The sequence below is a fragment of the Macaca fascicularis genome, chromosome 17 (assembly GCF_037993035.2).
Source record: "Macaca fascicularis isolate 582-1 chromosome 17, T2T-MFA8v1.1".
In the NCBI taxonomy this organism is placed as follows: Eukaryota; Metazoa; Chordata; class Mammalia; order Primates; family Cercopithecidae; genus Macaca; species Macaca fascicularis.
Window position 1 is genome coordinate 53,611,370 of NC_088391.1, and position 72,089 is coordinate 53,683,458.

Genomic DNA, 72,089 nt, shown 5'->3' on the forward strand with positions numbered 1-72,089 from the left:
TTTTTACAAAGGCACTAGGAACATACAGTAGGGAAAGGACAGGCTCTTCAATAAATAGTGCTAGTAAAACTGTATAGTCACATGCAGAAGCACGAAACTGATTCCTCTCTCTCACTATATACAAAAGTCAAATCAAAATGGATTAAAGACAAATGTAAGCCCTGGAACAAACAACCTACTACAAGAAAACATTAAGGAAATGCACCAGGACACTGGTCTGGGCAAAGAGTTTTTAAGTAAGACCTCAAAAGCACAGGCAGCAAAAGCAAACATAGACTAATGAAATTGTATCAAGCTAAAAACCTTCTGTAAAGGAAAAGAAACACCAGCAAAGTGAAGGGATGACCTACAGAACGGGAAAAAGTATTCACAAACTATCCATCTGGTAGGAAATTCATAACTGAAATATGTAAGGAACTCAAGTCAGTCGCAAAAAACTCAAATAATTCAATTTAAAAATGGGCAAAAGAACTAAAAATAGATCTACCATTTGATCCAGCATTCTCACTGCTGCACATCTACCCAAAATAAAAGAAATCACTATATCAAAAGGATACCTGCAGTTGTTTGTCATAGCACTATTCACAATAGTAAATATATGGAATCAACCTAGGTGTATATCAATGGATGACGTTTAGAAATGTGATGTGTGTATATATGTATATTTTTAGAAATGTGATGTGTGTATATATATACACACTATATATGTATGTAGTGTGTGTATATATATAGTATACAATATATACTATATATATTGCATGTATTATACAATATACCAAGCCATAGAAAAAAAGAATTAAATTATGTCTTTTGAATCAACACGGATGGAACTAGAGGCCATTAACAGTCAGACACTGCATGTTCTCACTTATAATAATAAATAATGTGTAAACATGAACACAAAGAGTGGAATAATATAAATTGGAAGCCTAGAAATGTGGTAAGTGGGAGGTGGGTGAGGAATGAGAAATTACTTAAAGGGTAAAATGTACGCTATTCGGGTGGTGCGTACATTAAAATTCCAAACTTCAACACTCTACAATGTATCCATGTAACAAAACTGCACTTATATCTCTTAAATCTATCAAAACAAAACAAAACAAAACAAATAAAGAGATTAATAGTTTAAAAAATGAGCAAAATATATGAATAGACGTTTCTCAAAAAGAAGACATACAAATGGCCAACGGGTATGTGAAAAAATCTTCAACATCACTAATCAACAAAGAAATGCAAATCAAAACTGCAAGGAGATACCATCTCACCCCACTTAAAATGACTTTTATCGAAAAGACAGATTATGATGGATGCTCCAAGCATGTAGAGAAAAGGGAAACCTTGTACACTGTTGGTGGAAAGGTAAATTAGTAAAGCCAGTGTGAAAAAAATATGGAGGCTTTTCAATAGACCTAAACATAGAACCACCATATAATCTAGCAGTCCCACTACTGGGCATATATCCAGAAGAAAATATTTCTATATATAAAGAAATACCTGCGTTCACATGTTTATTGAGGCACTATTCACAATAGCCAAAATATAAAATCCACCTAAATGTCCATCAAAGGTTGAATGAATAAAAAATGTGGTATATATACACAATAGAATATTATTCAGCCATAGAAAAAAATAAAATTCTATCACTCACAGCAGCACAGATGGAACTGGAGGTCATTGCAAGTGAAATAAGCCAAATACACAAAGACAAATATTGCATGTTCTCACTCATATGTGGAAGCGAAAAAAGAGGCCCTCATGAAAATAATAGATTGGAGATTACCAGAGGTCAGGAAGGTGTGGGTGTGGATGAAGAGAGGTTGATTAATGTACACAAAAATACAGTTAGAAGAAATATAGTGTTTGATATGTCTGTAGGGTGACTACAGTTAATAATAGTCTGTTGTGGGCCGGGCACGGTGGCTCACGCCTGTAATCACAGCACTTTGGGAGGCCGAGGCGGGCGGATCACAAGGTCAGGAGATCGAGACCACGGTGAAACTCCGTCTCTACTAAAAAAAAAATACAAAAAATTAGCCGGGAGCTGTGGCAGGTGCCTGTAGTCCCAGCTACTCGGGAGGCTGAGCCAGGAGAATGGCGTGAACCCAGGAGATGGAACTGGCAGTGAGCCGAGATCACGCCACTGCACTCCAGCCTGGGGGACAGAGCGAGACTCCGTCTCAAAAAAAAAAATAATAATAATAATAATAGTCTGCTGTGTACTTCAAAATAGCTAAAAGAGAAAAATACAAATATTGCCAGTATAAAATATTGCCAGTACAAATATTGCCACATATTTGAGATGACAGATATTTCAGTTACTCTGATTTGACCGTTACACATTGTATGCATGTAACAAAAATATTGTATGTTACCTGTACCCCAAAATATGTACATCTATTATATATGAATTAAAAAGAATATTCAAGTAGAAAATGAAACTCAGCAATGTTGAAGCAGATAAAACAAACACAATACGTTAGGTACTCTGCTTAAAATACAACAAACGAAATTTTTACATGCAAATCAAAATTATAAAAATTAATGCCATGAACCACCTAGATAGCACCAACTGCCTAAACTCAGAAAGCGGCAGTGAGAGCTAAATGTAAGGATACATAAAATATTACATACACGTTGTAGTCACATGTGCATATTAAGAGTGGAAAAGAAAAGAATTAGATACAGCTTCCAGTTTTTGCGACTGGAGCTAAGGGAGCCCTGTGAATAGAAACGGTGAGATAAGTAAGCAGAAGGACTGCATGGAAATGAAGATGAGAAAATAGTTAGAGCAAGCTGAAAGATATCTAAATGGGAATATATGGGATGACATTAGAAAAGGAGAAACAGAAGGTTCAAAAAGTAGCAATTGAGAAAAATTATCAAAGCTTGAGTAGTAGCATTTAATAGGACAAAATGGCAGGGTGAAGGGAAGCAATAAGGAAATAAGAAATGTAAGCAATACTACTGCTTTAAATTTATGATTAGTCTATAAACGTCAGTCGATTTTTTCCCACTTATGTTCTTAATTATTTGTTTTTGATTAGATAATATGTTTTAAAATACCCAAAACTCGAGGTGAACATCATATTATTTCTTCTATCCTTCTATTTACTTCTGTATCTCAAAACTACCCTCACAGATAACCCATGGTTTCTTGCCTTGTGTATCCTTCCAGAATTTCCATTTTTACTGCAAAATTGTATTAGATACATATTATTTTTTGCCTTGAATTTTCATTTTAGTATATTTATTCAAGCACAAGATACACATTACTTAGTATACGCCCTCATTCCTTTCTGGAGACACACAGCAGTCTACTGTGTAGCTGAATCAAAATTCATTTAAACCTTCCCCTAGTAGTAACTAAGAGGTGGACTGTCTTTCCCCACTTTTTTTTTTTTTTTTTTTTTTTTTTTTTTTTAGATGGAGTTTCACTCTTGTTGCCCACACTGGAGTGCTATGGCATCATATCCGCTCACTGCAACCTCCGCCTCCCGGGTTCAAGAGATTCTCCTGCCTCAAGTAACTGAGATTACAGGCATGCAGCACTACACCTGGCTAATTTTTTGTATTTTTAGTAGAGATGGGGTTTCTCCATGTTGGTCAGGCTTGTCTTGAACTCCCGACCTCAAGTGATTCGCCCACCTCGGCCTCCCAAAATCCTGGGATTACAGGCATGAGCCACCATGCCCGGCCTGACTTTCCCCTTTTTAAATACCCTTTTCTACTCAGTTTTGCTTCTTATATATTTCCAATCATTTTCTTTCAGCACAAAATAGAAAAATCTTATTAAAAAATGAATAAAGCATCATGAAAAATTAACCAGTAGCAAAATTAGTAATGTCAAAAAATTAGAAATATGCAAATTCAAAGAAGTTACTGCTTTTTACTATACAATGGCATATTTTCTTATATAAGACTAATTAACATTGATAATTAATTGCTTAACTTCTTTTTAGACAAAATTTTTAAACTTTTAATTTAGATACAGGGAATACATATGTCCACAGTCAGTGGGCACTTAGGTTGATTCCAAGACTTTTCTATTATGAATAGTGCTGCAATGAACATAGGTATACATGTGTCTTTTTGGTAGAATGATCGATTTTTCTTTGGATATATATGCAGCATTGAGATTGCTGGTTTGAATGGTCCTCTTTATTATTTGGGAAATCTCCAAACTACTTTCGACAGTGGCTGAATTAATTCACATTCTCACCAACAATTTATAAGCATTCCTTTTTTTTTTTTTTTTTTTTTTTTTTTTTTAACCAGTCTTGCCAGGATCTGTCATTTTGCTTTTTTTGTTTTGTTTTGTTTTGTTTTGAGTTTTTATGATAGTTATTCTGACTGATGAGAGATGGTACCTCATTGTGGTTTTGATTTGTATTTCTCTGATGATTAGTGATGTTGAGCATTTTTTAATGTTTGTGGCCACCTGTATGTCTTCTTTTGAGAAGTGTCTGTTCTTGTCTCTTGCCTGCTTTTTAATGGGGTTATTTGTTTTTTGCTTCTTGAATTAAGTTCTTTATAGATTCTGTATGTTAGATTTGTGTTGGATGCATAGTTTTAATTGCTCAATTTCATACTGGCAATTAATCTCATTTAGAATTTAAAAATAACCCGTCAAATTATTTTGTTTATACCAAATATCTATTCAGTTTGTGGATTAAGTAAATGTCTCCAAAATTTCTAATATGTATAATTTTTTAGGGCCAATGTAATAGAATAACATGAGAATCTGCATTGGCCATTAAAACATGATAAACTCCCAAGCACCCAAAACAATCTGTGGGTCCGTCTCCTGCATTTCCACCATTTAACCTTTGCTAAATACAGAAAGAGAGGCAATACAACCACAAAATACCTTTGGGTCACGCTTGATATAGAAAAAGAGTTATGTATTACTAATTTTGCGTCAATATTTTGGTGATCTGCTTAAAAAACTCCTAGTTTCCTCTTCTGAAACTTAGATGAAAAGAACAAGAAGATTAATGACTCCATCAAATTTATTTATTTATTTTTATTTTTATTTATTTATTTATTTTTGAGATGGAGTCTCGCTCTGTCGCCCAGGCTGGAGTGCAGTGGCGCGATCTCGGCTCACTGCCAGCTCCACCTCCCGGGTTCACACCATTCTCCTGCCTCAGCCTCCGGAGTAGCTGGGACTACAGGCGCCCACCACCATGCCTGGCTAATATATTTGTTTGTTTTCTGTTTGTTTGTTTGTTTGTTTGTTTTTAGTAGAGACGGGTTTTTACCATGTTAGCCAGGATGGTCTCGATCTCCTGCCCACCTTGGCCTCCCAAAGTGCTGGGATTACAGGTGTGAGCCACTGCACCTGGCCGACTCCATCAAATTTATAACCCACTTCTTCTGCGGTGGGATCATATCGCTGAGATATGCCTGACTAGCCTGGAACTACCTTTCCCTGCTCCTCCTGTGTTCGGGTGATGAACTATCACCAGTCAACCAACCAACCAACCAATCAAACATAGGCGACTTTTTTCTATTGTGCTGCTTGTTTGTAAAGGAAATTATGAAACAGGTTTGTTGATGTGTCCTTTCTTTTTCTGCCAACTGGATATAGATGAAGACCAGACACGGGGGTGGGAAGCTGGGGAAAGTTTCTAAATAAAAGAATCTTGTGAGTCTATGTCAGGATTGCATCAACATGTACAGAAAGTTTCCTGCTTACCTAGAATATTCCACTTGGGACTGTCACATGAGAATAACATAAGATTCTATAATGTTAACTCACAGGGATTTGACAATACAGAACTTTCAGCACCTACCAATATAACTGCAATTAATACAAAAGTTTCAGCACGTGAGTTCATGCCAAATTTACATAGGACTTCTGAGTTTCTTTTCTTTTTTTTTTTTTTCTTTCTTTTCTTCAGAGTCTACATATTTCACTGAATCAGATGACTGAATTGAATTTGAGATGTGATCTAAAAAAGAAAGCTTCTGTAAAATTCCTGAAAGCTCTTTGGCAGTGCATTTCACTGTAGTGGGCATCTACACATCTGAGAAAATTTTGATAATGGGAACATGAAAGAGGGTGATAGAGAAACAATGACACTCAGCAGAAGTAAAAGCTCTTAACACCTGTCATTTCAGCTTTATGAAGTGAAAAGTACAATACATACTCCCAAGATCATTCTGTCCTTTACTGGTAAATGACACTTGGTGCCAATAAATCTATGGAGAAATTATCAACTTTTGTTCCTACGTCATACAAAAGTATAGATTTTTCCCATAATGTGACAATCATATTTTTTCAAAAAAAATTAATGATGCATTGCATAGTAGTAATTAGACCTCGGAAAGACAATGTGAACTTGGTGAAATACGGAACAAGATTACACAAACAAACCTTTTTGAATATTTGGTATATATTCTACCCAATTAACACACATGTCCTCCCCTATCTTATTCGTTCAATTCCCTTCTCTCTCTCAGTTGAAGCAAATGAAAGGGAAATCTTATTCTTAGCCACTATTTAGTGTTCTCTGTAATTATTCACATTAGATTCTGCTTAGCATCTGAAGCTTGCATTCACCAGATGATTATTTCTTACTGCTTATGATAAGATATAAACTGGGTTCACATGAACAAGAATTATTCTTTAATAAATACTTAATCTGTTTAAATAAACCTGTATTTCTATCAGTAACATCTTTCAAAAAATATTGTTTGGAAAGAGATCACCATTCTGGGGTGAAGAGGAAGGATTTTTTCACATAATTCTAATATATCTTGATAGAGGCATGCCCTACTGTTGTGTTACTTTATGAATAAACTGGGACTCAGAGAGATTTGGTAATCAAATAGTCAATAAATGTAATATTTCATGTATAAATGAAATTGTATAATTGAGCGTCAAACCTATTAAAAACTAGAGTGTTCATTTATATTCATAATTAGGGCATGAAAGATGGAACATAAGAGAATTTGTTCTTTGGCAGTGTGTGTCTTAGTCCATTCAGACGGCTATATAACATAATACCATAAACTAGGTAGCTTTCAAATAATAGAAATTTGTTTCTTACAGTTCTGGAGGCTGTGAAGTCCATGCTCAAGGTGCTGGCAGACTCAGTGTCTGGTGTGGGCCCACTTTCTGGTTCATAGATGCCATCTTCTAATTGGATTTCCACGTGGTGGAATAGGGTCAAGGCAGCTCTCTGGGGCCCCATTTATAAGGGCACTAATCCCATATCAGAATAATTTCCTAACAACCCCACCTCCTAATGCCATCTCATTTGTGACTAAATTTATACCTGTGAATTTTGGGGGGACACAGCATTCAGACCACAGCATTGGTCTTTTTACTTGCTAATTTACTCTGTAAATGAGGAGCAAGACAGGAACAAGAAATGTTTCAAAGCAGCTCTCCACAATCAACAGCCATGCATTATCTCTTCACATATCTGACTTTTAACCTCTCGGAGACATATTTTCTCACAGAAGAATGCAGTTTTCTATAGCAGCTGCAACTTTTCTCTGCATGCCTCAGCTCAGGTTATGTTGCCTAATTTAAATCACGGGAAACATGACCTCAGCTCAGGCCTTCTATAGAGTAAGTTAGCACACCAAGAACACATTCCCTTCTGCTCTATCTCTTATGCCCTGACTATGAATATAAATGAGCACAGCTTGCGTTTAAGTGCTTTTTACATCCTATTATAAATCTCACACACATTTGAAATGTAGCATTCATGGACTATTTGATCATCAAACACTCTGGATTTCAGTCTATTTAGAAAGTTACACCCATTACTGTGGAACATGTCATTAGTAAAACATATTAGAATGATAAGATGAGAGAGGCATTCTTTAATATTGCATGCCTCCTCTGCCCTCCCTGTGGTGGTAGTCTCTTTCCACATAATCATTTTCTTTAACAGATGTTACTGCTAGTAGTTTGCAGATGTAAATTATGTTGAAACATTAGCATCTTTGGTATCTTGGACTAATGTCCCTGACTCTGTGAAATAATCTATGTTAATAATAAACTCCTTCATAAGTCTAGTACCACCACAGGGTTCTTCCCATACATTTCCTTCTCTTGACTGCCCTGACCACCATGCCTAGTCTGGTTCTCTCCCACCATGCATCTTGTCAGATTCTAAGAAAATTTTCTCAGACTTCAAGAATCACTGAGTTTCCTCTATTATGTTTTCCTCATGGCATCTTTATCTTTTTCTTTACATTATTTATTTTATCCAGTGTTTTTGTTTGTTTGCATATTTTCAAATTAATTGAAAAACCTAAAAGAACACAAGCAAACAATTAGGTCTGTTTTGGGTTCTGTTGTACTTGTTTGTAGAGCTCAGTGTTTTTCTGGGAGCTCAATATATGAATACATTTTACCTAATTTAAAGACACAATCTTATCCTTGATTCAGAGATAAGATTATATAAACAAATAGGACAGAAGGAGCTGCTATTAAAAAGTTCAAGATTTGATGTGCCTCTAAGGGGACACAGCAATAAAGACAATTTACAGCATGTACTTTTCACCAAAACATTTTTTAGTTGACATTTTTCTGCAAAACTACACTTATTTATTTGTACTCTTTCGGACATCCTTGAGTTGAAAATTTCAAAGTAAAAAGAGCCAACTTGTAGCTGGTAAAAAGTGGAGGAGGACATTGCTACCAATTTAGCTTTGGTCATGGTCATAAGTTACCTTGAGAGATGGAAGAATAAGGTGATTCAGCAAAGGGCTTTTTCTGCAACTACCCCTTCTTAGATAGCCCTTCTACTCTACTTCAGTAGCATGCCCAATTGCCCTCCATCAAAGGTAAGGCCCAAGAAAAATCATCACAATTCACAATGTCTCAAAACACATATTTTAATATAGGATATGCTGTTTTTATATCATGTCTCATAATGTACTCTTGCATTATATTTGCCACTGATAAAAGACCCTGTCCCCAACTTCAATGTGTACAAAGAGAAAACGCTTGAATACTATCAAGTTATTATGGCTGTTCTATTGATGAATTTCAGCTTCACTCTTGTGGCTATAAACTTTCAGTGCCTCATAGCTTTTACAGAAAAACAATGGCCTGAGTCAAAGTATTATTTTTTGTTTCAGAAATAACTTATAAGGCATGTTAAATATTTATCTTGTCACCATAAAATAATAACCAGGACACTTAAAACAATACAAATTACTTATTTAGGTAGAAGACTGCCAACACAATATGTCTCAAAATATTTTATAACACTATTAGTAACTGATCAGGAGTCTTTATATCTTATCATCTAATGGGCTTAAATAACAATGCACATAATTGATCAGGCATTGAAGACTCAATTAGTTTTCAGACAGATATGCATGTGACAACCATTTGCTTATTTGATTTTCCTTCAGAGAGAAATGGCATTTTGAAACTCAAATATTCATACATAATGTAATTGTAGACAATATAGAAATGACTTGGCTTATGTTATTATTTGGAATAAAAACATTATTTTATAAAATCTTTTTTTGTATCTCAAAATAATTCTGATCAAGCCCCAATTAATATGGAAAGACATCTTCCAATTAATGCAGGTAGTAAAAAACAATCTAAATCAGGATAAATGAAAGCCTTAAAAATTTATGGGATTAGTGCTGAGTGAATGTACCATAAATCTGTCAAGATTTTACACATTAAGCATGCTAAAACAGCCTACTGAGACTGAAAGTAGATATCAACAAAACAGCATATCGTGTAGGTAAGGGATTCTGAGATTTAAACACCTTTTTGATTTATACCCTTTGACTACTCATAAATAGATACTTCACCTGTCCACCCTTGTGAGGTAGGTCTTATTTAAACACATTGATTTGAACTTCAGCTAAGCATTTTTTACAATTATAATGTAGTAGTCTCTTGAATATCCATGCTAATGGAGGAGAGCTTGGGCAGATAAGAGAAAACTATAGTTCATTCAAACCACAAATCAAATTTTGTTTTAATCAGAATGCTGAAAACTTATTTACCACTCCAGGGAAAATACCTTAGTACAGTCTATTTATCTTGCACCAGGGAATTAATTTCTGTTATAGTCATCCTCATATGACTATCAACTGAATATACTGACTAAATACATTAAACTTGAAAGTACTTTTTATAGGTAAGACATGCACATAGTTGATTTTATTTTTTGTTCAAGGAGAGAACTATTAAATAAATTCCTACTATATACAAAGCATGTCTTAGTCTGTCAGTTTCACAATATAATAAAACAACTCAATCAGTAATAATAATTATAATTCATCTGAAATACTAAAGCAGCTTTTATATTTCTTAGGGTCAAATGTTTAAATGTATTCAATTTAATTTACAAAGATGTCATTTAAAATATGGTCTACTAGGTTTATATTATTAACATTTTATATGTAGAATATAATACTCTTGAAAAAATTAGTGGTAATAATTTTAGATAGATAGATAAATAGACAGGCATAGACACTAAGTTAAGCAGTAATATACATGGGAATTATTCACATCTAGATTTGTGAGTCTTTGAACCTCAAAAATCCATAATGTAATTTGTATAGAGAAAGTGGAGTCTGCAAAGAAGAGATTAGTAAACAGGCACCTGGAGACAGTGAATCAATGTGACATTTTTTTCACATAGAATAGTTCTGAACCCCAGCAAGACAGATTTTATAAAAACAAAACCTACACAAAGTGTCATAGTATGAAGTCTCCGATTCATATCCACCTGCAGCAACAGTAATTCTGCAACCATCATCCACCAAAAGTGACTTTGTAGGAGCTTTGGAATCTAGGTAGGAGGTTGAAAAACCCCGGTAAAGTCATACACAAAAACGGGCCATTTAGAGAAGGCAATCCCACATCCAGGTGGCAGGTTCAATGACTGTGGTCATGGCTACAGATCTAGAAACAAAGACTTCCTGTTCCTCAGCTACAGCACTGTTTGGCCTTGATTTTGACACCAGCACCATCCACCAAGGGACTAGGGAGGACCTGTGCATAATCATACTTCAGTTAATAGCATCACTGAACCTGGTATGAGCTGAGGAACCTGAAGCAGCCCATGAAATGGCTCCAGCCCCTCTCAGCAGCAGTCTGGATGCAGTCCTGCCTGCCTATAGATCTGCCAGGAGACAAACTTACTCATGTCCCTAGAGGCAGGCCTACAGAATTCAGTCTCACTCCAGATTCTGACATAGCCCCGTACCTCAGTTTCAGTTCCTCTCAGCTATGTTCTGAGAAAAATCCTTTCTGTCTAGGGATATACTGAGTGACATGCACATTCATACCCTCAGAGGAGACCTGCCAGCCTTGTCCTGAAGCAGTGCTGTTACCTGGCTCTAGCTCCACTTGACCATGGTCCAGGAATAATCCTTCCTGCCCAGGAATCTGAAAGAAGGTATGCCCATCCATGCTCTTGAAGGCAGGCCTGCAGATACTGGTCTTAGTTCTGGGCCCTCAAGCAGCCCTGTGATTCTGTTCCAGTCTCTCTCAGCAGAGATTTGGAGCCAATCCTACTCCAAGAGCATGCCCAATGACCTAGCGGGAGTACTCTTGGGGACTCAGTGGAAGTGATTACTAGATGCATATCTGGCAACAGGTCCACCATCTATGAACCTTGAAAGGAACTCTCATACCAGTGCCAGAGTACTAATTAAGGTCCTGGAGGTAGTCTAGTTGGTCCAGGGACAATGCAAGATCCACTCTCACTGGGGCCTTTGTAACAGGCCTACCAACTACAGAGCCCACTGTTGGGCCAAGCAGCAGTTGTGTGATTCAGCTCCAACCTTACTCGACTGTAAACCCAGATGCAATCTCTTCAGCTATGGATCCAACAGGAGAAGAGCATTACTTGCTGAAAATAGTCTGTAAAAACTGGAGGAGGTGTTTGTTCCTTCAAATGCACAGACACTAATGCAAGAATACGTAGATTATAAAGAGTCAAAGAGATATGACAGCACTAAAGGAAACTAATAAAGCTCCAGTGATCAACTAAAATGAAATGTAATTGCCTGATAAATAATTCAAAACAGGCTGGGCACAGTGGTTCACACCTGTAATCCCAGCAATTTGGGAGGCAGAGACAGGTGGATCACCTGAAGTCAGGAGTTCGAGACCAGTCTGGCCAACATAGTGAAACCCCATCTCTACTAAAAATACAAGAAATTAACCAGGTCTGGTGGCATGCTCCTGTAATCCCAACTACTCAGGAGGCTGAGGCAGAAGAATTGCTTGAACCTGGGAGATGGAGGTTGTAATGAGTCGAGATAGTGCCATGCACTCCAGCCTGGGCAACAAGAGCAAAACTCCATCTCAAAAAATACTACTACTACTACTACTACTACTACTACTACTACTAATAATAATAATAATAATTCAAAACAGATATCTTACAAAAGCTAATTGAGATGCCAGAGAAGACAGATAAGCAACTAAGTGAAACTGGAAAAACAATGCATGAACAATATTAGAACTTTAATAAAGAAATAGAGACCAGAAAGATAACTAAACAAATTCTGGAGCTGAAAAATACAATAAAAGAACTAAAAAAAAAAAAAAAAAAATAGAGAACTTCAATATCAGACTCAGTTGTGCAGGAAAAGGATCAACAACCTGAAAAAAAAAAAAAGTCATTTGAAATTAGCAAGTTAGGGAAACATATAGGAAAAAAAAAAGTAAAGAAAACGCACAGGTGCCATGAAACATTGTCAAGGGAATGAATATACAGCTTATAAAAATTTCAGAAGGAGAAGATGAATAAAAAAGATAAAGTTGATTATTTTGAAAAATAATGGGCCGAGCACTGATACTTAGGAGGCTGAGGCAGGAGAATCACTTGAACCTGGGTGGCAGAAGTTGCAGTGAGCCAAGATTGTGCCACTGCACTTCAGCCTGGGCTACAGAGTGACAGGCCATCTAAATAAATAAATAAACAAATAAATAAATAAATAAATAAAGGCTGACTCCCAAATGTTGGAGAAAATATCGGTCTCCAATTTCATGAAACTCAAAGGACACATGCAAGACAAATCTAAAGAAGATTACATCTAGACATATAATAATCAACTTTTCAAACATTAGAATTTTAAAAGGAGCAGTAGAAAAGCAACTCATGGGGGGGCAGAGCAAGATGGCTGAATAGGAACAGCTCCAGTCTCCAGCTCCCAGTGCCAGCGACACAGAAGACCAGAAGACGGGTGATTTCTGCATTTTCAACTGAGATACTGGGTTCATCTCCTAGGGAGTGCCAGACAATCAGTGCTGGTCAGCTGCTGCAGCCTGACCAGCGAGAGCTGAAGCAGGTTGAGGCATCGCCTCACCTGGAAAGCACAAGGGGGAAAGGAATCCCTTTTCCTAGCCAAGGGAACTGAGACACACAACACCTGGAAAATCAGGTAACTCCCACCCCAATACTATGCTTCACCAAGGGTCTTAGCAAACGCACAGCAGGAGATTATATCCCACACCTGGGCGGGAGGGTCCCACGCCCATGGAGGATCAAATGAAAGAAATGGCTTTCTCTGCATTGATTATTCTAGTTATCCATTCTTCCATTCTTTTCCAAGATTTTTAGTTTCTTTGCGCTGGGTACATAATTCCTACTTTAGCTCTGAGAAGTTTGATGGACTGAAGCCTTCTTCTCTCAACTAGTGAAAGTCATTCTCCATCCAGCTTTGATCCGTTGCTGGTGATGAGCTGCGTTTCCTTGGAGGGGGAGATGCGATTGAGGATCAAATGAATGAAATGAAGCGAGAAGAGAAGTCTAAAGAAAAAAGAGGAAAAAGAAATGAACAAAGCCTTCAAGAAGTATGGGATTATGTGAAAAGACCAAATCTACGTCTGACTGGGGTGCCTGAAAGTGAGGAGGGAAATGGAACCAAGTTGGAAAACACTCTGCAGGATATCATCCAGAGAACTTCCCCAACCTAGTAAGGCAAGCTAACATTCAAATTCAGGAAATACAGAGAACGCCACAAAGATACTCCTCGAGAAGAGCAACTCCAAGACACATAATTGCCAGATTCACCAAAGTTGAAATGAAGGAAAAATTGTTAAGGGCAGCCAGAGAGAAAGGTCGGGTTACCCACAAAGGGAAGCCCATCAGACTAACAGCAGATCTCTCGACAGAAACCCTACAAGCCAGAAGAGAATGGGGGCCAATATTCAACATTCTTAAAGAAAAGAATTTTCAACCCAGAATTTCATATCTAGCCAAACTAAGTTTCATAAGTGAAGGAGAAATAAAATCCTTCACAGACAAGCAAATGCTTAGAGATTTTGTCACCAACAGGCCTGCTTTACAAGAGACACTGAAGGAAGTACTACACATGGAAAGGAACAACCAGTACCAGCCATTGCAAAAACATGCCAAAATGGAAAGACCATCGATGCTAGGAAGAAACTGCATCAACTAATGAGCAAAATAACCAGTTAATATCATAATGACAGGATCAAGTTCACACATAAAAATATTAACCTTAGGCCGGGCACGGTGGCTCAAGCCTGTAATCCCAGCACTTTGGGAGGCCGAGACGGGTGGATCACAAGGTCAGGAGATCAAGACCAGCCTGGCTAATACGGTGAAACCCCGTCTCTACTAAAAAAATACAAAAAACTAGCCGGGTGAGGTGGCGGGCGCCTGTAGTCCCAGCTACTCGGGAGGCTGAGGCAGGAGAATGGCGTAGACCCGGGAGGCGGAGCTTGCAGTGAGCTGAGATGCGGCCACTGCACTCCAGCCTGGGCGACAGAGCGAGACTCTGTCTCAAAAAAAAAAAAAATTAACCTTAAATGTAAATGGACTAAATGCTCCAATTAAAAGACACAGACTGGCAAACTGGATAAAGAGTCAAGACCCATTAGTCTGCTGTATTCAGGAGACCCATCTCACATGCAGAGACACACATAGGCTCAAAATAAAGGGAGGGAGGAAGATCTACCAAGCATATGGAAAACAAAAAAAAAGCAGGGGTTGCAATCCTAGTCTCTGATAAAACAGATTTTAAACCATCAAAGATCAAAAGAGACAAAGAAGGCCATTACATAATGGTAAAGGGATCAAATCAACCAGAAGAGCTAACTATCCTAAATATATATGTGCCCAATACAGGAGCATGCAGATTCACAAAGAAAGTCCTTAGAGACTTACAGAGAGACTTAGACTCCCATACAATAATAAGGGAGACTTGAACACCACACTCTCAACATTAGACAGATCAATGAGACAGAAAGTTAACAAGGATATCCAGAAATTGAACTCATCTCTGCAGCAAGCAGATCTAATAGACATCTACAGAACTCTCCACCACAAATCAACAGAATATACATTCTTCTCAGCACCACATTGCACTTATTCCAAAATTGACCACATAATTGGAAGTAAAGCACTCCTCAGCAAATGTACAAGAACAGAAATTATAACAAACTGTCTCTCAGACCACAGTGCAATCAAACTAGAACTCAGGACTAAGAAACTCAATCGAAAACGCTCAACTACATGGAAACTGAATAACTTGCTCCTGAATGACTACTGGGTACATAACGAAATGAAGGCAGAAATAAAGATGTTCTTTGAAACCAATGAGAACAAAGATACAACATACCAGAATCTCTGGGACACATTTAAAGCAGTGTGTAGAGGGAAATTTATAGCACTAAATGCCCACAAGAGAAAGCTGGAAAGATCTAAAATTGACACTCTAACGTCACAATTAAAAGAACTAGAGAAGCAAGAGCAAACACATTAAAAAGCTAGCAGAAGGCAAGAAATAACTAAGATCAGAGCAGAACTGCAGGAGATAGAGACACAAAAAACCCTCCAAAAAATCAATGAATCCAGGAGTTGGTTTTTTGAAAAGATCAACAAAATTGACAGACCGCTAGCCAGACTAATAAAGAAGAAAAGAGAGAAGAATCAAATTGATGCAATTAAAAATGATCAAGGGGATATCACCACCGACCCCACAGAAATACAAACTACCATCAGAGAATACTATAAACACTTCTACGCAAATAAACTAGAAAATCTAGAAGAAATGGATAATTTCCTGGACACTTACACTCTTCCAAGACTAAACCAGGAAGAAGTTGAATCCCTGAATAGACCAATAGTGGGCTCTGAAATTGAGGCAATAATTAAAAGCCTACCAACCAAAAAAAGTCCAGGACCAGATGGATTCACAGCTGAATTCTACCAGAGGTACAAGGAGGAGCTGGTACCATTCCTTTTGAAACTATTTCAATCAATAGAAAAAGGGAATCCTCCCTAACTCATTTTATGAGGCCAACATCATCCTGATACCAACGCCTGGCAGAGACACAACAAAAAAAGAGAATTTTCGACCAATATCCCTGAAGAACATCGATGCAAAAATCCTCAATAAAATACTGGCAAACCGAATCCAGCAGCACATCAAAAAGCTTATCCACCATGATCAAGTGGGCTTCATCCCTGGGATGCAAGGCTGGTTCAACATATGCAAATCAATAAACGTAGTCCAGCATATAAACAGAACGAAAGACAAAAAGCACATGATTATCTCAATAGATGCAGAAAAGGCCTTTGACAAAATTCAACAGCCCTTCATGCTAAAAGCTCTCAATGAATTCGGTATTGATGGAACGTATCTCAAAATCATAAGAGCTATTTATGACAAACCCACAGCCAATATCATACTGACTGGGCAAAAACTGGAAGCATTCCCTTTGAAAACTGGCACAAGACAGGGATGCCCTCTCTCACCACTCCTATTCAACATAGTTTTGGAAGTTCTGGCTAGGACAATCAGGCAAGAGAAAGAAATCAAGGGTATTCAGTTAGGAAAAGAAGAAGTCAAATTATCCCTGTTTGCAGATGATATGATTGTATATTTAGAAAACCACATCATCTCAGCTCAAAATCTCCTTAAGCTGATAAGCAACGTCAGCAAATTCTCAGGATACAAAATTAATGTGCAAAAATCACAAACATTCTTATACACCGGTAACAGACAGAGAGCCAAATCATGAATGAACTTCCATTCACAATTGCTTCAAAGAGAATAAAATACCTAGGAATCCAACTTACAAGAGATGTAAGGGACCTCTTCAAGGAGAACTACAAACCACTGCTCAGTGAAATAAAAGAGGACACAAACAAATGGAAGAACATACCATGCTCATGGATAGGAAGAATCAATATCGTGAAAATGGCCATACTGCCCAAGGTAATTTATAGAATGCCATCCCCGTCAAGCTACCAATGAGTTTCTTCACAGAATTGGAAAAAACTGCTTTAAAGTTCATATGGAACCAAAAAAGAGCCCTCATTGCCAAGACAATCCTAAGTCAAAAGAACAAAGCTGGAGGCATCACGCTACCTGACTTCCAACTATACTACAAGGCTACCGTAACCAAAACAGCATGGTGCTGGTACCAAAACAGTGATATAGACCAATGGAACTGAACAGAGTCCTCAGAAATAATACCACATATCTACAGCCATCTGATCTTTGACAAACCTGACAAAAACAAGAAATGGTGAAAGGATTCCCTGTTTAATAACTGGTGCTGGGAAAATTGGCTAGCTGTAAGTAGAAAGCTGAAACTGGATCCTTTCCTTATTCCTCATACGAAAATTAATTCAAGATGGATTAGAGACTTAAATGTTAGACCTAATACCATAAAAACCCTAGAAGAAAACCTAGGTAATACCATTCAGGACATAGGCATGGGCAAAGACTTCATGTCTAAAACACCAAAAGCAACGGCAACAAAAGCCAAAATTGACCAATGGGATCTAATTAAACTAAAAAGATTCAGCACAGCAAAAGAAACTACCATCAGAGTGAACAGGCAACCTACAGAATGGGAGAAAATTTTTGCAATCTACTCATCAGACAAAGGGCTAATATCCAAAACCTACAAACAACTCAAAAAAATTTACAAGAAAAAAACAAACAACCCCATCAAAAAGTGGGCAAGGGATATGAACAAACATTTCTCAAAAGAAGACATGTATACAGCCAACAGACACATGAAAAAATGCTCATCATCACTGGCCATCAGAGAAATGCAAATCAAAACCACAATGAGATACCATCTCACGCCAGTTAGAATGGTCATTAAAAAGTCAGGAAACAACAGGTGCTGGAGAGGATGTGGAGAAACAGGAACACTTTTACATTGTTGGTGGGATTGTAAACTAGTTCAACCATTATGGAAAACAGTATGGAGATTCCTCAAGGATCTAGAACTAGAAGTACCATATGACCCAGCCATCCCATTACTGGGTATATACCCAAAGGATTATAAATCATGCTGCTATAAAGACACATGCACACGTATGTTTATTGTGGCACTATTCACAATAGCAAAGACTTGGAATCAACCCAAATGTCCATCAGTGACAGACTGGATTAAGAAAATGTGGCACATATACACCATGGAATACTATGCAGCCATCAAAAAGGATGAGTTTGTGTCCTTTGTAGGGACATGGATGCAGCTGGAAACCATCATTCTTAGCAAGCTATCACAAGAACAGAAAACCAAACACTGCATGTTCTCACTCATAGGTGGGAACTGAACAATGAGATCACTTGGACTCAGGAAGGGGAACATCACACACCGGGGCCTATCATGGGGAGGGGGGAGGGGGGAGGGATTGCATTGGGAGTTATACCTGATGTAAATGACGAGTTGATGTGTGCTGACGAGTTGATGGGTGCAGCACAGCAACATGGCACAAGTATACATATGTAACTAGCCTGCACGTTATGCACATGTACCCTAGAAAGTAAAATATAATAACAAAAAAAAAAGAAAGAAAAAAAAAAGAAAAGCAACTCATCACAGAAAAGAGAACTCCCTTAAAGCTGTCAGTGGATGTTTTGACAGAAACTTTGCAAGCAACAAGGAGATAGAATTGTATATTCAAAGTCCTGAAGAAAAAAAAAAAAAAAAAAAAAAGTGCCAACCCAAAATAAAATACCTGACAAAGCTGTCCTTAAGAAGTAAATGAAAGATACAGACCTTCCCAGACAAGCAAAACCTAATGTAATCGTCACCACTAGACTTCCTTTATAAGATATACAAATGGGGCCGGGCTCGTTGGCTCACACCTGTAATCCCAGCACTTTGGGAGGCAGAAGTGGGCAGATCACGAGGTCCGGAGATTGAGATCATCCTGGTCAACATGGTGAAACCCCATCTCTACTAAAAATACAAAAATTGACTGGGCGTGGTAGCACGTGCCTGTAGTTTGTGCTACTCGGAAGGCTGAGGCGGGATAATTGCTTGAACCAGGGAGTCCGAGGTTGCAGTGAGCCAAGATCACACCACTGCACTCCAGCCTGGCGACAGAGGGAGACTGTCTTAAAAAAAAAAAAGAGAAATACAAAAGGGAGTCTTTAATGAAAAAAAAAAAAAGGAATGTTAAGGAACAATATAAAAATATAAAGTATAAAATCTACTGGTAAAAATAAATATATATTCAAATTTAGAATTCCCTAATACTGTCATGGTGGTACATAAATCAGATTTAGCTCTAGTATAACAGTTAAAAGAAGAAAGTGTTAAAAATAACTGTAGCTTGAATGGATATACAATACAAAAATATTTTATAATATTTTAATGGATACACAATGTAAAAATATATAAAGTGTGTCATCAATAGCATAAAATATTAGAGGAGGAATAAATTGTAGCATTTTATATGCAAAAGAAATTATCATCTTAAAATAGTCTAAAAACTGTAATATGTTTTATATGAGATCCATGGTATTCATACCAAAAGAAAACAGCCTCTAGGCAATCACAAAATTTAAAAAGAAAGGAATCCAAGCATATTACTAAAAAATTTAACAAACTGCAACAAAGGCATCAAGAGAGGATAAAAGGAACTACAAATAGTCAGAAAACAATTAACAAAATGGCAATATTAATATAAATGATATTCTTACCTATAATAATACATTTAAATGTAAATAGATTAAATTTTCCAATCAAAGCACACCGAGATCTGCATAACAAAACAAGATCCAGCAATATACTGCATATAAGTAGCTGACTTACCTTTAAGGACACTCATAGGATGAAAATAAAGGGATAGAAAAAGGTGTTTTATACAAATGGTAACTAAAGTAGAGGAGGATTTGCTATATTTAGACAAAATAGACTGTCTTAGAATATCTGTGCTACTATAAGAAATATCATTAACTGGGTAGCTTATAAACAACAGAAATACATTTCTCACAATTCTAGAGGCTGGAAATTCCAAAATGTGATGGAAAATTTAGTGTATGATAAGGGCCCACTTTCTGGTTCATACATGGTGCCATCTAGCTGTGTTCTCACATGGTGAAGGGACAACACAGTTCTCCAGGGCCATTTTTATAAGAACACTAATCTTATTCATAAGGGATACGCTTATTACTGCCTTCATATACTTATTACTTTCCAACAACTCTACCTCATTATACCTCCATATTATTGATTATAATTTGATGTGTGAATTTGGAGGAAGACACAAATATTCAGACCATAGCATAGGTCATCAGTCAAAATCTGTTACAAGAGACAAGGACACTATTTAAGAGCTTTATTAGGCTGTTCTCATAATGCTTATATAGAAATATCTGAGACTGGGCAATTTACAAAGAAACGAGGTTTAATTGGCTCACAGTTCTGCAGGCTGTACAGGAAGCATGATGTCATCCGCTTGTCTTCTTAAAAGGCCTCAGGAATCTTACAATCACGGTGGAAGGTGAAGGAGAACAGGCACATCAGTCACATGGTCAAAGCAGAAGCAAGAGAGCAAAGGGGGAGGTGCTACGCACTTTTAAATCACCAGATCTCATGAGAACTCACTCGCTGTCATGAAGACTGCAGCAAAGGGAATAGTGTTAACCATTCATGAGAGGTCTACCTCCATGATCCGATCACCACCCATAAGGCCCCACCATCAACATTGGGAATTATATTTCATTATGAGGTGTGGGTGGGAACACACATGCCAACTTTATCAAACGGTCAATTTATGAAGGAGATGTAAGAATTGTAAATCAATTGTGGGACATACTACAGGGATGCAAAAAGTTTCAACATACAAAAATCTATAAATGAAATACATTACATTAAGAGAATGAAAGGGAGAAACCATATGATCATCTTAACATAGGTAAAAAATATTTGACAAAATATAACGTCTTTTCATGAGAAAAACTCTCAACAAATTAGGTGTAGAAGAAATATGCCAGAATATAATAAAGGTCATATTTGAGAAGCCCACAACTAACATGATATTTAATGGTGAAAAGTTGAAAGCTTTTCCTCTAAGATCAGAACTAGACAAGAATATTCGCTCTCGTCACTTTTATTTAACATAGTACTGGAAATCCGAACCAGAATAATTGGGCATAAAAAGAAATAAAAGTCATCCAAATTGGATGGGAAAAAAATCAAATCGTCTCTGTTTGTAGATGACATAATCTCATATTTGAAAAACCCTACAAACACTACCAAAAAGATGTTAGAAATAAACCATTCAATAAATTTGCAGCATACAGATTTAATACAAAAAATCAGTTGCATTTCTGTACACTAACCACTATTAGAAAAAGAAATGTAAAAATAATCCCATTTATAATAGCATCAAAATAGTATAATACCTAGGAACACATTTAACTAAGAGGATCAAATATCTGTATACTTAAAGACATTGGTGAAAAAAAATTGAAAATGACATAAATAAATGGAAAGATGTCCTATATTCATAGATTGGAATTATGAATATTGTTAAAATATCCATATTCCCTAAAGCTATCTACAGAGTTAGCACATTCCCTATTTTAAAAAAAACCCAAAGGCATTTTTCACAGAAATAGAAAAAAATTATGAAATGTGTATGGAATCACAAAAGACCCCTAATAGCCAAAGCAATCTTAAAAAAGAAGGCCAGAGCTGGAAATATCACACTGCTTATTTCAAACTACTGCATATCCATGGTAATCAAAGCAGCACGGTACAGGCATAAAAGCAGACATATAGACAAAAGCAACAGAATACCAGACCCAGAAACATCCCACACATATACAGTCAACTAATCTTTAATAAGCGTTCAAAGAATACACATTGTTGGAAAGATTGTACCTTCATTAAGTTGTGAGAGGAAACTGGTTATTCACTTAAAAAAGAATGAAACTGGACCTTTATCTTACACCATACACATAAATTAGATCAAATTAAATGTGACCAGGCACAGTGGCTCGTGTCTGTAATCCCAGCAATTTGGGAGGCCGTGATCAGAAGATCACTTGAGCCCAGCAGTTCAAGATCGGCCTAGGCAAGAGTGTGAGACCTTGTCTCTACAAAAAAGTATTAAAAAATAGTCTGGCATGGTGGCCCACAGTGAGCCTAGATTGCACCACTGTACTCTAGCTGCGATGAAATAACAAGACCCTATCTCAAAACAAAAACAAAACAATTACAACCACAAGACTTAAATGTAAAATTTGAAGCTGTAAAACTCCCAGAAGAAAACCTAGAAGGAAAGATTTTTAACAGTGGTTGTAGCAATAATTTCCTAGAGATGATATGGAAAGCACAGGCAAGAAAAGCAAAAATAAGCAAGTGGGACTGTATATAACAAAAGAAACCTTCTGCACAGCAGAGAAAACAAGCAACAACATGCAAAGCAACCTGAAAATTGGGAGAAAATATTTGCAAACCATGTATCCAGTAAGAGGCTAATATTGAAGTATATAAGAAACTCAGCTGGGCGTGGTGGCTGGTGCCTGTAATCCCAGCACTTTGGGAGGCTGAGGCAGGTGGATCACGAGATCAGGTGTTTGAGACCAGCTTGGCCAACATGGTGAAACCCTTTCTCTACTAAAAATACAAAAATTAGCTGGGAGTGGTGACAAGCATCTCTAATCTCAGCTACTTGGGAGGCTGAGGCAGGAGAATCGTTTGAACCTGGGAGGCGGTGGTTGCAGTGAGCCTAGATTGTGCCATTGCACTCCACCCTGGGCTGAAAAAACAAATAAACAAACAAACAAAAAAGAAAGAAATAAAAAAAAGAAACTCTCACCACTCTATACAAAAATACAAATAACCTGATTTAAGCAGGCCAAAGAATCTAAGTAGACATTTTTCCAAAGAAGACTTACAAATGGCCAACAGGCATATGCAAAGGTGCTCAACACCATTAATTACCAAGGAAATCAAAATCAAAACCACAGTGAGATATCACCTCATACCTGTTAGGATGGCTATTATCAAAAAGACAAGAGATAATAGGTGTCAACCAGGATGTGGAGAAAAGAGAACCCTCGTACACTCCTGGTGTACACTGAGGTGAGAATGTAAATTGGTACACTTATTATGAAATACAACATGGATGTTTCTAAATAATTCAAATATAACTATTATTTAATCCAGCAATCCCACTTCTGGGCATACATGCAAAGAAAATGAAAGTAATATGTTGAAGAAATATCTGCATTTCCATATTTACTACAGCATTTTTCATATTAGCCAAGATGTAGAATAAATTTGTATAAAGAATACAACTATGTTAGGTGATGGATGTGTTAATTAACTTGATTGTGGTAATCATTTCATAATGTATAGCTGTATCAAACCACCATATTGTGTACCTTAAATCCATCAATAAAGCTGAAAGAATGTTTAAAAAAGAAACAAAATTATAAACAGATGGGTTAATCAGGGGATGAATCTTTCCTTCCTTCCTTCTTTCCTTCCTTCCTTCCTTCCTTCCTTCCTTCCTTCCTTCCTTTCTTCCTTCCTTCCTTCCTTCCTTCCTTTCTTCCTTCCTTCCTTCCTTCCTTCCTTCCTTCCTTCCTGCTTTCCTTCCTGCCTGCCTGCCTGCCTTCCTTCCTTCCTTCCTTCCTTCCTTCCTTCCTTCCTTCCTTCCTTCCTTTCTTCCTTCCTTCCTTCCTTCCTTCCTTCCTGCTTTCCTTCCTGCCTGCCTGCCTTTCTTCTTTCCTTCCTTCCTTCCTTCCTTCCTTCCTTCCTTCCTTCCTTCCTTCCTTCCTTTCTTCCTTACTGCTTTCCTTCCTGCCTGCCTTCCTTCTTTCCTTCCCCTTCCTTCCTCTTTCTTTCTTTTTCTTTCTTTCTTTCTTTCCTTCTTTTTCTTTCCTTCCTTCCTTCCTTCCTTCCTTCCTTTCTTTTTCTTTCTTTCTTTCTTTCTTTCTTTCTTTCTTTCTTTCTTTCTTTCTTTCTTTCTTTCTTTCTTTCTTTCTTTCTTTTTCTTTCTCTTTTTTTTCCTTTTTTTCTTTCTCTCTCTCCTTCCTTCTCTCTTTCTTTCTCTTTCTTTTCTTTCTTCTTTCTTTTCTTTCATGTATGTCATGAGAATAATTCATAGGATAATTGTGAAACATATAAAGCAGAGAGGATTATATATAAATGTATATAAATATATATACTATATAATATTTTATATGTATATATTTGCAACGAATGGAAGAAACAGGTGATGCCATTTGGGCTTCTTCAGCCTTAGGAACTCAGTTTCTCTTTTCAAGGACACAGGTGGCAATGAAAGGAGGAAAGGAGCAACACTGGTTTTCAAAAGCGCATGTCAGTAGTTGATCTTACAAAACAGAGTAAAATGAAAGAAAGGCAATACAATTTAAAATATTATTTGTAATTATACATTATATTGCCTGAAAGACTACTAAAAATGATTCAGGAGGGAGGACTTTTAATGGGTTTTGAGTTACTGTGTTACGTAGGTAGAAGAAAAGAGGAAATTAATTTGGAGATACTATTGCTATTTTTATGTGTAAATATGGCTCTATTAGGTCTACACACACACATACGCCTGCATGTATGTGTGTGTGTGTGTCTGTGAAATGTACATTTAGATGTCTTTATTCACTTTGTGACAATTATGATAGTGACAGCAGTCTGAAATGCCAAAAGCTATAAAGAAAACACAGATTTATCTGTGCTCTAATTCATGTGTATATTTCTTTATACCGACTGCATTAGTTTGTTGGTGTTACTGTAACAAAGTACCAGAGATTGTGTAAAATGAACAATATAATTATTTTCTCATAGTTCGTGAGGCTAAAAGTATGAGAACCAGCTGTCAGCGGGTTGGTTACCTCTGAGGGCTGTGAGAGAAGAATCTATTCCATGTCTCTGTCCTTGGCTTGATTGCCATCTTCTTCTGTGTCTTTACATAGTCTTACCTCTGTAGGTGTATTCAGTCATCCTCGCTTATCCACAGTTTAAATTTTCACAGTTTGAATTATCTACAGTCACCCACAGTCCAAAAATATTAACTGGAAAATTCCAGAAACAAACAATTTATAAGTTTTACATTATGCTCTGTTGTGATTTGTCTAATAAAATCTGGTACCATACTATCTGGTCCCTCCTGGGACGTGAATTATCTCTTTTTGCAGCATATTGTGCTATATCCCCTACCTGCCTGTTAGTCGTTAACATTGTCTGCTCATGGCATCTAACCATAAACACCTTCAGGGCTCAATAATCCAGGACTGCTGGAAGAAGATAATTCCCCTTCTGGCATATTTCAGAAGGTCAATAGTAGCTTAATATTATGTTACAATATCTAATCATTCATATCATTTCATTTCATTATGTAGAAATTTTGTCATCTAACACTATCAAAAGAAAAAGAATGATAGCGCAATAAGATATTTTGAGAGAAAGACCACATTCACATAATTTTTATTGTAGTATATTTTTATAATTACTCTCTTTCATTATTGTTATTATTAATCTCTCACTATATCTAATTTTTAAAATAATCTATATCATAGGTATGTAGGTATAGGAGTAAACAGTACATATAGGATTCTATACTGTTCATAATTTCAGGCATCCACGGTGGGTCTTAGAATGTATACCCTGTGAGTAAAGGAAAACTAATTTCAAATTTTCTCTTCTGTAAATTCAAATTAGTAAATTTTAATTTCTTCTTTTTAAAGAACACCAGTCATGTTGGAGGAGGGTGCTCCTAGGGAATTCATATTAGCTTAGTTATCCCTGTAAAAACCTATCTGCAAAAACATTCTGAGGTGATGAGGTTTAGGAATTTTGTGGGGGACACAATTTGGCCCATAATAGTGAATTATTATCTTTATCTTCTAAATGAGGATGTCAATTTCAAGTTTTTAAATTTAGAAATGTGTTGACATTATCTGCTTAGTAGGGTTGGATGGGAGGAAGTAAAGGAAAACCATTTCTCAGAATGTTTCTTAGGTTCTTACATAACTTGCTTTTAGCAAGGTATCTATTTTCATTAGCTGAATCTAAATCTATACCTCGAATGAGTTTTTTATAATATGCTGAAGATATGTGACCTGTGAAAGTCCTTCTACGAACATCACCCATATTTTTACTTAACGTTTTTCTGTTTATGTTTAGAAAAGAATCACTTTCCACACACAGCATCTTAGAAAAACACCTTTCAAAACAGTTAGCAGACTGATTGTTTTTCCTTGACTTGCTCAGAGTTCAGCGCTGTTCAGAGTAATAACTCTGGCTTTTGATAAGCAGTTTAAGCATGAATCAAGAAGGCTGTCAATGGCTCAAAGAGCATCAGTACTGGTTTTAACTGCAAATGAGATGTGTGGAAAATGCCTGTCAGTGCGCTGAAGCTGCCGAGCATGATTGCTGGTTTATGGCAGCACTGTCGGCAGCCCTGCGCCTTAGAAACGTGGGTCCCAAGAATCCAAATAAACCAGTTGGAAGAAAGTTGAGGATGCTTTTCATAGGCTGAGAAAGAAACGTCGTTTGCTATTTTAAGTATAAAATCTTGAAAAGATAATGGTAATATAAAATTATATTTTGTATAAGTTTTCATTATTTTCAAAGTGGTTTTCTTATCTGATACTAAACTGAGTTAGCATCAAATAAGAAACTGAGTTAAACCTTAAAAATTCTTATATAGGATTGCTTATTTTGAAGTTAAGTAAAAATTCTGAATATCTCGTGTAAATTCAGACTCTAGCATTTACTACTTTGGAAACTCATTGACTTCCTTTTCCTTTGTATCTAATATTTATTTTATTATTCTTTTCTGAAAAAATTAAGACATGGGGATAAATAAATTGAAGTTCTCTTACAGTCTAATACAGTATTGTTATTCAATATTTCTAATGTCTCTATTAGGAATGACACAATAAACAGAGACAGCTGAAAAAAATGTAAATAAACCGAATAGAGTTCATAAACTACCCTATTGATTCAATGTTCCAAAGAATTATCTCCTTTTCCTATACATTGTGGATATAGAAGGCCACCAACACTGAGACTTTAGTTGAAAATTTGTAGTCATCAACATTTCAAAAAGTGTGAACTGTAGTTGTGCATCAATATTCAAAAGCCTACAGAAAAAAAAAAGTAACACTGCAGCTTTTATCTGCAGGAAAAGAAACCATTGTCATGTTCACCCAAAATGACCTGGCAAGAACCCATTGCTCTATTTTACTGAATCCTGGACTCTGGTAATTTTGAGGATTTTTAAATTCTTATTCTCTTGAAATGAGGACACTGAACATCCTGTGGACCTTAAACTTTTTGGCATTCTATTCTCTAAAACACCAAACAAGAGATCCAGTTGAAATAAAGCTGTTTTTGCAGAGATGAGTATTAGCCATAATGGCAGAGGAAGAATGAATTGCAAATGGATTCTCATGGGTTGAGTACAAATAAGTTCTTATTAACTGATCATATAAAATTGGTGATGTGTGAGATCACTAACATCAAGAGGTTGGTGTATCATAGGAAAGTTTTTATTTCATCTCATAATATTCTCTTCTTATAACCATATACTCAGTAAACAATTGGTTTGGTATAATTATTTTTGAGACATTAAAAGCAAAAGTGTAAAATTTTAAAATGTACCTTATTTCATAACACAAAATAAGCCATGAAAATATTAATCTCATGAAACCTCTCCCTCACATATATTGACAGATGTCTGTTTCTCTGTCTCTATCATCTCTATCTCTATCTATATCTATTATATTTCTATCTATAGGTATAGGTATAACATGCCATTATGGTTTGTTTGACTAAGAATAGGAATCCTAAGTTTTTCTCTTTCCCAACAGTCACATTTTTAGGCAGAATGTGTCAAAGTTGAAAATAGAATGCCCTTCCTAACTGTGTGTCACATTGGCAAGTTTTACAATTTAAAAGTAGGGAAAATGTTAAACTTCCCTAACAACATGGTTGTGGCAATTGAAAGATATTAGATATGTAAAATGTTTACAATAAATCTTAGCATGAGTATTAGGCTCAATAATTAGTTATTATGAGAAAAATTATGATTCTGATGCTCATTCATGTTTCTCTTCTGTAAATAAATAGGATTATTCATGCTCACATAAAATCTTTTGGTATTAATTTTTTGGTTATAGATGTAGTTTTTAAAGACAGTGCTTCAGATAAAAGAAAATACATCATTTTATAAGTTATAAATATGGCTAATATATAGAAAAACCATAAATGGAGTCTGTATCTCTTGATTGCCATCACTTATTCTTTCTCACTAAACAGTTGGTAGAAAGGTAAAAGCATCCTCTATCTTTGCAGTAAATTAGAAATGTAAAGTGATGCACTTGAACTTATTGCCTTGGTGCCTGAAATTGTTTAAAAATCATTGAGGAAATAACTGCATTCAGTTGGAATTAGGCTTCATCTTCTGGTGACTCACTTGACACAAACATATTATCTCTGAATTCACCTTTGCTATTGTTTTCCTTTGCCAAACTCTGTTCACCGAAGAAATAATAAGCATACCAGGGCAGCAATATCTTTAAAAGAATGGTTACATAAGAAGCAGTCAACTAGTTTACATTTCAAAACCTTGTCAGCATATGTCGTGATACTAAAGCTTTGAAACATAAATTAATAAGGTATAAATGAATATTTTGTAGTGATAGATGATACAGAAATCTTGTGGTATTTCTCAGTCTTTTTTTCTATATGCATACTAGTAGACACTCCTTAAACCGTAAAGACAATTAGCACTTCTCTCTTAAAGTTTTACAAAGCTTAAACGTGTTATTACTTGTAAAGTGCTTTCAAATGCACAGTAGGGACTCAGCAAATTGTAAAGACTCAATGTAATTTTTCAAATAATGATTATTGTTAGTGTGATTATTATACAAATTCTTATGTATATTATACTTGGACTTATACTTAACTTTATGTATCAGCTATTCAAATGTATCAGTCTCAGCTTCAGCCAAAAACAAAACAAAAGATAGCATTTTTATTACAGGACTTTTATTACTTTTATATACCTTTCATGAGGATCTCTCAGAAATAAAAAGTGTAGGAAGTGATACTATTTGAGCATTCTAGTTGAAGTGAAGTCACTGGATATTTCTACTTCAATTGACATAACAGAGATAACATATCACAAAAGAGTACACTCTTACTAACACAGCCTGTTAGATAGAAGAGCATAATTACTATTATTATTTATTTTATTTATTTATTTTTTGAGACAGTCTTTCTCTGTCACCCAGGCTGGAGTGCAGTGGCAAGATCTCGGCTCACTGCAACTTCCACCTCCCAGGTTCAAATGATTCTTCTGCCTCAGCCTCGAGAGTAGATGGGATTACAGGCATGTGCCACCATGCCCAGCTGATTCTTGTATTTGTAATAGAGACGAGGTTTCACCATATTGGCCAGGCTGGTCTCGAACTCCTGACCTCGTGATCCACCCACTTCGGCCTCCCAAAGTGCTGGGATTATAGGCATGAGCCACAGCACCCAGCCAAGATTTTTAAGAGAGAAGATTTGAGAAAAGTGTTTCAGTGATTTTTATTTTTCTGTGTTTCTGCCATTGATTGCCGCAGTAATTTAAGGTGAGACCAAAAAGAGAAGTTTTCCAGTAGAGAAATGTCATCTTATTTGTGTTCAGCTCATCAATCTTCCATGTTACTACTTGCTGGCAACACTAGTGTACCAGTTTCTGATTGCCTTGTTATAAAGTGCTACCATGTACCACTGTGCATCTTACTATTGCTGGCGTGCTGGCTATAGTTTTAAAAAGGTAACTCTCTTCTTGAATTCACAATAGCCTCCAAATGGCCCTCTTCTTTCCACTTCTGGATGCTTTCATCCATTCTTCATATAACTGTCAGCATAATTTTAAACATAAATCAGATTATATCACTCTAGTTAAAACACTCCAATGGCTTTCAATTGCACTGAGAAGGAATTCAAAGCTCCCTACTGTGGCTTACAAGGATGTCATGCCCTAACTGCTGATCTCTCCGACATCATCTCATATACTCTGAGCATTCACCAGGCTCCAGCTATGCCAGCCTTCCTTATTTTCTTCCCATCTCCATAGTTTGCTGGCCTCAGAGATTTGGAACTGGCTCCTGCATTTTTCTATAATACTCTTTCACAGTATTTTTTATATGTTTGGCCCAATATTATCATCAAATGATCTGTTCAATTGCAACTTTCACAGACATCTTCCCTACACTGAAAAATCTGAAGTAGCCTGCTCATCTGTATAATTCTGTAACTATAATTCCTATAAAATAGCATCACCTGGGTACTTTAAAACAAAATAGAGAAATATTTCTTGGCCTATCATCCAGACCAATGAAAATTCTAAAATGTTAGGATGGAGTTAGAGCATCATAGAAATTTTAACAGAGGGAAGGTTGAAGAGTGCTTTTGAAATAAAGGATTAATAATTCTACCCCAAAATTTATGAAATAAATCTGCCAATTTCTCAACATCTAATTGGATTATCTGTAAGTTTGAGTTCTAGGCCAGGCACGTTTTTCTCATACCTGTAATCTCACCATTTTTTTTAGGTTGAGGCAGGTGGATCGCTTGAGCCTGGGAGTTTGAGACCAGCCTGGGCAACGTGCTGAAACCTGGCTTTAACAAAAAGTACAAAAATTAGTCAGGTGTAGTGGCACATGCCTGTGGCCCCAGCTACTTGGGAGGCTGAGGTGGGAAGATCACTTGAACCAAGGAGGGCAAGGCCACAGTGAGCCATGACTACGCTACAGCAGTCTAGCCTGGGCACCAAAGCAAGACCCTGTCTCAAAAAAAAAAAAAAAAAAAAAAAAAAAAAAAGTTGAGTTCTTCAAAAATAGAGCCTAAGATGAGGATTGGGTGAAAGTGATTTGTCAGAATGTTAAGCTGGTAGTAAACTAGCAAAGTGAGGCAAGTATAAGTGCAATGTCAAGCACAACTCCTTGGGAAGTAACTCGGGTTTGATTTCACAGAAAAATTCTAAACACAGTATAAGTGATGCTGCTGAGTCGCTCCTCTTAAAGGTCCACTTCCCAATACTGTTATGTAGCCAATTAAATTTCAACATGAGTTTTGGCAAGGACATGTAAACCATAGCAAGCACTGAGCACATTTTCCACTCTATGTCATATGGACAAAGACAAAATTCATGTGCCCAAGTTCTTCTGCAAAGTGCACTAATTATAAATATCAAGCATTTTATTCTGTTAAATAATATTTTACTGGAGTAGAAGAATACAGAAAATACCCATTTGAGTAATAGCATTACTATAATTAAATGTTTTATACTGTTATAAATAAACATATCTGAATGTGTCATAGTTCATAGGCCTCTGCAGAGCTATTTAAATATGTACATTTAAACAATTATATGAATGTTTGAATAATCATATCCCATCATTCTTCAAAGATAATTTAATTTTTTTTCTGACAAATGTGCCAAATAGGTGATAGATGAAGGAAGTACACAAATTCTAATTCTGTTTTATGTAGAGACAAATAATCTGAGGTTGTATTTTTTTCTATATTCCAAAGCTGACTAAAAGCATTTTTCCTTGACCAACAAACAAAATAGAATTTAAATGCAGATCATTACATTGACAACACGGCTGTCTAATTCAATGTGACACTGGTGCAAGTAAGAAGAAAGGAGCCAAAATGACACATTTAAAATATCCTCTTTAAAGTTCAATTCCATTTTACATACTATTCTTTCACTTCATACAACTATCCTTTATCTTAGAATCACACAAGTTTGATTCTTCTTGGTGAGCAACTATTATATATATTAAAATAGCCCTGCTTCGTTTTAACAAAATTATATTTTATTTTTCTTTGATTCTCAAAATATACCATTGACATAAAATCAATCTTTTTTTACCACCATTTGAAATATTAGTTTTAAATACAGCACTGTTCCTTTATATCTTATTATGCTTTCTAAAAAAGACTCATACTGCAACAATCAGAAGTTCAGGGTTTGCTCTTTTGAAAATCAATTCTATACTATATGTTTTAAGAGAAATAACTTTGTCTTAAACAGGCTCAACATTATCAAATAAAATGTATACAAAACACCTAAAGGTGTCCAGTTGACAATTGTGAGTTCGGCATTTATCATTATAGCAGATAACGTGTGTGTGTAACTGTGTGTGTGTGTGCATTTACCTGCTTCACACACACAGACAACATTTATCGGCTTTTGAGGCACAGGCATTTTATTAATTTATACACCAAAAGAGTTAAATACTAAATTAATGTACAATGTCCATTAAATGTCTGAATGTCATTGAAACGAATTTTGGAAAGTACTTATTTTCATGATATAAAAATTGTGTATATATATTTCTAATTTAATTGGAGAATTGTTGACTAAACTTTCACAATTGGCTTATTCCTGTGTTTAATGGAACTGTCACAGAAATAACAAAAGAATAGAGAACAATGACCTTAGCACCATAATTCAAGGCATGTTTACATGGACAAGAGATACAAACATGTATCAATGTATGGCATTTGAAAAGCACAAGTAGAAAGTATAGAAGTAACTGACCAGTCCCTCCTGCCAGACTGTTTCTAGGGTACTTGTTTAATGCTTTCATAACTCTTTATTCCTTCTCCATAAAATCCATCGACATGTTGCATTATATATTTTATAATTAATGTCAATCTGTCTCTATGAAAAGTAAACTTTTCAATGTAAAGAATATGATTACTGTATATGAAATTTTAAAATTTGAATGTATGAATAACTTTTTTGAATACATGATAAACATTGTTTATAACAATGAAAATATGAAAAAGTATTTTATTGAATAAATCTGAATTAATTTTATGATCTGACATATTTTAAAGCAAATATGTGTGCATACATATATATAGATGGATATATATGTGTTTTTGACATTACAGAAATCAAATTCAGAATAAATATATAATAACTATGCTCAAATTAACTTCAAAATGTATTAAATATGCATACATTGATGACTGAAATTTTTAGTGTTGCAGACATAAAAGCTAATGCAATCAATATGATCAATATGCTTTTTGTGGACATTAAATAAGTTAATACATATAAAGGGCTTATAACATCATTATCATAATGATATTTTTGTATAAAAATCATAATGATATTTTTGTATAAAAACCTAACATTTCATGACAATTAAACTTTCACAAAGTAAACTCAATCTTTCCAATTCCTTTGGCCAACACAGAAATACAACTTTGACTAATGTGATGAAATAGCTGTGTAGCTTTGTGGAGCTTGACCACCTGGAGAGGAGAATATTGATTCTATAATTAACTGCGACCTGCAAAGTACAGCCACCAAAATTACTTTTTAAAAAAGTAATTTCCCTTTCTGAGCATTTAAATGGGAAACATGTAGAAAAAAGAAGATACTTAAAGAGTAATAGTCACTAAAGTTTAAATGATCATCATGATTGTGCCTTTCTATACTTCATTGCAATTGCTGATATATTCATATAAGAAAACCGACTGGTATAAAATAAATTGGACAAGGAATCCTAGTAAAATATGTGTGATTTGAGATTTTACAGACAAGAAAATCACTAGCTTTTACATTATGTCATTTATAAGAGGCACTAATACACTTTTAAAAACCCAATAGTCCTAACAGAAGTATTAAAAAATTAACAGAAATACCATTTTTTAAAAATTGAAAATTGCAAGTGATAAAATGGGCCAATGTTGTTGTCATGTTAATAAAAGAAATATTGTTTATTGTAGCTTGCCGAGCCTCTTCTTACACTCTATATTTGTTATTAATAAGTGCATCTCCAGTTTTTAAGAAGTGCATGTTTACCTTTTATACAAATGAGCAATACACACTTGCTTATAATTGTAAATGAATTTAGGTATCATTGCCTTTTCAAATATATTTTAAAATCATATTAATTTATACTATATAGTTCATGTTGTCATTTAAATTGACCTTATATAATTTAATATATAATTCCTTTTACATTATAAAATTTCTTGCTATAAAAAATGGTGAATATATATTCTATACATTAGATTATTAGACTATGTATATATTTAGTTATAAAAAGTCTTCAATCTCTACAGTCACATCTGCATAGGCAACCATTATACAGTTTCTTAGGCATCCATACACAAATAACATAATATTTATGCATTTATGTTATTATTTTTCAAAAATAGAAGTACACTCTAGAGCTCTTTCACTTAATATTCTCATTAATTGGTCAGTAACATACTGATCAACATATTATATATATAATATATCTCAGTGATTGATCAATAATACATATCATTTACCTTATTTCTTCTAGTGCCTTTTTTAGGTTCCCTAGAAATGGAGCCCAAGGTAAGGATTCTTTTGCAAGTGATTTTCTAATAGAGTGCACTCAGGAGAAATGTGGGAGAAAATAAAGGAATCTGAATAAGTGCTGGGAAGAGGCAAACAGAGATACTTTTAGCGGAAGTCTATCCTCAGCTTTATCCCTGGGGACTTCTGGAGTATGAGTGGCAGAACAGAATTGCTTCATCTCCAAGGAAGGGGGCAGATTTTGCACTGCAGTGTCAGTATGTGATTGGCAACAAGTGTCCTTGCAACTCCCAAAAGGAAACACAATCTCCCAAGTGAGGTGATTACAGTACTGAAGCCAATTCCCTAGAAACATTGTAAGCTGTTGTAAATTATAAGTGGTTAGCTGCCCAAACTCACAGAACCTAGAGGATGAGTTTATCTGGTTGTCAAAAGGAATCTGGGCAATGTACCAAAATATACTACTGGTGGCATTATATCACATTGCCGGGAAATGGAATTATGCTTTAATTAATTTTTCTTGGGGGATATTTCATTGTTTCTCTATTTAGCAAGTATAATGTTATTGATTATTTTTGTACCCTGAATTTTTTGCATATTATAAGGTCTATCTTTAATAGAAGATTCTGGAAGTTTAAATGTTGAGTCAAAGGTTATATTCATTTTAAAATTTGATAGATGTTGCCAAATGATCACTCAAAGTGGTTCACAATCTTCATATTTTCATTCACACTGTGAATTAAATTATAGATCCTTGATTATCTTCATGTGAAAATGGTGTATCAGTTTGGTTTGATTTTTCACTTTTTAAATTATAGAGAGTGTTTAGCATATTTGTATGCCTAAAAGTAATATGCATTCTGTTTTCTGAATAAATTATTTTTCTGTGCTTTATTAGGTACCTAATTTTTCATATTAGATTGTAAGAACTATACTTGTATGTTAAGGGTATTAATAAATTTGTATGACATTTACTCATATGTTATTCCAAGTTTGTCTTTTGATCTTTGCTTTTTATTTTCACTGTGAAGAAATAATTTTATGTAGTTGAATGTATTCACCTTTTTAATTCCTGAGCTTTGCATTTTGTTTAGGAATATCTCCTTATTTCATAAAAATATATTTTTAAAAACTCCACACATTTTCTTACAATATTTTAAAAATTATCTTTGTTGAAGTAAAAATTTTTAATTTGAGGCAAAATTAAATTTAGGATATTTTAAAATTCAATATGAAACCGTTTTGCATTGAGTAAAGTTTATTGTGTTTAATTGAACCACATGGCTATATGTTTTGTAAAATATAAATGATATCATTGAATGTCCATATGCATGAAATTTGTGTGTGCCTGAACATATATAAACAAAATTACATTTTAACAAGTTGATAAATGTGTCCAAGTACATTAACTATAAATAGAAATCAGTGTTAATAATAAACATATTAAAAATAAAATACTTGGAAAAACACTAATTCTATTTGAAATACAAAAACACTTTTAAAATTATAAACATGTTTTCTCTTTTGGCTTAAAAAACTGAAATACATTTAATGATAGACTTTTTTCTTATAAAAGTATTTAAAAGTAAAAGAGGTTTTGGCTTTTCACATTTTATTGTAGCTAATAAATAGTTTACAGCATGCCTAAACTTTCTCAAACTATTCAATTTGCTTCATTCTTTAAATTTTGCTTGGTTTTGGCTACAAAGTAGTTTATAATTCTGTTAAGGGGTTACAATGTGATTTTAAAATAATTCATTTACTTATAGGGCTATTGACTCAATCAATTCTAGTAATATTTCCTTTGTTGTTTACATATACAGCAATTCAGTTCAACCACTCTTTAGACCTAACAGAATGTGTTATATATCAATATAAAAATCAAAACCATCTAGTGGTAATTTTTAATAAATTTTAGACATTTTGAAATCAATCTATACATTTGAGAAACTAAAAACCATCATAATGGAAATATAATGTTAGCGTTTGCAAATAGGATAATTCTCAAAATGGATATCTAGTTTACCTTCTTAGCTTAACTGTTTTCTTAAACCACTAAAACTAATTCACAAGTAATTTTAAAATGTAAGCATCACAAATAAGACTTAACCGTGTCTATATAACATTGAAATAATTGGGTGACATTGTCTACATTTTCTTATTCCATTACATCAAATTCTTCCTATTAGTATATCTGGGAGAGTTTAACATTTTTTAAAGAAGTAAAATCCAAAAAGAATTTTAATGGTTTATAATTGAGAAGAACTTTTGATTCTTCTGATTTTAAAAATATAAAAGGATCAAAGGTTATGCCCAGGATATACTGAAAATAAGTCATTACATTTCAGGATTTGGTTACAGGAATAATTTTTTCCCAAGCATCTCCCCCTTGGTAAATGTAAGCACCTCTGCTTATGAGTTGTTTGTTTCTCAGCAAACATTTTTAGTGAACATGGCTCTCAGGAGACTTTGTAGTCAGAACTGGGAACATATTAATGTTCCTTTTCACCAGAGCTGTAGAAGTGGCAGCCATATTTACAAGAAGAGACAGATATTGAGTCAGGTCAAAACAAAGTCATTCAAAGAATGGATACTGTGAGGTCAGACCCAGTAAATAGGCTATGTATGGACATCAACATACATATTGAGGAATCAGACATGAGAATTTGGGATGATTCACAGCAGGATTTATGAACCAGCATATCCGGTAGTGTGTATGCCACCAGTAAGAAAGAAGAAAAAATGATGAGATGTTTGGGAATTCAGTCATCAACCCCTCAGTGATTGACATGAAGAGATGGCACTTGGGTGGAATAATCTGAGTATTTTATCCCTGTGAAAAATCTGGGCAGCTGGTACGTGATGGCTAATACTGGGTGTCAACTTGATTGGATTGAACAAAGTGTTGATCCTGGGTGTATCTGTGAGGGTGTTGCAAAGGAGATTAACATTTGAATCCGAAAGGTGGAAGGCAGACCCACTCTTAATCTGGATGGGCACAATCTAATCAGTTGCCAGCACGGCTAGAATATAATCAGGGAGACAAATGTGAAAAGAGAAACTGGCCTAGCCATCCAACATCTTTCCTGTGCTGGATCCTTCTTGCCCTCGAACACTGGACTCCAAGTTTTTCAGTTTCGGAATATGGAGTGGCTCTCCTTGCTCCTCAGCCTGCAGGCAGTCTATTATGGGACATTTTGATCACGTAAATTAATATTTAATAAACTCTTATTATATATATATAGCATATATGGTGTGTGTGTGTGTGTATATATATATATTTACCATTAATTCTGTCCCTCTAGAGAATGCTAATACAGATTTTAGTGCCAGCAGTAGGGTCCAGGACAGGAGAAGGCTCTGCAATAGGTTCAGGCTGCTGTGCAAGCTGCTCTGCCACTGGGGCCATATGATCCAGCAGATCCAATGGTGCTTGAAGTGTCAGTCACAGATAGGGGTGCTGTTTGGAGCCTTTGGCATGCCCCTATAGATGAATCACAGAGGAGGCCTCTAGGATTTTGGAGCAAGGCTCTGTCACCTTCTGCAGAAAACTATTCTCCTTTTGAGAGACAGCTCTTGTCTTGTTACTGGACTTTGGTGGAAACTGAACGTTTGACTATGGGTCATCGGGTCAGTATGCAACCTGACTTACCTCTCATGAATTGGGTGCTTTCTCTCCCATCCAGCCATAAAGTGGGTTGTGCACAGCAGCATTCCATCATCAAATGGAAGTGATATATACGTGATTGGGCTTGAGCAGGTCTTGAAGGCACAAGTAAGTTACATGATGATGTGGCTCAAATGCCCATACTCTACACTCCTGCCACCCTGCCTTCTCTCCCCCAGCCTGCACCAATGGCCTCATGGGGAGTTCCCTATGATCATTTGACAGAGGAAGAGAAGACAAGGACCTGTTTCACAGATGGTTCTGCATCATATGCAGGCACCACCCAAAAGCAGACAGCTGCAGCACTACAGCCACTTTCTAGGACATCCCTGAAGGACAGTCGTGAAGGGAAATCTTCCCAGTGGGCAGAACTTCAAGCAGTGCACCTGGCTGTACACTTTCCATGAAAGAAGAAATGGCCACATGTGTGATTATATACTGATTCATGGGCTGTAGCCAATGGTTTGGATGGATGGTCAGGTACTCATAAGAAGCATAATCGAAAAATTGGTGGCAAAGAAATTTGGGGAAAAGGTATGTGGATGGATCTCTCTGAGTAGTCTAAAACTGTGAATATATTTGTATCCCATGTGAGTGCTCTATGACGTGTGACCTCAGCAAAGGAGCATTTTAATAATCAAGTGGATAGCGTGACCTGTTCTGTGGACACCACTCAGCCCCTTTCCCCAGCCACCCCTGTCATCACCCAATGAGCCCATGAACAAAGTGGCCATGGGTGCAGGTACAGAGGTTTTGCAAGTACTCAGCAACATGGACTTCCACTTACTAAGGCTGACCTGGCTATGGCCACTGCTGAGTGCCCAATTTGCCAGCATCAGAGACCAACACTGATCCCTTGATATGGCACCATTCCTCGAGGTAATAAGCCAGCTGTCTGGTGGCAGGTTGATTATATCGGACCTCTTCCATCATGGAAAGGGCAGTGGTTTGTCCTCACTGGAATAAACACTTAATCCGGATATGAGTTTGTCTATCCTGCAAGCAGTGCTTCTGCCAAGACTACCATCCACAGACTCACAGAATGCCTTATACTTTGTCGTGGTATTCCACACAGCTTTGCCTCTAACCAAGGCACCCACTATATGGGTAAAAAAGTGCAGCAGTGGGCTCATGCTTATGGAATTCACTGGTCTTACCATGTTCCACATCATCCTGAAGAAGCTGGAGTGAGAAGATGGTAGAATGACCTTTTGAAGTTACAATTACAATGCCAAATAGCTGACAATACTTTGCAAGGATGGGGCAAAGTTCTCCAAAAGGCTTTGTATGCTCTGAATCAGCATCCAATATATGGCACTTCTTTCCCTTTGCCAGGATTCATAAGTCTAGGAATCAAGGGTGGAAGTGGAAGTGGCACCACTCACCATCACCCCTAGTGACCCACTCGCAAAACTTGTACTTCTTATTCCCACATTATCTTCTGCCGGCCTAGAGGTCTTAGTTACAGAGGGAGGAATGCTGCCGCTGGGAGACACAACAATGATTCCATTAAACTGGAACTTAAGATTGCCACCTGGACACTTTGGGCTCCTCCTACCTTGAAGTCAACTGGCTAAGAAGGGAGTTACGGTGTTTGCTGGGTGATTGACCTGGACTATCAAGATGAAATCAGTTTAATGCTCCATAATGCAGGTAAGGAAGAGTATGAATGGAATACAGGAGATCCATTAGGGTGTCTCTTAGTATTACCATGCCCTGTGATTAAGGTCAATAGGAAACTAAAATAGCCCAAACCAGGCAGGACTACAGTAATCCAAACCCCTCAGGAATGAAGGTTTGGGTCATGCCACCAGAAAAAAAACGTGACCTGCTGTGGTGCTTGCTGAAGGCAAAGGGAATACAGAATGGGTAGTAGAAGAAGGTAGTTATCAGTAACAGCTACAACCACGTAACCAGCTGAAGAAAAGAGAAATGTAACTGTCATGAGTTATTTCCTCCTTCTTTTGTTAAAAACATGTTTATGCATGTATACACTTGTACTAAGAAAATATCTTCATTTCATTTCCCTTTCCTTTGTCATATGACATAACACTTATTGACTTCATATCAGCATTTAAGTATTGTTAATTTTATGCAACAGTATTTGGGCTGGGACTGGTATGTTTCCAGTGGTAGGAAGGATAGGTGTATTATGTTAGGCATAATTATGACCTTATTATTTTCTTTATTTGAAGATTATGTATGATCTCAGGAGATCATGGGTTCAAGTTGACAGAGGTGGACTTGTGATGGTTAATACTGAGTGACAACTTGATTGGATGGAAGGATACAAAGTGTTGATCCTGGGTGTGTCTGTGAAGGTGTTGCCAGAGGAGATTAAGATTTGAGTCAGTGGACTGAGAAAGACAGATGCACCCTTAATCTACTGGGCACAATCTAATCAGCTAAATATGAATATAAAGCAGGCAGAAAAAACATGAAAAGTTGAGATTGGTCTAGCCTCCCAGCCAACATCTTTCTCCTGTGCTGGATGCCTCCTGACCTCAAACATCGAACTCCAAGTTCTTCAGTTTTGGAACCTGGACTGGCCTTCCTTGTTCCTCAGCCTGCAGACGGCCTGTTGTGGGACCTTGTGATTGTGTAAGTTAATACTTGATAAACTCCTTTATATATATATATATAGGAGTAGAATATATACATATATTTATATATATATGAATAATATACATATATCCCATTACTTCGGTCCCTCTAGAGAACCCTGACTAATAATACATGGTATTTAGAATAAATTATAAGAAAATATCAGAGACAGAATTAAGCTTTTGATCTATCCTATGTGTTTTTCATGACTCTTATGAAGAGAGTAATAATTATTTTTACTTGGCTTTTCCAATCATTGCAGATGGCGATAAAAGAAAATAGCTAGATAGAGGAGGGGATACCAATTTTCTGAAAATTTTCTCTGCAGATATAGAATTTAACTATATTTACTGAATTTAGCTGATAATACACATATGAAGGGTAGCACTATTATAAATGTGAAATTTTTATCATCTTTTCAGTTTTGAACTTCATACCAAGGTTAAATCAGAACTACTTACTCTGATAAATAAAAATGGTACCCTATTTTAAAATATTAATCTTTTATATTGTTTTCTGAAGTAAAAGTCATGATTATTTCTTAGTAAAAATGGCCATTAGAATTCTTTTTTTCTTGTATTTTCTCATTAACTAAATAATAATAATAATAATAATAACAATAGTGGTGTCTCTTTATTTCCCTTCATACAGTGTGATGCTATAGAGTGAAAAAATTAATAAGAATTTTACTCGTGCTCTCATTATTGGTATGCTGCAGTCATTTTCTATTTTTCAATGACTTTGAAAATGATCTTGCACAGTAGTGGCTTCTTATTATCCAGAAAGGTACTAGGAATAGGTGTAATCTCATTATATCCACAACCACTCAGTAGAAAAGTATGTAATATTAATGTAAATATCTGTGAAATAGTATAGTTGAATAACTTCATTTTCTGTGCTATAAGATGGTACAATTACATTTATTTTTTTAAATGACAAACTCATAAAATTATACAGTGACAATCAGCACAAATGCAGAGTTGCCATTTGCATAGGAGACATGGGTTATAGGATAAACCTCTAATTTAGCTAATGGAATTTTGAAATAGGGCTTATAACCAAAGTGAAATTAAACACAATAGTCTTAGTTGACTCTATTTTATAATCACTTACACTTTTATTGCTCATTCACCTAATTGAAGTCAGGAGTAAATGCACTATTAGCTCCTGATAACTTTAGGTTTGGGTTGAATTTCAGTGTTACAAAGGATATGTAAATGTCCAAAAGAAAGATACACAGATATGCTGAATATTATTAGCAATACAAGAAAACAAAAAATTTAAATTACAAATTCTGATTCCTGGGTCTAATTATAATGCTTTTTGAGATCATTCGTGACATTATTAAAACTATATTTGAAATCATTTATTTTCTATTAATTAATTTGTTGACATATAAAAAGGAAGATAGCAATAAATAATACCTTTTCTAATACTTATTAAAATCAAGCAAATATATGGATATTGTGAAATCCTATATAAGGATTATGATTTAACATATTAAAATAAATATTGCAATTTTTTGTTTGTTTGTTTGTTTGTTTTTGAGACAGCATCTTGCTCTGTTACCCAGGCTGGAGTGCAGTGGTGTGAACTCAGTTCGTTGCAACCTCTGCCTCCTAGGTTTAAGTAATTATCCGGCCTCATCCTCCCGAGTAGCTAGGATTACAGGCGCCCGCCACCACGCCGGACTCATTTTTGTATTTTTAGTAGAGATGGGGTTCCACCTTGTTGGCCAGGCTAGTCTTGAACTCCTGACCTCAAGTGATCCATCTGCCTTGTCCTCCCGAAGTGCTGGAATTAGAGGCGTGAGCCACCAGGCTCAAGCCAATATTTTGAAATTTATATTTGAAAGAATAATTGAGGTAATACTATGAAATAATGTAGACCAAAAGCAATATTAAAATTTTAAAATATGAATTGAAATAATACAACTTTATACTTATTTTAAACATTAATAAAAATAATGAAAACTGTCCATTATTATCAGATCTTAGGACATAGGTCTCTCATATCTGGAAAATATTAATAATATTAATAATAACCATTGCAGCAACATGCCAATAACCTGTAGATACCTTTGCAAATCTTATTTAGAGTACATGTTCTTTAACTGAATTTTCAAAATATAAATATATTTATTTATTAATAATAACTAACTTTTGCTTAAGTTATTGTTCCAGAAAGTACATGCTTCACATTTCATAAATTTACTCATTTCTCAGAAACCTTATGATGGGGAAGCTACTATTTCTCACATATTACAGATGAGAAAACTGATGCCTACAGAAGTTCAATAGTCTGCCAATACGGAGCTGTTCTAAATGACGGCACTGGCATTTAAACCCACACTGTGGCTCAGCAGTCCTCCTTCTTAACTGCTTTCCTGCCATTTATAATAACCTGAGGACACTCAGGCAAATCTGTTTGGAGGTTTGCTTCTGCAATTAACTCTGTATAGGAGACAAATGAGTTAAGATTAGATCTTAAAAAATTACGTAGGCAATTCCTTGTTATTATGCCATTTTTAGATGAGCTACCAGTACGAATGTAAACAAATGTGTTTCAAGTATATACTTTTAAGTTGAGAAATGATTAGCGAGGTGTAGTGGTACGTACCTGTAGCTACTCAGAGGCAGAAGTCGGAAGATTGCTTGAGCCCAGGAGTTCAAGGCTGCAATGAGCTGCGATCATAACACTGCACTCAAGCCTGGGTGACAGTGAGAGCCTCTCTTAAAAAAAAAAAAAAAAAAAAAAAAAAAAGATAAAAGATAAAAGAAAAAAAAAACCCTATAAAATAAAATAAAAATACATAAAATAAGAAGTGAAATCACTTGGTCCTCAAACAAAAACCAATGTTTACCTCAGTAATTTATTAGGTATCATCCTCAATAATGAATTGCTGAGTCGACATTTTCTTTCATATATTGCTGGAATAATTTTGCTGCTTACAAAACACTAACTTTGTATTTTATAAGACATTAGTGGTGTCTACTAAAAATTGTGAGTAATTATGAGAATTAAGACAAGGTTTAGTTTGGCAGGGCCAGAGAAGATTTGATTGGAAGTAGGTCTTAGAGTCTTCTTGAAGCCTGACAAATCTCTATTTCCAGAACAAGGCAGTATTACACGGATGCATTGCTCATCATTTATTAAGTGGTATTATATCTATTATATACTCTCTCAAATGAATTATATTTCATAAGTTTTCAAAAAGGTTTTAAGGGAAAACCCTTTACACTTCATGACAGTATTTCTAGAAATTGTATTTTTGCATTTCAACTGTAAATGATTCTTTTAAATTATTATTATTTTTTTAATTTTAGAAGGTAAAAAAAGTACATAAGGGTCATCATAGCCTTATTGTACATAAGGACAACACTTTAACACTGGGCTTAGGGCCATTATAAATAGCAGAATCACTAACAAAAAGCACACTTTAAAAAAAAGATATTAAACAGATCACAAAAAAAGACATGTTTACAGAAAAAGTTCAGATTAAAAGACAGAACATCACTTTGTTCAATCTCAGCTGGGAATCTGTACATTGGATAACTTAAATTTTTTGCAGTTCTGAGCAACTACAGAAATGACTGCGAAAGTGCTCTAAGTACAGTTGTGTGGGTTACAAGAAAGCTTTGGCAAGCAGGTGAATTCATCAATATGGAACCCACAATTAATGAGGATCAATTGCATTTTTCATTTAATTTTAATAATATTAATCATGGTAGTTTTTCCAAAGTTTTGATCTCTTTTACCTACATACGCAAATAAATAGTATTATCCAAAAATTTTGGAATGCTTCTCTCTATTCAAGTAATTAGAATTGTCTTCTTTTTTTGATGTTACCACTTGCATCTATTAGCAAAGTAAGATAAGATTTGTTTTATATTCAGCACATTTTAATACTTCCAAAACAAAAGTTTACAGCACTAAAGATTCTTTTTAATGGTATAAATGGAATAGCCAGATAATCAGGGAAACACTGTGTGACTACTGACATATGTCTCCAGTAACAGGATGGCTGAAAGTTAAAGGAGCACATTAAGCAGCATTCAAATTTCAACTGCTCTGCATGGCATTATTTAAAATAACTCACTAGGGTATTAGAGTGATTAGACAGGTAAATAGTGGTGTAATCAGGTTTGGCTATATACATAAGTGGAATGAATTTTCACTTAGAACATATGTTGTAAGGGGTGATTGACGTGTCTATAAATATCTTCAAAAAGAGAATTCCTATGTGTCCTGGTGATAGAGTCATTTGATTTATCATATAGAGTCGTTGCAAATGGTCCTCTAAAGAAATGGCTACCTGGGAAGCTTGACAGCCCTACCTTCACTACCTGCCATTAAAACTTTTCCAATATTAGTTGACCATATCAATTACTAGCCACCTGTCAAGGCTCTTAAAAGGTGTGGTGTGAAAAAGCTCCTAATGGGTCTCTGATAGAGCAGAGATGTCAGAATCACAGAGTGGCAGGAAAAATATTTGCCAAACGGATATTTAACAAAGGATTGATATACAGCATAAATAATAATTCTCACATTTTTAAGAAAGGCCAGTGAGACAATTTAATGAAACAGACAATATACTCAAAATGGCACTTTTCAAACAATCAAATATCAAATAAACATAAAATGTGTTCAACATCACTTATCATCAAGATGATGCAAATTAAAATCACAATAAGATACATTTGCATACTCACCAGAAGAGACACATTTTAAAATGTCCACACAGCTAAATGTTGGCAAGAATGAGGCACCTCTGGAAATTCCATATAATGCTGGTGGAAATAAATATATTTGCTCAATTTGTTTGGCAAATTTGTAGTTGTACCTACTGATGGTAAAAATATGTGCATTGTACATTACCCAGAAATTCCATTATTACAGCACACAAAAATGCATAAATATAGGCATCAAGAAATGCTAAGATAATGTTTATAGCTGTGTTTTTCATTATAACCAAAGAAATGAGAGCAATCCGGAAGTAATTCAGGAGTAGAACGGATTATTTTTTGTGCCATATTTATATAATATTATGCTGCTCACCAATAAAAAATAACTACTGCTATCCTCTATAATATAAATAAATATCACAAACAAAATAAAATCAAAAGAAGTCACAATGTAATATATACTGTATATTTTCATTTATCTAATGTTCAAAAACAGATGTAATCAATATATAGTATTAGAATCTGATTAGTTAACTTTGGGACAGATTGTAGCTGGGAGGGACTGGATAGAGGTTTTGTGGATATTGGTTTGTTTCCAATTTCCTTTCCTTTTTGTGCTTTCCTTTCCATTGTGTTTGCTTTATTTAAAAAAACTACTTAAAAACAAGTTTAATAATCTTTATTTTATAAGTTTAGGAAGTGAAAAAAATGTTTATTCATGGCATAATTGTTTAAATTTTAGAAACTTTAAAGAGGAGTAAGCAACCCAGCTCTTGACATTCACATGATATCCCAAATTATATCTTCAGTGTAAGAGCTTTAACTTGGGTTTCTGTTAAATATTATAGCCTTTAAAATAAAAGATGACAGGGTCATCATCCTTCGGATTTTTTCCTGCAAGCTAATATCTCATACGATAGCATTTTTTTCTTTAATAATGTTTGTTTGTTTTAGAAAATCTGCCAGATATTTAATGTGCTATTTAGCTAGAATTACATTGGTTATAGATGACCACATGGTCTGTGGCCCGACTCAGGACTCAATCATTCTTGACCCTGATGAAAATTTTCAGAAAGTCAATTATTTAAGGTATAGCAGTTTTAGAATTATTAACAAAATGCTTATGATTCTAACTTGGACTCTTATTTTTCTGTGCTACATAGCCTGTTTTTTGTTTGTTTGTTTGTTTTAACTGTTATTACTTTCCTACTATAGATATTAACTACAATTTTAAGTTTTATAAAAAATTCTTAGGAATGCTTTTTAGGCAAAGCAAAGCAATATGATGATTAATTCTAACTAAAGTAGATTATCTTCTAAATGTGTGTGTGTGTGTGCGTGTATGTGACAGAAACACATTGACTACAGTTTCCAAGAAAGTAGCCTATTACTCAGACTGCTGTTTTTAATTTCACATAAGTATGCATGGTTGGGCTTAGCTAATTATAATATAGATCATAAAACTCTTCTACCTTAATTTTTTTTAAACATCTCACATCTAACTGGCAATATAGACTCTAGATATTTTGATATATTGTTTCTGGACTCTTATCTATTTAGAAAAAAAGAACAAAGAAAGGAAAGGCAGGAAATGCTTATGAAAGCCCTTGTCTTCACGTCTTTATCTTCTAATTCCACATTAACATATCGACAACCCGCTTTTACAGGCAATCACAGTTAATAGAATTTAGCTACCTATCTAACCAGAAAAAAAGCCTGTTTTGAATATAGTTAATAGTGTAGCCTAACTTCAACAATATTTTAGTAGAATAATATAATTATGATGTTGGCCAGGTGTGGTGGCTCATGACTCTAATCCCAGCATCTTTGGAGGCTGAGGTGGGAGAACCATTTGTGTTCAGGAGTTTGATAGTAGCCTGGGAAACATAGTGAGACCTTGTCTCCAGTAAAAATGAAAAAAAAACAATTAATTAGCTGGATGTGGTGGTGCATGCGTCAAGTCTCCGCTACTTGGGATGCTGAGATGAGAGAATCACTTGAGGCCAGGAGTTTGAGGCTGCAATGAGCCGTGATTGCACCACTGCACTCCAGCCTGGGTGACCAGAGCAAGATCCTATCTCAACAAATGTATATATAATTATAGCATTGTCTGATTTTTGTGCTGCAAAGTGTCTCTTATTTTTTGTGAAATCATGAACCTCTGACGTCCATTGTTTTAATCTATCTTTTATTCTCCTGAATTACACGTTGTAATAAAGCAATATATACACCCCTTTACTTCGCCATTGTTAGGCTATTACTTTGTCACAGGCAAGCCTTTGCCCTAAGCCTACCTTTGCTGTATTATCACTTCAACATCTTATGCTACATGGTTGGACAGCCTGACTCATCATATTGTTTTCCACTTCTTCCCTTATTCTTTCTCACAACATGGAAAACTTATACACAACTCTAGAATATATAGCACATATCTAACAGCAGAAAAGAAAAATAAAATAAGCCAAAATAAACTGTAAAATGGTTTCTTGGTCATACATATAGTCTGGGTAAATGTTACAAACAGAATATATTCTAATAGTGTAAGTATATATCATTTTTTAATGTCCGCTTAAGAAGTTGAAATGGTTTTATTCATATTTGTAAAATTTCATCACATCTAAATATGAAGGCATACAAGTAAAAGTGATATGGTTTGGCTGTGTCCCCACCCAAATCTAATCTTGAATTCTTACATGTTGTAATGCATGTGGTGGGAGGCAATTGAATCATGGAGGCAGGTCTTTCCTGTGCTGCTCTCATGATAGTGAATAAGTCTCATGAGATCTGATGATTTTATAAAGAGGAGTTTCCCTGCCCAAGCCCTCTTCTCTTTTTTTTTTTTCTTTTTTTTTAAATTTTGAGACAGAGTCTCGCACTGTTGCCCAGGCTGGAGTGCAGTGGTGCAATCTCGGTTCACAAACTCTGCCTCCCGGGTTCATGCCATTCTCCTGCCTCAGCCTCCAGAGTAGCCGGGACTACAGGCACCCACCACCAAGCCCAGCTAATTTTTTTGTATTTTTTAGTAGAGACGGGGTTTCAGCATGTTAGCCAGGATGGTCTTGATCTCCTGACCTTGTGACCCGCCTGTCTCGGACTCCCAAAGTGCTGGGATTATAGGCATGAGCCACTGTGCCTGGCCAAGCCCTCTTCACTTGTGTGTTGCTATGTGAGATGTGCCTTTCAACCTCCACCATGATTGTGAGGTCTCCCCAGGCACATGGAACTTAAGTCCATTAAACCTCTTTCTTTTATAAATTGCCCAGTCTCTGGTATGTCTTTATCAGCAGTGTGAAAATAGACTAATACAGAAAAAGATGAAAATACTTGCCACACCCTCCTAAAGTCATTTTTTAAAAATGGATGGTGGGGAATTTTCTTTCCAAGAATAAGAATGAAGTGCTCTTCATATGAGATGATGGTTAGGAACTGTTTAAGGGGATTGAATAACTCATGTGAAGAAGCAAAATACAACTGAAGGGGTTAGGTGGAAAAAACAGGGCTCCAACTACTTCAGATTCTTCAGGTCATATAATGGTTGATTTATAAGCACACCATCACTTTATTGTCAAAACAGATCTGTGAGAAAGATCTTTTAATAATGATTTAAGAGACACAAAGATGATAAGTTTCTCACACAACTATTTAAGTGTCAGGGCTGGCAAAGGAACACAGGTTTGTCTAGCTTTCCTTCCCTGGTTCTTGTCCACAGCTAAACTGCCTGCCACAGGACACAGACCTCAATGTAATGCTTGAATACTCATGCATTCATAGCAAAGATTCCATTTTTAATTGAAGTATAATTTGCATGCAATAAATGTACAAAGTTTAATTTTGTTATTTTGATGAATTTTCATAATACCATACATCCATGGAAACACTACCCAAACCATGATGTAGAATATTTCCATGATCTCCAACATTTTCTTCAAGGCGTTTTTTAGACTTTTTTTATCCATTTCTGGAGACAACTATTTTCTATCCCCCAAGATTATTTTTGCCTCCTTTGGTTGTCAAATATACAGAATTATACAGTGTGTATTTCTCTGTCTGGCATCTTTCACTCAACATAATGTCTTTTTAGGATTCAGCCTGGGGGGCGGAGCAAGATGGCCTAATAGGAGCAGCTCCAGTTTCCAACTACCAGCACGAGCGACACAGAAGACCGGTGATTTCTGCATTTTCAACTGAGGTACTGGGTTCATCTCACTGGGGAGTGCCGGACGATTGGTGCTGGTCAGCTGCTGCAGCCCGACCAGCGAGAGCTGAAGCAGGGCGAGGCATTGCCTCACCTAGGAAGCGCAAGGGGGAAGGGAGTCCCTTTTCCTAGCCAGGGGAACTGAGACACACAACACCTGGAAAATCGGGTAACTCCCACCCCAATACTGCGCTTTAAGCAAACAGGCACACCAGGAGATCATATCCCACACCTGGCCGGGAGGGTCCCACACCCACGGAGCCTCCCTCATTGCTAGCGCAGCAGTCTGTGATCTACCGGCAAGGCAGCAGCGAGGCTGGTGGAGGGGCGCCCGCCATTGCTGAGGCTTAAGTAGGTAAACAAAGCTGCTGGGAAGCTCGAACTGGGTGGAGCTCACAGCAGCTCAAGGAAACCTGCCTGTCTCTGTAGACTCCACCTCTGGGGACAGGGCACAGTAAACTAAACAAACACAGCAGACACCTCTGCAGACGCAAACGACGCTGTCTGACAGCTTTGAAGAGAGCAGTGGATCTCCCAACACAGAGGTTGAGATCTGAGAAGGGACAGACTCCCTGCTCAAGTGGGTCCCTGACCCCTGAGTAGCCTAACTGGGAGACATCCCCCACTAGGGGCAGTCTGACACCCCACACCTCACAGGGAGGAGTACACCCCTGAGAGGAAGCTTCCAAAGCAAGAATCAGACAGGTACACTCGCTGTTCAGAAATATTCTATCTTCTGCAGCCTCTGCTGCTGATACCCAGGCAAACAGGGTCTGGAGTGGACCTCAAGCAATCTCCAACAGACCTATAGCTGAGGGTCCTGACTGTTAGAAGGAAAACTATCAAACAGGAAGGGCACCTACACCAAAACCCCATCGATACATCACCATCATCAAAGACCAGAGGCAGATAAAACCACAAAGATGGGGAAAAAGCAGGGCAGAAAAGATGGAAATTCAAAAAATAAGAGTGCATCTCCCCCGGCAAAGGAGCGCAGCTCATCGCCAGCAACGGATCAAAACTGGACGGAGAATGACTTTGACGAGATGAGAGAAGAAGGCTTCAGTCCATCAAATTTCTCAGAGCTAAAGGAGGAATTACGTACCCAGCGCAAAGAAACTAAAAATCTTGAAAAAAAAGTGGAAGAATTGATGGCTAGAGTAATTAATGCAGAGAAGGTCCTAAACGAAATGAAAGAGATGAAAACCATGACACGAGAAATATGTGACAAATGCACAAGCTTCAGTAACCGACTCGATCAACTGGAAGAAAGAGTATCAGCGATTGAGGATCAAATGAATGAAATGAAGCGAGAAGAGAAACCAAAAGAAAAAAGAAGAAAAAGAAATGAACAAAGCCTGCAAGAAGTATGGGATTATGTAAAAAGACCAAATCTACGTCTGATTGGGGTGCCTGAAAGTGAGGGGCAAAATGGAACCAAGTTGGAAAACACTCTTCAGGATATCATCCAGGAGAACTTCCCCAACCTAGTAGGGCAGGCCAACATTCAAATCCAGGAAATACAGAGAACGCCACAAAGATACTCCTCGAGAAGAGCAACTCCAAGACACATAATTGCCAGATTCACCAAAGTTGAAATGAAGGAAAAAATCTTAAGGGCAGCCAGAGAGAAAGGTCGGGTTCCACAAAGGGAAGCCCATCAGACTAACAGCAGATCTCTCAGCAGAAACTCTACAAGCCAGAAGAGAGTGGGGGCCAATATTCAACATTCTTAAAGAAAAGAATTTTCAACCCAGAATTTCATATCCAGCCAAACTAAGTTTCATAAGTGAAGGAGAAATAAAATCCTTTACAGATAAGCAAATGCTTAGAGATTTTGTCACCACTAGGCCTGCCTTACAAGAGACCCTGAAGGAAGCACTCAACATGGAAAGGAACAACCGGTACCAGCCATTGCAAAAACATGCCAAAATGTAAAGACCATCGAGGCAAGGAAGAAACTGCATCAACTAACAAGCAAAATAACCAGCTAATATCATAATGGCAGGATCAAGTTCACACATAACAATATTAACCTTAAATATAAATGGACTAAATGCTCCAATTAAAAGACACAGACTGGCAAACTGGATAAAGAGTCAAGACCCATCAGTCTGCTGTATTCAGGACACCCATCTCACACGCAGAGACATACATAGGCTCAAAATAAAGGGATGGAGGAAGATTTACCAAGCAAATGGAGAACAAAAAAAATCAGGGGTTGCAATACTAGTCTCTGATAAAACAGACTTTAAACCATCAAAGATCAAAAGAGACAAAGAAGGCCATTACATAATGGTAAAGGGATCAATTCAACAGGAAGAGCTAACTATCCTAAATATATATGCACCCAATACAGGAGCACCCAGATTCATAAAGCAAATCCTTAGAGACTTACAAAGAGACTTAGACTCCCATACAATAATAATGGGAGACTTGAACACTCCACTGTCAACATTAGACAGATCAACGAGACAGAAAGTTAACAAGGATATCCAGGAATTGAACTCATCTCTGCAGCAAGCAGACCTAATAGACATCTATAGAACTCTCCACCCCAAATCAACAGAATATACATTCTTCTCAGCACCACATCGTACTTACTCCAAAATTGACCACATAATTGGATGTAAAGCACTCCTCAGCAAATGTACAAGAACAGAAATTATAACAAACTGTCTCTCGGACCTCAGTGCAATCAAACTAGAACTCAGGACTAAGAAACTCAATCAAAACTGCTCAACTACATGGAAACTGAACAACCTGCTCCTGAATGACTACTGGGTACATAACGAAATGAAGGCAGAAATAAAGATGTTCTTTGAAACCAATGAGAACAAAGATACAACATACCAGAATCTCTGGGACACATTTAAAGCAGTGTGTAGAGGGAAATTTATAGCACTAAATGCCCACAAGAGAAAGCAGGAAAGATCTAAAATTGACACTCTAACATCGCAATTAAAAGAACTAGAGAAGCAAGAGCAAACACATTCGAAAGCTAGCAGAAGGCAAGAAATAACTAAGATCAGAGCAGAACTGAAGGAGATAGAGACACAAAAAACCCTCCAAAAAATCAATGAATCCAGGAGTTGGTTTTTTGAAAAGATCAACAAAATTGACAGACCACTAGCCAGACTAATAAAGAAGAAAAGAGAGAAGAATCAAATCGACGCAATTAAAAATGATAAAGGGGATATCACCACCGACCCCACAGAAATACAAACTACCATCAGAGAATACTATAAACACCTCTATGCAAATAAACTGGAAAATCTAGAAGAAATGGATAATTTCCTGGACACTTACCCTCTTCCAAGACTAAACCAGGAAGAAATTGAATCCCTGAATAAACCAATAGCAGGCTCTGAAATTGAGGCAACAACTAATAGCCTACGAACCAAAAAAAGTCCAGGACCAGATGGATTCACAGCTTAATTCTACCAGAGGTACAAGGAGGAGTTGGTACCATTCCTTCTGAAACTATTCCAATCAATAGAAATAGAGGGAATCCTCCCTAACTCATTTTATGAGGCCAACATCATCCTGATACCAAAGCCTGGCAGAGACACAACAAAAAAAGAGAATTTTAGACCAATATCCCTGATGAACATCGATGCAAAAATCCTCAATAAAATACTGGCAAACCGGATTCAGCAACACATCAAAAAGCTTATCCACCATGATCAAGTGGGCTTCATCCCTGGGATGCAAGGCTGGTTCAACATTCGCAAATCAATAAACATAATCCAGCATATAAACAGAACCAAAGACAAGAACCACATGATTATCTCAATTGATGCAGAAAAGGCTTTTGACAAAATTCAACAGCCCTTCATGCTAAAAACGCTCAATCAATTCGGTATTGATGGAACGTACCTCAAAATAATAAGAGCTATTTATGACAAACCCACAGCCAATATCATACAGAATGGGCAAAAACTGGAAAAATTCCCTTTGAAAACTGGCACAAGACAGGGATGCCCTCTCTCACCACTCCTGTTCAACATAGTGTTGGAAGTTCTGGCTAGGGCAATCAGGCAAGAGAAAGAAATCAAAGGTATTCAGTTAGGAAAAGAAGAAGTCAAACTGTCCCTGTTTGCAGATGACATGATTGTATATTGAGAAAACCCCATTGTCTCAGCCCAAAATCTCCTTAAGCTGATAAGCAACTTCAGCAAATTCTCAGGATACAAAAGTAATGTGCAAAAATCACAAGCATTCTTATACACCAGTAACAGACAAACAGAGAGCTAAATCAGGAATGAACTTCCATTCACAATTGCTTCAAAGAGAATAAAATACCTAGGAATCCAACTTACAAGGGATGTAAAGGACCTCTTCAAGGAGAACTACAAACCACTGCTCAGTGAAATCAAAGAGGACACAAACAAATGGAAGAACATACCATGCTCATGGATAGGAAGAATCAATATCGTGAAAATGGCCATACTGCCCAAGGTAATTTATAGATTCAATGCAATCCCCATCAAGCTACCAATGAGTTTCTTCACAGAATTGGAAAAAACTGCTTTAAAGTTCATATGGAACCAAAAAAGAGCCCGCATCTCCAAGACAATCCTAAGTCAAAAGAACAAAGCTGGAGGCATCACACTACCTGACTTCAAACTATACTACAAGGCTACAGTAACCAAAACAGCATGGTACTGGTACCAAAACAGAGATATAGACCAATGGAACAGAACAGAGTCCTCAGAAATAATACCACACATCTACAGCCATCTGATCTTTGACAAACCTGAGAGAAACAAGAAATGGGGAAAGGATTCCCTATTTAATAAATGGTGCTGGGAAAATTGGCTAGCCATAAGTAGAAAGCTGAAACTGGATCCTTTCCTTACTCCTTATATGAAAATTAATTCAAGATGGATTAGAGACTTAAATGTTAGACCTAATACCATAAAAATCCTAGAGGAAAACCTAGGTAGTACCATTCAGGACATAGGCATGGGCAAAGACTTCATGTCTAAAACACCAAAAGCAACGGCAGCAAAAGCCAAAATTGACAAATGGGATCTCATTAAACTAAAGAGCTCTGCACAGCAAAAGAAACTACCATCAGAGTGAACAGGCAACCTACAGAATGGGAGAACATTTTTGCAATCTACTCATCTGACAAAGGGCTAATATCCAGAACCTACAAAGAACTCAAACCAATTTACAAGAAAAAAACAAACAACCCCATCAAAAAGTGGGCAAAGGATATGAACAGACATTTCTCAAAAGAAGACATTCATACAGCCAACAGACACATGAAAAAATGCTCATCATCACTGGCCATCAGAGAAATGCAAATCAAAACCACAATGAGATACCATCTCACACCAGTTAGAATGGCAATCATTAAAAAGTCAGGAAACAACAGGTGCTGGAGAGGATGTGGAGAAATAGGAACACTTTTACATTGTTGGTGGGATTGTAAACTAGTTCAACCATTATGGAAAACAGTATGGCGATTCCTCAAGGATCTAGAACTAGATGTACCATATGACCCAGCCATCCCATTACTGGGTATATACCCAAAGGATTATAAATTATGCTGCTATAAAGACACATGCACACGTATGTTTATTGCAGCACTATTCACAATAGCAAAGACTTGGAATCAACCCAAATGTCCATCAGTGACAGATTGGATTAAGAAAATGTGGCACATATACACCATGGAATACTATGCAGCCATAAAAAAGGATGAGTTTGAGTCCTTTGTAGGGACTTGGATGCAGCTGGAATCCATCATTCTTAGCAAACTATCACAAGAACAGAAAACCAAACACCGCATGTTCTCACTCATAGGTGGGAACTGAACAATGAGATCACTTGGACTCAGGAAGGGGAACATCACACACCGGGGCCTATCATGGGGAGGGGGTAGAGGGGAGGGATTGCATTGGGAGTTATACCTGATGTAAATGACGAGTTGATGGGTGCAGCACAGCAACATGGCACAAGTATACATATGTAACAAACCTGCACGTTATGCACATGTACCCTACAACTTAAAGTATAATAATAAAAAAAAAAAAAAAAAAAGATTCAACCAAGCTGTTGTATGTATCAGTAATTTGTACCTCTTATTGCTGTGTGATATTGTTTAGTAATGATGGTCTAAATGGTATACTCCTATTTGTTTATACATTTCCCTACTAACTGTTATTAGTAATGTTTCCAACTTTTGCTCTTAGGAGTAAGACCTTTTGCCTGTTTTTGTACAATATTTGTGCTTTAAAAAATTTTTGGCTTGTGTGTTTAAATTTATTTTATTAAATTATTGAGTATTAGAATTACTCTAATATAAGGGATGTGTGTGTTCAATTACAGGAAATTACCTAACATTTATCTAAAGTGGTTGCTCAATATTTCACTTCCACCAGCAAACTATATGTAAGACAAGAATTGTGTATTAATATTTTTCTCTTAAGAGCCTTTTTATTTGCACTAGTTACATAACCAGAAAAAAAGTCTGTTTTGAATGTTGCTAAAAATGTTACCCAACTTAGACAACATTCTTTTGGAATGATATGTTGTATAATGTTTCTAATTTTAGTGCTATAGGAGATAATCTCTTATTTGATGTGAAATCATGGATCTCTAGTCTTTAAGATTTAAAATTTTCACCTGAGCACGGAGGCTCACACCTATTATCCCAGAACTTTGGGAAGACGAGGCAGGAGGATCATGAGGTCAAGAGTTTGAGAGAGACCATCCTGGCCAACGTGGTGAACCCCGTCTCTACTAAAAATACAAAAATTAGCTGGGCATGGTGGCATGTGCTTGTAGTCCTAGCTACTCTGAAGGCTGGCAGGAGAATCACTTGAATCCAGAAGGCAAAGGTTGCAATAAGCCGAGATTGCGCCACTGCACTCCAGTCTGGCGACAGAGCAAAACTCCATCTAAAAAATATGAAACAATAAACAAACAAACATTTTCAATAGATAAAAGAAAGATAATCCATATATTAAACAAATATGTTACTCCTCTACTATATTGTAGTACTACAACCCGCTATTTTAAAAATACAGTAGTGTTACTATTGTTCGCATTGTTATTACCACTGTTTAACAGGCACATCTTTGAATGTGAATCCTGCTCCCCAAAATAAAGTTATTCGTTTCTTTTAAAAACTAACTATGAAAAATAGTTGTTAATTTGCTTTGTTTTCTCAGCTCCAAAGCCCACATTCAGAGATTTTGCCTGAGGGAAGAAGCAGACCATTAAACAGATAGCTTCTAATCTGTTCACTAAAGAACTGATTTCATTTGCGATAGAGTGTAGAAAAGTTCAAACCTAAGGGAGCATTCACAAGTAGTGGTGGTTTCAGTAAAAGGCAATTCGAAAAAGACTGGTAAATTTACTGAAGACACAGTTTAAACTGTAGTCAGATAGTTTGGTGAAGAGAGCTGGGAAAAGTGACAGCCAGAAGAAGCTATCTGATTTTAGAACTTAAATCATACACTGATCTCAGAAAGTACTGCAAAGTAGCCCTTTATAATTGGATTAGGCTATCGAGGAATTTATATCTTCAGAAAATTACTGAATACAAGAAAATAATTAGCCAGAAATTAGTGGAACTTCTGGGTGTGGTCAGGGAAAGAAAAGAAGAGAGTCCTGCCAAAACCACTGTTATTTCAGGGTAGCTGTGGGCATACTCAAAGTCATGTCTCTCTGAGGAGCAACAGTAGAGGTTTAACAGAGGGATGAGGAAAAGTCGTCGCTAAAATAATCTAATAATCTTGTCATTTATTTTGAAAAATAACTTAAGTAAAAATGACAAGCCTGGAAGTAGGGAGGCAGGAATCCAGAGTTCCTACAATATTTTGAAAAATGTCTTCTTTCCAACAAAACATTCACAAGACATGCAACAAACAGAAAATATGACTAATCCATTGGGAAAAAAAAAATGAACTGCTTGTGAGAGCTTACAGATGTCAGATTTAGTGGAAAAAAGACTTCAAAGTAGCCATAATATTTATGCTCAAAGTATTAAAGGAAGTCATAATTAAATAGGAAAAAGAATGTATGAGAATCACATTGCATCACACAGAGAATATCAATAAATGGATATAAATTATAAAAAAGAACCAAAAGAAATTCTGGAGTTGAAAAGCATAACTGAAATAAAAAATTTATTAATGGAATTGAACAGTAAATTAGAACTGGTAGAAGAATCAGTGAACATAAAAATACATCCATAGAGATTATGCCATCCAAAAAACAGAAAATAAAGAATAAGGATAAATGAACATAAACAGGGAATCAGAGGAATGTGGAACCTCATTAGATAAAGCAACATATGCATAATGGGAGTACAAGAAAGGGAGGCAAATAAGGGGAAGATATAATTTTTCAAGAAACAGTTTTGGGTGAAAACATCTCAAATTTATTGAAAAACACTAGCCCTCACATTAAGGAGGCTCAATAAATTTATATGGAATAAGTGCAAAGAGATCCACTAATCGATACACAATAGCAGAAATGCTAGAAACCTAATATGAGAAGAAAATTATGAAAGCAGCAAGAGAAAAAATGATTCATCACTTGCAAGAAACTCTTAAGTAAGATTAATAGCTGACTTCTTAGCAGAAAAGATCAAGATATGAAGACAGCAGGGAAAATGTGTTCAAAGAGCCCCGCAAAAAAAAAAAAAAAAAAAACTGGCTATCAAAAATGTTACATCTGACGAAGTTGTTAAACCTGAAACCAAGATAGAAGTATCTCAAGCTAAAAATAAATGAACAACTAGGGAATCTGTTGCTAGCATATCTTCCTTAAAATAAATACTGGCCAGGCACAGTGGCTCACGTCTGTGATCCCAGCACTTTGAGAGGCTGAGGCAGGTGGATCACAAGGTCAGGAGTTCGAGACCAGCCTGGCCAAGATGGTGAAACTCCATCTTTCCTAAAATACAAAAATTAGCCAGGTGCAGTGGCGGGTGCCTGTAATCCCAGCTACTAAGGAGGCTGAGGCAGGAGAATCACTTGAACCTGGGAGGCAGAGATTGCAGTGAGCTGAGATCATGCCACTGCACTCTAGCCTGGGTGACAGAGCAAGACTCCATCTCAAAAATAAATAAATAAATAAATACATACATACATACATATATAATAAATAAATACTAATGGAATTTCATCAAGATGAAATCAAGTGACCAGTGACCCTAGAGTATAATTTGAATCTACACAAAAAGCAAATAATCCCAGTAATTATATAATTACAAAAGATAATAGAAATTTAACATTTATTTGTCTTCTCTTTACTGATTTGAAAAGCAGTTGTATAAAATAATATGTATACAATATAATGTTGAGCCTGTAATATATAGTAATGCAATACTTTTTTTTTCCAATAATAACCTAATAATGGTGGGTAGTAGCTAAGCTCCATTAGCCTAAGGAAATAATGCCATGTGGTAACTCAAATCCATAAAAACAAATGAAGAGAACCAGAGATAACAGACAGTTGATAAAGAAAAACTATAAACATATAATAGCCTTTATTCTCTCAGTATGATATATGTACTATGTATCAGACAGAAAATAACATAAAAGACAGAAAAACATAAAAAAGTAAAAAACACAACGAAAAGGACTTAGCAGTAACTTGGTAATATTTAGTCTAATCATATCAACAATCACTTTACATGGAAGTGACTTAAATAAGCCACTTTAAAATTTGTTTTTATTATTTTATTTTAAGTTCCAGGATATATGTGCAGGATGTACACGTTTGTTACATATGTAAATGTGTTACATCTTAGTTTTCGTCATCTATCAACCCGTGACCTAGGTATTAAACCCAGCATGCATTAGCTATTTTTCCTGATGCTCTCCTTTCCCCCCAACTCTTTCCACTTGAACAGGCCTCCGTGTGTGTTGTTTACCTTTTTGTGTCCATGTGTTCTCATTGTTCAACTCCCACTTATAAGTTAGAACATGCGGTGTTTGGTTTTCTCTTCTTGTGTTAGTTTGCTGAGGATAATGGCTTTAAGTTCCAACCATGGTCCTACAAAGGGCATGATCTCTTTCCTTCTTATAGTGGCATAGTAATCCATGGTGTGTATGTATCACATTTTCTTTATCCTGTCAATCACTGATGGGTATTTCAGCTGATTTCATGTGTTTGCTATTGTGAATAGTGCTGCAATAAACTTACATGTGCATGTATCTTTATAATAGAATGATTTCTATTTCTTTGGGTATATGCCCAGTAATGAGATTACTGGGTCAAAAATTATATTAATGGTTCTAGGTCTTTGAGGAATCACCACACTGTCTTCCACAATGGTTGCACTAACTTACATTCCCACCAACAGTGTAAAAGTGTTCCTATTTCTCCAGAGCCTCACCAGGATCTGTTGTTTCTTGACTTTTTAATAATCTTCATTCTGACTGGCGTAAGATGGTACCTCATTGTGGTTTGGATTTGCATTTCTCTAATGACCTGTGATGTTGAGCTTTTTTTCACATGTTTGTTGGTCACATGTATATCTTCTTCTTTTGAGAAATGTTTGTTCATGTCCTTTGCCCACTTTTTAATGGGGTTGTTTTTTCTGGTAAATTTGTTTAAGTTCCTTGCAGTTTGGGATATTAAACTTTTGTCAGATGGATAGATTTCAAAAATTTTCTCCCATTCTGTAGGTCATCTGTTCACTCTGATAATAGTTTCTTTTGCTGTGAAGGAGCTCCTTAGTTTAAGTAGATCCCATTTGTCAATTTTTGCTATTGTTGCGATTGCTTTTGATGTTTTTGTCATTAAATCTTTGCCCATGCATATGTCCTGAATGGTATTGGCTAGATTTTCTTCTGGGTTTTTTTTTAGTTTGGGGTTTTACATTTAAGTCTTTAATATATCATGAGTTAATTTTTGTATGGTGTGTGGAAGTGGTCCAGTTTCATTTTTCTGCATGTGGCTGGCTAGGTCTCCTAGCAGTATTTATTGAATAGGGAATCCTTTCCCCATTGTTTGTTTTTGCCAGGTTTGCCGAAGATCAGATGGTTGTATTAATAGATGTACAGTGTTATATCTGAGTTCTGTATTCTGTTTCATTGGTCTATGTGTCTGTTTTTGTGCCAGTATCATGCTGTTTTGGTTACTATAACCTTGTAATACAGCATGAAGTTGGGTAGCATAATGCCACCAGCTTTATGTTTTTTGCTTAGGATAGATTTGGCTATATGCGCTCTTCTTTGGTTCCATATTAATTTTTAAAGTAGCTATTCCCATTAAATTATCATTGACATTCTTCACAAAATTAAATAAGACATTTAATACCAGATTGACAGATTTCATTTTAAAAGATTCGAAGAAACCATATGCTGTCTACAAGAAACTTATTTTTTTAAAAAAGACATAGGTTAAGGTAATAGGATGGAGAAAAATGTACAATACAAATACTAATCAAGCAAAAGCTGGAATAGCTATATTTATTTCAGCAAAAGTAGACTTCAGAACAAGGAGGGAATAAAGATTGATATTTTTGCATAATATAAAGGTGTAAATTATCCAAGATGTAAGAATCTTAATTGTATGTGTCTAACAAGGGGGTTTCAGGCAATACTTGAGGCAACAATTGATAGATCTTAGGGAAGAAATAGACAAATCAACAATTAGAGTGGGAACCCCAACCTGCCTCTCTCAGTAACCAATGCAATAAATTGGCTTAAGTTCAGTAAAGGTGACCCACATGAAAACCATCAGTGAAATTGACCTAAATGGTACTTTAGGACAGTCCACTCAACAGGAACAGAATGTATGTTTTTCTCAAATGTACATGGAATTGAACCAACATAGATTATATTCTGAGTTTTTAAAAAAACCTTAACAAATTTAAAAAAGCAAAAAGTAGACAAGGTATGTTTTCAAACTATAAGAGTTTTAAGCTGGAAATCAATAACAAAATTACTTGAAAAAATTCTGAAATATTTGAAAAGATCATACTGAAATGTGCCGAGGCAAACCAATGCTTAATGTTTTCCAGAAACTGTAAATGAGTTGTCTGACATTGGAATATGTGAGTCATGACAATGTTAGAACAGTAATGTGAGCTTAGCTGAGAGTGTAAGGTGGAAAGGTGACAGATGTGGAGAGCCTAGGAGGTTGATCATTCTTTAATAGAGGCAAGTGAGGCTCTAGTATCACCTATAACCCAAGTGTAAGCTGCTTAACATAAGATAAATTTATTTCTTATTTATTTAACAACAGTGGACAAGGTTTTCAGGTATGTTTTTCTTCATGCAGTTATTAATAAACCCTGGTTTCTTCCACATTTTGATTCTTTTGTTTGGTATACCCAGCTAGTTGGAAGTGAAAGATTATGGAGAAGCATGCATGGGAAGTTTTGAAAACCAGGGTTGGATGTGGTGCAAGTAACTTCTGCTCAAATTCCATTGTAGGAAATATAGACAAGTAGCCAAAATACAATAAAATATGTACAATGTACTTTAGTTGTGTGGTAGGAAGAGAAAAAGAGAATAGGAGCTCAAATATAAGTGATATCCTCATATTTATGGAAAATGGCTCCTATTGAAAAGCCAAGTAGAACTATAGGAAGAAAATTTTGAAGGAAGAACTTTTTCTTTCCATAGAACGGAAGGAAAGAAAAATGTTAAAAGTATTGGCCAACAATCCAATTGCAAAATGTTGGATCTGGGCTAAAAACATTAGAAAGAAAATTAAAGCATCCTCTCAATTTGGGAATTAATAGGACCTTATTGAGCTGAACAAGTCACAGCTCCAAGTAAAAGACAGTTAAGGCAGAGGCTGTATTTAATTCAACTTAGCAGGTGGAGATTTAGAAATACCAACTGTAGCCTCCTTTGTTTAGAAGGTTGATAGAGAAGAAACAGAACTGTTTTTTGTTTTGTTTTGTTGTGTTTGTAGAAAGGAGCTTAAATTTGAAGAAGGGTGTGCATGTGCACATCTGTTAGATTAAAAAGACTTAATGCCAAAAATGGCTGAAAATAAAAATTGCCGGTACACTTCCTAGTGTGCCAACCTGCTTGTAGAAATCTGACAGGAAGAAATATATAGTACAGGTTGTACACTGTGGCACTTATTAATTGCCAAACACTTTGCACTTACTTTAATAACCTCTAAATAACTATGAGATAAATATTATTATAATGATATCATTTTGGAGATGGAAATGTTAAGTAATTTCCATAAGTAAATCTTCACTAATTAAGAATCTGGAATTTAATGCCAAGGTATTCTCATTCTGGCAACTTAATTCTTATATACTATGCTTTTCTTGTCTTCTAATATAGTATTTACCTTCCAAATGTATTACATTGATTAGGAGAGAAGTAAAGGATATGGTCAAGGGACAGATTAAGGTGCAAGTAACATTCATGTGGTACTAGAAACATGAGAGAATTATTGCACAGTGGTCTAAATTTTATCAATTCAATGGGAACAAAAGTCTCATTATATGACTAGAGAAAGATGCTGAAATTAGATGCTTTGGTAAGGTTACGAATCATTGGAACAGTTACTTATGGTAAGAAGAATAGTAATGTGAAGAGGTTCACTGTGCACTGGTGAGCAGCTTGCCTGAGTCTGTTCAATAGACCATCCACACACAAGTTACATGAAATGGGTTTATTACTTACAGATGGGTAATAAGGAAAAAGCCTAGAATTCATTGTGAAATGGTCCTATGAAACTCAAGAATGCTAGTACAGGACAGATGGAGTCTAAACTATGCATGCCCAACTTGTAACACAGTTGAGGGCCCTGGAAAACAGTCTCCCTTCAACCAATGGGTTTTATACACTTGGACAATGAGATATAGTGGGCTAAAACTTTGAAGGTCATTCTATTTTGGGGCAAGGGAAGTGGAACAGAGCCTGGGCTGTTCTAGCCAGTACCTCCCTATCTTAGATGTTGCATTTTCAACACCTTCTACAGTAATTTTTGAGAACTACAAGCAAAAAAAAAAAAAAAAAAAAAAAAGAGGGGGGAGGGGGGAGAATGGAGTCAGTCCAAAGCCACTGGGAGATTTGTCATGCAAGTAGTTATTTAGTGATCCATTTTAAGATTTAAGGAGGGTTGAAAACCCAGATGAATTTTGGAACCATTCATCAAACTCCTTATACATTCAAGTTTTGTCATAATTAAAATATATGTTTTTTTAAAACATATTATTATAACAAGATTTTAAAGTGATTCTTCTCACATAGACTCGGTGAGTAAAATTTCTCTTTCAAGCAAAGCTTGAAATAAAAATTGACATATGACCTTGACCTTGAATTTTTCAGGAAGAAAACAGACCATTTAGGTTCTAAGATTGTTGGAGTCCTGAAGTTCATTGACATCTCAGTAACATTACTGTTTTGCATTGCTTGTAAAGATTCTTTTAAACACTGAATATTTCAATTTGATTTAGTTTATGTGTGAATTTGAATTAAGTTTTATGATATTCAGGAAAAAAACTTGATACCTGCCATTTCATCCAATGACTGTAAAATTCTCTTGTATTTACTAGATATTTAATACAAGTATATTGAAATAAAAAAGTGTCCAACGGTAAAATGTTTATGATCATTTTTGAAGTGTCAGTAACATAAACATACTTAATCTCTGTGTATAAGAATTTTCCTATACAGATGATTATCAGATCTTTTGTAGTTCTTTCATTTGTAGTAGAAGCATTTACAGGTTAACTTAAATAATCTGTGGATTTACCAGATAATCACTCCCTGGAGAATGAACTGTAACATGAGTGAGCAATTAAAAATGGTATTGATGAATGCATGGTATTCATGACTGCATGGTAGTGGAGTAAAGTGTATATAAATTTTATGCAAAAAAATTAAGAGTTGTCATGATGAGATTGCCATTGTAGAAGAAGAGATGCCAGTTGTTCTTATCTACAAATTAAAAAGCATTGTATATATATCCACTGTGTTTGAATAGAATATCTTCCCTTAGTAGAGGGATACTGAATTTCAGAGACATAAGATTTATAGTTTTTAAATTGGCTTATAAAACCACAAGAATGTACATTTATAAACAGAAACTGACAGCTTAATAAGGCCTCGGGTTTCAGTACGTCTACCAAAGCACCCTGGGGTACTTCGGCATAGTCACAGGGGCACAGTATGACATGCTAAATGCTCCTGGGGAACATGGAAATGCTTAACATCTGTAGAAAAGCTTGTGAAATATTTGCTCAAGGTAGTTCCATGTTAATGCTACATTTTTTTTTTCCAGTGTCATTCATATCTTTGTGAAATTAGGTTTTTAGCAATTTTTGTGATAAAAAGCAACAACTATGTGAATGCTAATATGGAAAGATAAATGAGGATTTAGTGTCCAGTCTGAGTACTAACAGTGTCCATTTCCAACAATACAACAAATTGTTACTGGGGGTCCTTGCTCCCAGAGCTCCCAAGATGGTGTTGGGCCACTTCCAAAATGGTGGTGGGCCACTTCCAAGATGGTGGCGAGCTTCGTGTTCTCTGACCTGGGGTTCTTGGCCTCACGGATTCCAAGGAATGGAATCTTGGGTCATGGAGTGAGTGTTACAGCTCTATTAGAAGCCGTGGGTCATGGAAGAACTGTGGAACCCAGTGACCAGTGTTCAGCTCGATTAGGATGAACCCGGCCACTTAGCCATGCAGAAACAGTAGCAAACCTTTAGCCTGATTGGGAGCGGAAATGTATCCCTCACTGGATCAGAAGCACAGCGGACACCCTGCCGGATGTGGCGGGGTGGAAGTCAGTGGTGGGTCTGTGACAGCAGCAAACAGTAGTGGTGGATGGCAAGCAAAAGCTTAGCTCAAGCTGTAACAAACACGGACCAGAAGAGAGTGCAGTTGCAAGATTTAATAGAGTGAAAACAGAGCTCCCATACAAAGGTAGGGAACCCAAAGAGGGTAGCCACTCCCTGCTGAAATGCCTGGGTTTATATCCCAATCATTGTGGCTCCCACTGTGCTCTCAAGCAATAGATGATAGGCTATTTCTTTACCTCCTGTTTTTGCCTAATTAGCTTTTTAGTAAGCTCTCTTTACTACCTGATTGGTCGGGTGTAAACTAAGTTGCAAGCCCCGTGTTTAAAGGTGGATGCGGTCACTTTCCCAGCTAGGCTTCGGGATTCTTAGTTGTCCTAGAAAATCCATCTAACCCTGTCTCTCAAAATTACTAAGTAATTGAGATTATTTAACAATATTTAACAATATTTTTCTTTAAATTCCTGCATTTTTTTAACGAATAACTACTGAGTTGTTAAAGCACAAATATACATTAAGTAGTATGAAACTAACTCCTTAATAAGAAGGACTCGAGGTATTTCTTTTGGCCTGGAGGCATAGTGAAAAAATTACTGAAATACGAAGAATGCTGGAAACTGAGAAAGTTTGGAAACTTCTTCAATAATAAGGTATTGTTATTAAAATTAATGAATTACCTGCTGTCTCTAATGCTCCTTATCCTAGAAAATAAAACTAGTAGCTTTGGGTATCAGCATGAATATTATTGATATTGGTGAAATATTTTTCATACTGAAGCTACTACGTACCATTATCCCTGCTCTTAAGTTATCAAATAATAGGGCAAATAGGTATCAGCATATTTCATACATTAATAAACACAACAGCAATATGTGGCTTCCAGAATAAATTATTACCTTAGTTCATGTAAATTGAAGTTAAAATCACCCCTTCAATGCATGTTTCAGGGCCACCAAAAAAGTAAGAGACTGTATTTTGGATTTTACAAGACATCTGTTATGATGATTTCAGTAATCTAGTAGCAGAGATTTTTTATTTTAATTTTTTAACTTAATGGTAAGCCACTCTTTAGGTCAAATGTTTGTACTCAACTTTTCCTTAAGTTTTAGTCACTAGATAGAAAAACTGGATTGCTTTCTGTTTACTCTGTGTCATTACTTTGGACACCATGATTTTGTCTATCTCAGTCTTATTGAAAATGTCTGTATAATTGGATATCCATGTTTATGGGACATCATTGTGGAGTCTTTTGATGCACAGTTTACATCCTCTGATATAATTAGGTTGTTCTAGTCATGCTGTACTGATTTTAGGATGTTTACAATTGATTACATCCAAAGTTCAGTGGACTTTGCTATGTGTTTGCCATGGCAGGCAGACACATAGAGATGGTGTTCCCCTGTGAAAGAAGAATGGCAACACCAGTGATGTTGATGCTCCTCCAGTAGCTTTGGCTCCTTCCTCCAGCACTGCCATCCCTTGGTGAATGCCTTTCCCAATGAAACAAAGAATCTTTCCTAATTTGTTATATCAAGAAGAAAATAAGTGATGACAAATCTGAAAATAAGTACATTTTACGCTTCAAATATTTAAAGTTTGATTCTGACTGGAGTTGAATTACTCTTAGTTGCAAAGCAGATGATGTCATAGTTAGAACACTATTTCATCTATTTGGTAAACCATAATACAAACTGAAATGTGGTGATTGTTTTTGTTGTGTTAATTTGGCTCTCCTATAGTGTCCAGTTATTCAATCAAACACTAAGTTTGGCATTGCTGTGAAGATTTCTCTTTTTTGCATATGTTATTAAATTCCATATTTAGTTGATTTTAAATAAGAAAATTGTTCACATCTTGTGATTCGTTAATGATAGGACATTTTTGTGAAAACAAACCATATTTTCTTCATGCTTGCCCATAGAATACACCACTTAATCTTTTATCCTGTTCTTCTATTCTTCTAACATGAAATACAATTTAAATATCCTTGTTTTCCCATGATGTTTGGGGGTTTGTTTTTCCAGGAAAGATAGCAGATATTAAGTTTGTATGTTAGACTCAAGAGGGAAAGAAGCTAAATTAGAGGAGAAGTTGAAGTTAAATTTTATCACAAACATAACCTATCTATGGAGTCAATATTGAGATAATGAGAAAAAAGTTGTTTTAAGTTAAGAGGAAAAAAAAAAGGTGGAAAGAAGGGCTAGGGACTGAGATGACACTCTGGTTTTTCTTCCATTAAGACATGTTCCTTTGATGAAAAAGTACAATTGACTTTAGCCACTCCGAAGAAGATAACTAAGACCTAGTTAAAATTCCTTTTTAGCCAACACTTCTGAGCTATAGTGCAACCAGTTATGACAGTGTGTTTCAGGGCCACCAAAAAGTAAGAGACGATATTCTGGGTTTTATAAGACCTCTCTGTTATGTTGAGTTCAATAATCTAGTGGCAGAGATTTTTTTATTTTCTTTTTTTGTTTGTTTCTTTCTCTTTTAATGTTTTTATAGTTCTTGTAGATATGAAAGTTGAGAATTACATTCTAATTTGAACATATCTCAAATAAATTAGTTTCTACAAATACCTTCAGTATATGAAACTAAATTAAGCAGAAACTCATTAATTTCTTCTTATTAGTAAATATGTAGTATGAATTAGAAAATGAGAACATATTCTTATTCTTACTTTTGTACTAATATTACTATTAGTTTGTTTACTATCTTGAACTCCAGAATTTCTAGTTCTAAGTTGGGACAAGAGTATACATTATCAGAATTTTAAGGATTAAATTATTTGATATTTTATTGATACTTTAAAGTTTTCTCTTTCCAGGACCCTTTTATACAATGATGTGTTACTCTGCTTGGGTGGCCATAATAAAATGCCATGGACTGGGCAGTTTAAACAAAAGAAATCTATTGCCTTAGAGTTATGGAGGTTGGGTATTTTTTTTAATTTTTTATTTTAAATTCAGCATACATGTACAGGTTTGTTATATAGGTAAACTTGTATTATGGGGGTTTGTTGTACAGATTATTTAATCACCCAGGTATCAAGCCTCTTACCCATTATTATTTTTTCAGATCCTCTGCCTCCTCCCAACCTCCAACCTCCAAAAGTCCCTAGTGTGTGTTGTTCTTATGTCCATGTGTTCTCATAATTTAGCTCCCACTTACAAGTAAGAACATGCAATATTTGGTTTCCTGTTCCTGTGTTAGTTTGCTAAGAATAATGGCCTTCAACTCCATCTATGTCCCTGCAAAGGATATGATCTCATTCTTTTTTTATGCTGCATAGTACTCCATGGTATATATGTAGTACATTTTATTTATGCAGTCTATCATTGATGGGTATTTAGGTTGATTTCATGTCTTTGCTATTATGAATAGTGCTGCAATGAACATACATGTGCATGTGTCTTTATAATGGAACACAGCCAATAATCATATGAAGAAAAGTTCAACTTCACTGATCATTATAGAAATGCAAATCAAAACCTCAGAAAATACCGTCTCACACCAGTCAGAATGGTTACTATTAAAAAGTCAAAAAACAACAGATGCTGGTGGGGTTGTGGAGAAAAAAGAATGCTTATACTCTTGGTGGGAATGTAAATTACTTCATTGTGGAAGACAGTGTGGTGATTCCTCAAAGACCTAAGGACAAAAATACCATTCAACCCAGCAATCCTATTATTGGGTATACACCCAAAGAAATATAAATTGTTCTATTATAGAGTTTGGATATCTTAAGATCAAGGTGCTGGCAGGGTTGGTTTCTAGTGAAACATCTCTTCCTGTCTTGAACATGGCTGCCTTCCTGTATTCCCACACAGCTTTTTCTCTGTGCTCATGAACTCCTGGTGTCTGGTTTTCTTATGAAGATACCATTTCGGTTGGACTAGAGCCCCATCTTTATGATGCATTTAACCTTAATGGCTTTATTTCTGAATACAGTAACATTGGAATATAGAGCTTCCACATATGACTCTTATAGGGGACACAATTCAGTTCATATCAGATGTATTTCATTAGATTGTTAATTATTTTCTCTGTAGTATTTTGAACAAAGGTTTAAAGAAAATAGAATTAAATATTCTGAGAGCAAAATAAGTCCAGTAATAATTTTCCAAGAATAAAGATAATATTTTTAATACAGAGCTTTGCATTTAAGTTTCATATAATCATTCTTTGACATTAAAATACGCAATAGAATGAGAAAATTTAAAGTCCAATAAAATTTAATCTAAAGCAATTAAGTTGATTTTTACATTTATTTCAGAGAATATATTTTAATTGTATTCAAAATAATATTTTGTTTTTTACTGACAATACTATTTTCATAGTTAAGATTTAAGGAATATAAACGTTTCTATTCAGAATTAAGCACAAACACATACACACACACATACACTCGGGAAGGGGAACATCACACACCGGGGCCTATCATGGGGAGGGGGGAGGGGGGAGGGATTGCATTGGGAGTTATACCTGATGTAAATGACGAGATGATGGGTGCTGACGAGTTGATGGGTGCAGCACAGCAACATGGCACAAGTATACATATGTAACAAACCTGCACGTTATGCACATGTATGCTAGAACTTACAGAATAATAATAATAAAAAATAAATATAAATAAATAAATAAATAAATAAATAAAATAATTCTTAATATTTTATTAGTGACCTACATTGTTGAAATTGTGCATGCAGAATTGAATGAACCAGAAATAGAATGTATTACTTTAAAGTCAGATGAAAGAGTGCAATACTGGAGAAGTATAATATATAAGTTATATTGATATAGCTGAATATTTAATCTATAAACAAATGAAAATACTAAACTGAAAATCTCAGAGAGTGAATGTATATTCAGCCTTAGATTCTTAGTGACACATCCATACTATAATACTTTATATTTATTCAAGCAGAGATAAGTATAAATTTAATTACCCAGTTGAAAATACCCATTCTCTAAGTATTGAATAAAAATGTCAAAGGCAGTTTGCTTGAACTGTCTTTAGAACTTTAAGGTACACATTAAGAAAACACAAAGAAGCTGAGGCATATTGGTAGAAACATAATTAGAATTTATAGAACAGAGGATGTCTGAGAAAAAGTCCTCATAACTGTCCCCTTCTGTTGTCCGCAAACCTAGCTAAGTATCTGTGTGTGTTGGTGGAGGGTGGGGTGGTGTGTGCACATTCATGCAAGTGGGCATGCAAGAGGAAATATTAAAGAATTCCCAGACACATTTAGAAATATTTGAGCAAAAGAACTGTTGTTTGGCTATTAATGTTCAGAGAAAGTAGTAATATGTTACATAACTTACAACTCATATCAGGAAAGAAACATTAAAAATACTGAGATAATTGAGGAAGAACACAGTAACCAGGGAGCAAGAAAGATGAACAGCACTTGACCATCACAATCAGTGGTTTTAGTTGGACCAGTAACCTCACTTTTGGTGCGGGGAAATAATAAATGCTCAAATGCCCAAGGTGAGCTAGGGACTGCTATATAATTATGGTCAGTGTACCCTATATACATACTAGGATGCTGTATAATTTCTTTTTTCTCCCCTTTCTGTATCCAAAAACTTATAATGTCCATAGAGAAAAAGGAGGGTGAGAAGAAAGGGAAATAATAATTTTGAAATTAATTAATTGAAAGCTCAAATTGACTTCAGGTGATGACTTCGAATGATTAATTATAAAACTAGAAAATTACTACAAATGAGAAGATTATTTTCTGTTACTTAGCAGAAATGATGACTTGTGGCCTAAGTAAAATGAGTTAAAGACAAAAAATTTACATATTTATATGTCTGCTTAATAATTGGAATTTTCTACGAGCTACAGAAATGTATTTTTTATTCAAAATGAAAGAAAACATGTGATTGGCAGAATTATTAAAAATCTCTAAGATAATATTTTATGATGAGTAGGAAAGAACAAGTTGGAGAAGTGACAGTGGCAGGAGGCAGACCAATTTCTAGGCAGACATGGGTGGGTTCCCAGGAAAAACCACTTCAGGCTGGAGACAGCCTTAAGCCTGAAAACCAGACTGCCAGTTCCAGGTGGAGTCCAACACCAGGAGTGAGAACTTCTTTTGTGTCTTTCAGCCAATCAAATGGTGCTTTTTCCAGGCCTGCCCATGGATCAATCAGCATGTACTTCCTCTTGCCCCTGGACCAATGAGCACACACTTCTTCCATTCTGAGCCCATAAAGACCCTAGACTGAGCCACATATCGTGGCTGCCTGCCTATGGATAGAAACTACTCACTTCTTCTGACAGCTGTTCTGCCACTCAATAAAATCTCTGCACTTTGCTCACTCTTCAATTGTCTGGGTAACCTCATTCTTCCTGGATGAGGGACAAGAACTCAGGACCTACTGAATGGTGGATTTAAAAAGGAGTGTAACACGTTCTTGGCAGGTTCGCCACTGGCGGTGATGCCATGCTCCTGTATGCTAGACAGCAGGAGTGAAGAGCAGTGACCCTTCTGGGGACCCAGACCTGTAACTCCATCCCCTTCCCGTACTCTGCCAGTATCAGACGGCCACTCCATGTGATGGAAACTGGTGGCAGGGCTAG